The sequence below is a fragment of the Phocoena phocoena genome, chromosome 19, assembly GCF_963924675.1.
Source record: "Phocoena phocoena chromosome 19, mPhoPho1.1, whole genome shotgun sequence".
Lineage (NCBI taxonomy): Eukaryota > Metazoa > Chordata > Mammalia > Artiodactyla > Phocoenidae > Phocoena > Phocoena phocoena.
The window spans coordinates 30,691,929-30,761,970 of record NC_089237.1 but is presented as its reverse complement, the minus strand read 5'-3'; the positions used below and the strand labels follow the sequence as shown (position 1 = coordinate 30,761,970).

Here is a 70,042-nt window from a genome sequence, read left to right as displayed (position 1 = left end):
CCAACTCAAACCAAATTTGAGGCCCTACTAATACCAAATGTTTGATTTATGTGTCTTAAAATAAAATAATTACTTTTCCAGGGCTTCCCTGGTGGTGCAGTGGTTGAGAATCTGCCTGCTAATGCAGGGGACACGGGTTCGAGCCCTGGTCTGGGAGGATCCCACATGCCGCGGAGCAGCTAGGCCCGTGAGCCACAACTACTGAGCCTGCGCGTCTGGAGCCTACGCTCCGCAACGGGAGAGGCCGCGACAGTGAGAGGCCCGTGTACCGCGATGAAGAGTGGCCCCCGCTTGCCACAACTAGAGAAAGCCCTCGCACAGAAACGAAGACCCGACACAGCCAAAATAAATAAATTAGTTAATAAACTCCTACCCCCAACATCTAAAAAAAATTACTTTTCCAACAAAAGCCTCTTGAATTGTGCTCGCTGAGGTCTGTGGTCCACAGAGCGCTGGTTTAGGGTTCTCAAAGGAAGGGGGGGGGATCTAGAGGTGGGAGGGGAGATGGTAAGAGTCACCTGCAGCACCAGGCCCACCGGCCCTGCCCCCGAGCAGCCGTGCAACCTTGGCCGGTAATGCCAGCTCTTGGCTGGTTTCCTCATCTGGAAAATGAGAAGAAGAAGAAGAATGCCTGTCTCACAATGTTGTCATATGGATTAAATGAGATCAAATAACACATGCAAAGCCTTTAGCACCATGTTAAGTGTCCGATAAAGATGATTACTATTATTATCCCTGAGGTGCTAATGTTCTCAGAGACATGCGCACACATACTCGCCAGACTGCCCTCTTCCCCGCACGTGCACACAGACTGAGTCGAGAACCACTGCCTTAGTTAATGATGATTTGAATAAATCACTCAATTCCAACGATCTGCTTGCTAAGAACGTCATTCTGAAGGCCTTAAAGGCAGGCCTCCTGGATTTTATCTCCCCTTAACTCATTCTGTGGCCTACGAATTGAAAGGACCACAGTAACTCAGACGTGGAAAGGGCCTGGAGATTCCCCCCAATAAAAGGTACCCCTGCAGCCACGTGGTGAGTTGTGCTGTTGTGATAAAGCGAAGGGCTGTTTGAAAATAATCAGAAATTCTCTCAGGAAGCCCAATTATATTTTTACGTCAAGAATCAAAATGCTGGTGCTGTAGACTTCAACCTATCATTCACAAACCTTTTATCCTGTAATTAAGCCAGATCTGCTGCTGGGCTAATTCTTCCCTGAATGACACCACCCTTTGAGCCAGGCCGTACGTCGGCAGAAGACTTCACTCTGATGATCTATTACACCAATACATCAGCGCAGTGAGCTGCCTCCTTAATGATTTATCTATAACACAGTAGAGTGAGGCACGCTCGTAATGTATTGCTCAATAAGTCTGCGGTGGCCAAGGGGGGAAGCCACAAACAGCGGCCGAGTCCGTGCCCTTACATGGCTGGTGTCAGTGCACGGGGCCCACGCTGGGCACTCCCTTCCTGAACAAATGTTTATGTAGGTGGGAGGGCTTCCACACCAATAGGCTTTTAGAACATGAAGAACCATGACCTTAAGAAAGTCCTATAAATCCAAAACAGAAAAGCCCCTCAGTGGGCAGTGAGATCGACCCTCCAAGGCCTGTCAGATAGGTAGAAAGCATCTTCCTTAAGCTCTTACTTAGTAGAAGGCCAGGGCCACTGCACTGCACAACTCCAGGGGGCGCCGTTCACAAGGCGATCTGTGCAAATGGTGTCCCCTGGGGTTGTGCAACGTGCAGCCTGAGCCACCCCACGCAGCAGCCCTGGTGGAGGCCTTGGTTAAGAGCAGAGACTCTGGCATCACTGCCTCCTTTGAATCAAGGTTCTGGGAATAATGGTTGTATTTCATGGGGTTGCTATGTGATTAAACAAGATAATGTAACCAGGGCACCTATTATGTCCTGAGCGCTGAACATATATTAGCCACGACTGATAGCAACCTTACCAAATCCCAAGAGCCAGGACACCTGCAGGACCAGGGCTGGGGTAGCGGGCAGCCCCTGTGTGCTGTGATCTCCATTCTGTGGGGCCCTGTCTAATTCTTATGTATTTAGATCCTGCTTCATTCCAAAGAAAAAAGGAGGGCGGGGGCTTCCCTGGTGGCGCAGTGGTCGAGAGTCCGCCTGCCGATGCAAGGGACACGGGTTCGTGCCCCGGTCCGGGAGGATCCCACATGCCGCGGAGCGGCTGGGCCCGTGAGCCATGGCCGCTGAGCCTGTGCGTCAGGAGCCTGTGCTCCGCAACGGGAGAGGCCATAACAGTGAGAGGCATGCGTACCGCAGAAAGAAGAAGCTGCTCTGCGAGGACCCATCTTCACAGCCGGCATCTGGAACCTTTCCAGAGGAACAGGCCTGTGATAAGCAAGAGGGAAGCAGACAGACTCTGGGGGCTGGTGCCTGGAGGCACAAGAGATAACATCAACCCTGGGCAGGGCCCTCCCTCACGCTCCTGCTGCCAGCTGGGACCCTCTACAGCCTTCGCGCTGGAGCAGCTATGGCCCTGGATCAGAAGCATCCGCCCTTTGCCTGGCTCAGCTCATGGTCCCTCTGACTTCTCGGACCCTGGGTCCATTCAGCTGTCTGTTGAAACCTTTGGTTCTTATCCCCATTTCACAAAGTAGAGAATCGAGGTAGTTGACGGAACAAGAAATACAGCCATAAGCGTTTTATGTAATTGTGATTGTGATTTGTAACAAGAAATACGTATTGGTCTCTGCCCCCGGCTCCTGACACAGGGCTCTTGAAACCCCTGTAATTTCCAGGGTGATAGGAGTGTTTTTTGTTCCAATGAGGTGACTCTAGGTGGGCTCTTAGATAGCTGCTGGATGAGGGCTGGTCACCAGAAAGCCCAAGCCACGATTAGAAGCTTGGAATTTTTAGCCCCGCCCCCCATTCTCTTGAGGAGGGAGAAGAGCTGAAAATGGAGGTAATGATTGATAATGCCTATATGATGAAGCTTCCGTAAAATCCCAAAAGTATGGTGTTCGGAATGCTTCCAGGTTGGTGAACATGTTGGGGTGCTGGGAGTGTGGCACCTTGGAAACTCCACGTCCCTTCCCCATACCTTGTCCTAGGCATCTCCTACATCTGGCCGTTCATCTGATCCTTTGTCACGTATAAACTGGTAAACATTAAGTAAGTGTTTCCCTGAGTTCTGTGAGTCTCCCTAGCAAATGAATGAAACCCCAGGAGGGGGTCATTGGAAGCTCTGATCTACATCTGTTTGGTCCGAAGCACAGATGATGACCTGGGCTTGTGACCTGCCGGCATCTGAAGTATGTGTGTGTGCATGCGGGGTGAGGGTGGGCAGTCTTATAAGACTGGGAGGCTGGGCTCTTAACCTGTGGGATCTGATGCTGTCTCTGGGTTGATAGTGTCAGAACCGAATTAAATCGTAGGATACTCAGCCGGTGTCTCAGAGAATTGCTTGTTGTAGGGGGAAACCTCCACCTATCTGGTGACCAGAAGTGAAGTGTTTGACGTGAGTAGTGAAGGTAACTGACAAGAAGAGACACCCAGGAGGGAAGAACTGGGTTTTCCCCTACATAGGAATGTGGAAGACTGAGCTTTTCCCCTACAGTAATGCTCCAAAGATAGAGGAACCATATTAGTTTCCTAGGGCTGCCGTAACTGCCACAAACCGAGTGGCCTAGAACACCAGGAATTTATTCTTTCACAGTTCTGGAGGCCAGAGTCTGAGATCAAGTTGCCTGCAGGCCATGCTCCCTCTGGGGGCTGGAAGGGAGAATCCCTCCTTGCCTCTTCCACCGCCTGGTGGTTGCCAGCAAAACTCAGCACTCTTTGGCTTGTGGTTGCATCTCTCCAATCTCTGCCTCCGTCCTCACATGGCCGTCTTCCCTCTTTGTGTGTGTCTGTTTCCAAATATCCCTCTCCTTACAAGGGTGCCAGCCATTGGATTTAGGGCTCACGCTAACGCAGTATAACCGCATGTGAATTCGATTACATCTGCAAAGACCTTATTGCCAAATAAGGTCACGTTCACAGGCACCGGAAACTAGGACTTCAACATACCTTTTGGGGGGAGACACAATTCAACCCAAAGTAGAACCTTAGTAGGTGTTACTATACAGAAGAACTAGGTGGAAATACACCCCAATGGAAGGAAGAGAGAATCTAAGTTAGCTCAACCCTCATCTATCATGGCAGGAAGCCCAGACACCGTGACTGCAGTGGGTAAACAAGAAGTGGTGGTACAAACTATGATTTCTGGGAAAGTAATCACCAGAGGTGCTAAAACCGGAAGTATTTAACAGTGGTTGACCCCAGAGACAGACCTGGGGTAGGAGGAGTCTAAGAGCCTGTTCGGGGAACTCTGGGGACATCTGAATATGCACTGGGTGTTAGGTGATATTAAATTAATTTTTTTGGCTGTACTGCGTGGCATGTGGGATCTTAGTTCCCCGACCAGGGATCGAACCCGCACCACCTCCAGTGGAAGCGCAGAGTCTTAACCACTGGACCACCAGGGAAGTCCCTAACTTACTTTTAATTACCATCTTATTAGGCTTAATGATGGTATTGTGTTGGTGTAAGAAAAGGTCTTTTTTTTCAGAGAAGCAGGCTGAAGTCTTGGGTGAGGGAGGTCATGTCTGGACTTGCTTTAAAATACTTCAGAAAAAATACAGGCGAGCAAATATGGCAAAATACTAATAAGTCTACACGATGAACATATGGAGGATCATTACACTATGTTCTCTACCTTTACGAGGGCTTCCACGACCAAAATTGAAAAAGTGAAAAGATTTTATTTAGTAAATCTTGGAATGTGCTCACTCTCCCCATCTTTGTGGCTCTTCTGGGACCCACAGACCCAAAGAATAGGCCTTCTGAGGTCTTGTAGTTCAACCCCTTATTTTACAAATGGCTGAAAAGGTTTAATGACTTTCCAAAGTCACAGCCAATTCGTGGGTGAGCTGGGGCCGGGCCGGGGTCTCCAGGAGCCTCAGCCTGTGCTCCATCTACTGGCTCAAGTCTTCTCCTGTGTCGGTTTTGGGCTTAAGGGAGCTATTTTTAAATGTCAGTAAGAAGTGGCAGCACAGTCAGTTTTTTTTGTTTGTTTCTTCTTGTGTTGTGTTGTTAAGGCAGACATCGCCTATGAGTTCTCATACATACGAAATTTTGACTATACCCTGAAAGTTTTATTCTCTTCAACGTGACGGTAAAGTACATTCAAGTCCTTTAGATCTTAAAGTAACCCCTTTGGGGTTTGGCAACGCATGCCAGTTGAGCAGTAAGCATCTGTCATCTATCCTTCATTAATATTAATTATAAGTGGCCAACAGCTCAGGGGAACAAAGTCCTGTGGATGAGAGTTTCCTAAATTCGACCTTCCTGACTTTACAGGCATTCAAGGTGGTTCTTTTCAGAAGCCAGTCTGAATTTGCTTTTGATTACTTCAGCAATCAAAAGGGAAGGAATAAACAGGTCCAACCTTAAGAACATGCTGGATTGGAGGTTAGATTGCCCAGGCCAGGAGAGACCCGGCTGGAATGCTGTAGGACTATGGAATGTTCTGGTGCCCTTTATCTGCCTGGAGCTCAGGTTACCAGACTGTTCCTACTCACCTGGCCTGTCTCCCAGGGCCCCTTCCTCTTCTCACACATCCAAAATTGGGAAAGTGAGGGATGGGGCAATGTTGCCAAAGACAAGTTTGCCTTCTTAGGATTTAATGTGGAATTTTTCTGACATTAAGCCCCTTGCTCTAACCTCAGGGGCCCCATGAGTGTGGCTGGACAGCGAAACCGGGAGCCAGGGCTCAGGCACAGTCACTGAGGTAAGCCAGGCCCTGGGCTTGGACCCTTCCTCTGCCCGGTCTGAACTGCACACCCTGCCTCACTGTGAGAGGCGACAGCCCAAGGCTGGCAGCGGTGACAGCACAAGCCCATTGTTCCTTGAATTATACCCTCGGGGGGCTGGAAGGGAGCCAAAGTGACACATATGCCATGACAGGGGGATGGATCCCAGCAGGAAGCCAGGCCTTGGGAAGAGGATGCGCTCCAGGAGGGCGAGGAGGCCATGACCCTGCCATGAACTGGAGCAGGGCCATTTCACCTCACTTGGCAGGAGCCAGGGGAAGCTGGTGATAAAGCTCAGGCTCCTCTTCTCTCCCCGTGTTTAATATTCTAGAGATAATTCTGAGCATGTCTAGAGTTTCAACTGAGCACGCCGGGAGGGGGTTTGAGGAACAGTGGGCATTTCCTGCAGAATTCTTTAGCAGGAGAGACGGGACCATCATCCTCTCCTGTTCTGAGGCCACAGTCTCCGGCTCTGCCCTCCTGGGAGAAGCCCAGCCCTGCAGCTCCACACCCATTTCCATCTTCCCACACCTTTATTTCACGTAACTGTAGAAGGCTTGAGAGTTTACAAAGTTCTGCCACACCAGCATCGTGGTGGCATTCTGCCCCCCAAAGCATCCTTGGTGCCAATACGATTATCCCCACGATATAGATGGGGGAGCATTCCTTTGTTCATTCACTGTGTATCGACAAATACACTTTCAAGGACCTATTAGGCTCCAGACCCTGTGCTGAGACTGAGTGTGGCTTAGAAGGGTTAAGTGACCTGCCCAAAGCCACAGTCACACAGGGAGCGTCAGGATTCGAACACAACTCTTTTGACTGAGGCCTCGAGAGGAAAGAAGGCAGGGAGCTCTTCCTCCCAACACACCCGGGTGGCACCCTAAGCCTTGTGCTCCTCTGACCTAGCATCCCGGGTGACCAGAGGCAGAGGGGTCCCACGACCCACCTGCAGACCAGCCAGGGACAAATGGAGGGAGAGGGGCACTGGACAGGGGGAAGGACAATGAACGGATCTTTCTGGCTCTCCGGACCGCACTCCCATCCGACCCACCATTTCAGCCCTGGTACCCACGACCTCCTGCCCTTCACTGGGAGGAGGACCAGAGGGAGTTAAAGAAACTCCTGCCCCAACTGCTGAGCAGCCCCGGGTCCCAGAAACAATGTCTCTGAGGTCTTCTTCTGCTGGGCCTCTAGGTTGTGACCCTCTGGCTTCCCTCCACAATCTGGGGTGCAGGGGGGAGAAAGAAAGGAGAAAAGTTTAACACAAGGAGGGCAGGGGAGCAACAATGAGGAAGGAAAGAAGGGACAGAAGGAATGCCATTAAGACACTGGTTTCTACACACACACACAAACACACACACACGTACACACACACTACCTGCCTGAGCAATGACTAAAGAAAAGCAGCTTTTCAGTGAAACTTACCAGCGATGGGTAAGTTCCAATAGTGGACAAGTTTGCAGGCTGGTGTTTGGTTTCCTCCTTTGTCTTTTTTGATTGATTGATTGATTGACTGGTGGATTGGGTGCTAGAAGGCTGGAAGAAGATAAAGGAGATGGTAACTATTAGGGGGGAAGGGTTGAGAAAAGATAAATGGTTAAACAAGCGGCTGGTGAAAAGGTACTCGACACCACTGTTTGGTTTCTTCTGCGTTTTGATCTAAAGCACATTCGTCTCCACCCAGTGGGAATCAACAGTTGCTGAGGCCTTCAAGCAGGGAGAGCAAAGACACATCTGATTTGTTCTCGCTCATTTGCTCACAACTCCAAGAGGTAGATGTGAGTATTCCTGTTTTACAGGTAAGGAAATTGAGGCACAAGCTCTTCATTCACTCACTCCCCTAATGTCACAAGACAAAGCCATGTATCTGGGTTTCAAACCCAGGTCTGTCTCTGCAAAGGCCCGGGTTTTTTCCACTACTCCGCGCTCTCCCCCTGCCTGCAGCGTTTTCTCCCTCCATCCTCCGGAGCAAATTCGCAGATGTGTCACTGACTGGAGAAGGTTAGAGAACACTGCTCTGGGCAGGGTCCCCAGGGGCTCAGCGCCAGTTAGGGTCCTTCCCCTTCTGCTCCTATTATGTTGAGACAGCGCTGGGTCCCCCGCCCCCTACCCGGTAAGTCTTTGTCATCTGCCCTGAGGCCCATCCGCTCCCATCTCTACCCTATCCCAGGCACCCCAGGACCTCAGCTTCCTAAATCTCAGGCAGAACACCATTTTACAAGGACACTCTCCAACCTTGAAAGGCAAGGTACCCCGAGGCAAGGGAATGAAAATGATCGTGGCCGATCAGCATGAGAGTGCAGCGCCACCTAGCGGTGCTGGGGCCAAGGTCCCAGGCGGTGACATTTTCAAACAATCAATATCTCATTATTAACCATAATCACAACCTGATGTTTACTTTTGGAGAAACGTTCAGCAGCAAGGGATGCAAGTGCACTTTTCTGCATGTTTCAAGAGGTCTGCGATCCTAAATGCCACAGTGACTATTAAACAGTGTCCTGCCCGTGAGCAAACAGGAGGGAGCAGAGATGGATTGTATGTCTTTTCATCTAAGCTGCTCACCAAAAACAAAGCATCCATTGAAGCGACTGACCTTTCACGAACTGCTGGAAAGAAAATGCTTGATAAATAATAAATAGACCACTACTGGATGTTACTTAGAATCATCTTTTAATTAAAAGAACTGAGCAACTAGGTCAGGTGACTGACATTTAAGTTCCAGTCCAGGAAACGCATCAATCGAGGGTAAAACTATACCCCCAATGTAATTTCATTGTCAGCTAACATTTAACGAAAATCCCTTCTCTGTAATCTGCCCCGATGGCGGGGGGTAGGGGGTGAGCCATGGAGGCGGCATTTGTAGGGAACATAGCACTTAACTTCCGGCCTCCTTTGCCTTCCCCTAGCAACCTTTTCATTTTCATGCCGCAGCAATAAACACTTGTCTGGTTCAGCGTCTCCACAGAAACTGCTCCAGTGCTGGGCTCATCCAATCGGAGACCCACTTGCCACACTGAGCGCTACCCTAGGAGTGACAGGAAAACCATTTCCTGCCTTTTCCACAGGAGGGCAGGTGCCCTTCCTCCATCTGCTAAGGTGACCTCAACCAAGCTGCTCACTGAACATGCTCAGGCATCCATCGAGCACCATCAAAGGCTCAAAACGCATGATTAACCCAGCCAGCCGGTCCTCCACCTTTTGGCTGTTCTGGAATAGAACGCAGGAACACAGGGACCAGAAACAAAGTGATAACCTTGCCCCCTCCCACCCCCACCCCCTAAACACACACGACTCACCTTTCCTTGTTCCTAGCTTCACGGTGCCAGCCTGCTTCCATTATCGGAGCCACACCATGTCACATGCCCCAGGTCCCAGGTAGTCAGGGAAACAGACCGCCTGGTTCTGAGCAAGGCTTGGTCAGAGCTGAGAGCCTAGAAGGATGGATAAGGCCACACAATGCCTCATCTGGATGCCCAAGAACAGAGGCAGGCACCAGTGCTAGCCTCAGAGAAAATCTCATCATCCCACCTGAATGACTTTGTTTGAAAAACGAATCTGTTGGATGTTTTCAAGTGGCAAGCCATCATTTATTTAGGGGGAAGGGTATCATTCTAACAAAATCAGGAATCCTTTGGAGGCACAGGTTTTCTGTAATACCACTTTCACTATCAGGAAAACAGGACATTAAATATTATATAGACAGTCCCCAACTTACGATGGTTTGACTGACGATTTTTACACTTTACAATGGTGCAAAATTACGCATTCAGTAGACACCGCACTTTGATTTTTGAATTTTGATCTTCTCCCAACCTAGCAATATGCACTGTGATACTCTTTTCTTTTCTTTTTTTTTGCGGTACGCGGGCCTCTCACTGCTGTGGCCTCTCCCGCTGCGGAGCACAGGCTCCGGACATGCAGGCTCAGCGGCCATGGCTCACGGGCCCAGCCCCTCCGCGGCATGTGGGATTCTCCCGGACCGGGGCAGGAACCCGTGTCCCCTGCATCGGCAGGCGGACTCCCAACCACTGCGCCACCAGGGAAGCCCTGCCCTGTGATACTCTTTTGTGACGCAGGTCAGGGCAGCTCCCAGTCAACTATGAAATCACGAGGGTAAACAAATGATACACTGACAACCATCCCGCCTTTCACTTTCAGTACAGTACTTAACAAATTACGTGAGATATTTGACACTTTATATAAAAATAGGCTTTGTGTTGGATGATTTTGCCCAAGTGTAGGCTAATGGAAGTGTTCTGAGCATGTTTAAGGTAGGTTGGGCTAAACTCTTACGTTCAGTAGTTTAGGTGTATTAAATGCATTTTTAACTTATGATATTTTCAACTTACGATGTGTTTATTGGGACTTAACCCCATCATAAGTTTAGGAAGACTACACAAAATTACAAAAAGACTTGTGCTTGCCTTTTAAGGACACACAATCAAGGATCGGTTCTACCCAACAAAAGCAAAAGGAGAACTCTGTAAAACCTGGTGAATCTGGGACCACTTAAACAAGCCTCTCTATTTAAATGATGGATGATGCAGGACCTGTTTCATCTGCTGACTTTCTTGTTCCCCCGTCCTGGCTCAGTCCCCACACCCTGTGTCTCTCCACCCTCCCCCTGGAGAGCTCATTCATTCTCCTGGCTCCAACCCTTACCTGTGCTAAGGTTTCCTCTGCATCTCCCAGACACCCAACCGATCTCTGTCTGCCACTTCAACATTGAGCCATGACCTCTAACACAGCATGTTGAGAACCGAAGTTCTCTTCCCCACCTTGCTGTCTGTTAGTGATATCGCTATTCTTCTGGTCACTCAGGTTTGCAACCTGGAAATCCCTGCCTTCAAGTGGGATGGCTACAGAGACCAAAGTCTTTCCGACATGTCGCTTCTTCCCTCCCTCCCTGCCAACTCCCCCAACCCTATTCTTTATGTCACATCTGGGTGAACCTTCCTCTGACCTGACAGTTTTCGTTATGCGTTACTTCCTTGCTCAAACCTCCTTCTACCCACTCAAGTCCTCTGTGTAGTTACCGAGGCCACCGTGATCTGATCCCATCCTATCTGCTCAAACCCGTTTTCCACTGCTCCTCAGGAAAGTAATAAAGGCACCTGTCACACATGCTACGAGTGAGTTTTGCATTCATTATCTCAAGTAATTCTCACAGTACTGACTGGAAGCCAAAGAGGCAAACGTCATCCCTATTTTGTAGTCAGAGAGATGGTGACAGGCACAAGGTCACACCAGTAAAAACCGGAACAACCAGAACTAGAACCCAGACCTTCAGACTGGTCTGGTGCAAACTTCACTGTAACCTGGACACATGCCTTCCTTGGCTTCAGCTCAGCAAACCCACATGGAGGGTGTACTCCTGATTTGATGATTTAGTGCATACAAATAAGAATTTCTGCTGTTCACACTCTCAACAGGGAGAGGATAGTTACCTCTGCCATGGAAGACCAGGGTCAACCAGGCAGGAGTACAAAGAGTGGACCCAGGGTGCAGATGCAGTGAGCGCAGCCTGGAAGTGTCTCGACAGGGACTTGAGACTCAGTTTGGATGTTGGTAAACCTTGCGAGCAGAGATAGCTTTTGAAAGGGCTGTGAAGGTATGGTTTCTGAAGACTGCGGTGGCAGGGAGGTGCTCCTGACAAAAGAAACAGCACGCACGCCTCACGTCCCACCTGCCCTTCAAGGCTCTCCAGGCAGTGGTCCTAGACTAGTCCAGGGCTCATCCCTCTCCCCAACTCTCTACACTTCCGTAATTTAAAAGGATTCCTGTTCATCTTGTTTTGAAAGTCACTCTTATCTTCCCAACTAGATTTTAAGCTCCTTAAAGAAGGCTGAGAATGAGGTCATACTTCCATTCTCTCCAAACACTATAGGGACCTGGTGATGGCTTTTGCCCACACTGACCATGGGAAGAGTTCTGAATTCCCCAAGGAAGCTTCACACCTTTGACAATGTCTTATTGTTTTCTTTTTAAAGATTTCCCATCCTGGCTTTCTCAGAAGCCTAGACTTTGGTCACCCACCCCCCAGCAGCCGCCAGTGGGGAGGGGGGTGGCTGTTCAGGGATCCTTCTGTTTGGGGCACTGGAGCTCCTGGGTTCTCTCTCTGGCTCGGGGTGAGGGACAGGGAAGGCGGGAGCACGCTCCCAACCCAGCCCCGCAGCACGCAGACCTCTCCTCATATCGTGCAACCCAGCGCGGATCTGTGGGAACTGGCAGCCGCCACCCAGCCGCTCACAATGACATTCCCTTTGACTGTGTTTTGATCACTGAGGTTCAACCTAAAGGTTTGCTACGCGTCCATACGAAGGATCTCTGAGACATTAAGTGGAAAACAAGGTACAGAACAGTATACATTGTGTCCCCCCGTACACACTCAAAATTATTTCTGGAAAGAATGGTGATAGTGGTGTCCGCAGGGAAGGGAAAATGGGAGGGCCAGGGGACAGGAGTAGAAAGGAGGTTGACTTTTCACCTTCAAATTTTGAACCATGAGCATGTATAACTTTTTCTTTAATTATGCAACAAATAATTTTTTTAAACGTCTTCATTTCTACGACAAAGAAACCACCTTGGGCTTCCCTGGTGGCGCAGTGGTTGGGAGTCCACCTGCCGATGCAGGGGACACGGGTTCGTGCCCCGGGCCGGGAGGATCCCACATGCCGCGGACCGGCTGGGCCCGTGAGCCATGGCCGCTGAGCCTGCGCGTCCGGAGCCTGTGCTCTGCAATGGGAGAGGCCACAACAGTGAGAGGCCTGCATACCGCAAAAAAATAAACAAAATTTAAAGAAAAAAGAAACCATCTTTTAAATCCCAGAAAGATAAGGTTTCTGAGAATGAGGGAGCCACGATGGCTCTTCTGAGAACAGAACCAACTGCTCCACCTGCCGCAGTCTTCCTCTCAAGGCCAGGCCCGGTATCTGGCACCCAATGGTTGCCTAATGTCGAATGGATGTAATTTACTTCCCCATCTAAATGTAAAGCATTCCCTAAACAAGAGGAATTGTACAACAGTGATAAAGGTTGGGGGGAGAAGCAGCATGGCTGAGAATGGCTTTTTTTTTTTTTTTTTTTTTCTGAGAATGGCTTTTGCCTCATGTACTCACTGACCTTCCATTACCTGAGCACCCTGTGCAAGGTGTACAGTCTGTGGGGTGTGGGCCCCACCCTTGACATGCCAGGAGACAGAAGAGACTGCACACAGGAACAGGGGGGAAAAGCTACACAAGTTTTAAAGTAAGAAGTTTCTGGAGCAGCAAATTACTGATAGCTGAAGGGTGTTTTATTTATTCAGTAAAAGATAAGGAAATGAAGAGAGCAGGAGAGTTAGTAAAAACTCGTAAGCACACCCTGACACCAGGAAGGAAAGTGGATGCCGGTGAAGAGCGTCATCCCTCTTGGCAACCCAGTTACCTACAGAGAAGTCATCTGAATTCAGTCTTCAGTGGGATGTAATCATTCATTCACTCAACAAATCTTTCCTGAGCAGCCTACTACCTGCAGGTCTATGCTAACCATCTCCAGCACTCAATCCATGAGATTAAAGTTATAGTCTTGGCCTTGGTCCATCATCAATGATAGGTCCTCATTCTCACTGCAAAGCACAAGTCAGCCTGGCCTCTCAAGCAAAAAGTACAAAGATTAGCTGCAGACACAGCTGGCCAGGGAACCACACCTGATGTGCAAGTAAAAGTCTGATGGATCACGAGAAGAGAAACGGGCTTCCCTGGTGGCACAGTGGTTGAGAGTCCGCCTGCTGATGCAGGGGACACGGGTTCGTGCCCCGGTCCGGGAAGATCCCACATACCGCGGAGCGGCTGGGCCCGTGAGCCGTGGCCGCTGAGCCTGCACGTCTGGAGCCTGTGCTCCGCAACGGGAGAGGCCACAGCAGTGAGAGACCCGCGCACCGCAAAAAAAAAAAAAAGAGAGAAGAGAAACATACCAGAGAATCAAATGTGAACACAAAACCCCAAGCAAACCTACTAAGAATGAGTCCCATTCAAACAATACTTACAAAGGTTTCCTCATGCTATTTACAGTTTTAAAGTAAACTTACTTTATAAGCACCGAGGAATTCTTTGTTTAATACCGCCCTAACATAAAAGTTCACATAACTGCTTCTTCAAACCATGATACAGAGCTTTATGACAACCTAGAAGTGGAAACCAAGAGAAGGCAAACGTGATGCCTTAGCGATGAAGAAACATTTACACAGTTCAACTGTTAAAAACAGTACAACATTCACGTAGTGAATCCAGTTTGGATGTCAGTATACACAACATACAAGTTCTTCAGGGAGGTGAGAGGCCTGTTGACTGTTCTCCAGGTGCCCCCAAATGCTGGGCCTGTGGATCTTCCTTCAGAGACTGGTTCTCCTCCAACGCAGTCTGGGGCTTGACACCCATGGGTTCAGATTTCCAGGAAATGTGACTACCATCCTGTTGCTTAAAAGACCAGATATAAGTACGTCACACAGATGTTATGACTTTCAGTCAATCGGCTGAAGCTATATGACTAGCACATTCTATCACTGACTCAAAAATCTAACATTAATATCTCAGGTCAAATTTGATTACAACAAATAATAAAAGTCTCTACAGAACCACAATTTTAAAAGCCCTCGTGACAACTCGTTCCAAGCCGCAGTCCTTACCACAAAAATCTAGTCTATTCAATCTAACGGTATTTGACCTGGAGCCACGGTTGGGGAAAGAAAACCAAGCCTTCCTTTAACCTCTGACAAACAGACAACCAATCCTAGTAATAGTTTTAGCTAACAAAATACTCACAGTCCTTGCCTCTCCTACTCGTCTTAAAATGACACCTTCTGCCAATAAAGCCTTCCCTGCTTCCACAAATAACTTCTCTTCATCTGTTTCTCCAAGTTTCTGTAGCTCAATGTACTTCTCCACAAACCTAGAATTCCAAGCAGTCACATCTTCAGTCTGTATATTGAGAGCTGTCAAGACATGCTATTACACAGTCCTGAGTATTCCCTTAAGAGAACTTCCTAGGGAGTTTGGGATTGCCACGTACACACTGCTCTATTTAAAACAGATAACCAACAAGGACCTATGGTTTAAAAAAAGAGTTAATTAAAAAAAAAAAAAGAGATCTTCCTATAGGAACATCTTTTTCCTCAAGTGGAATGCGACAAAACCCCTCAAATTGACAACTAAATCCTAAAAAAAAGAAAGGTAACCAAAGACTTATGGAATGGCTTACCGTTGACAGGTAGACTTGAAGTTTGGATTGAACAGATCAAAAGCTTTTTGACCAGATCCATAGGTTGAATAAAATTTCCTAGAAAGTACAAAACAACACAATATAAATCTCCAGTTATAGATCGTGGCCAAGAATGGAGGAAAGAATAACTGCTGGGCCCTGAGGAACCGAGTATAACATGACCTACAGACCTTTTTTGTTCGTTTTAAATAAGCAATGCAGGCACATGGTAAATACATCAAATGTTACAGAAAGGTATCCAGTGAAAAGTAACACTCCTCCTCGCCTCTGCACCCTAAACTCCCAGTTCCCCTCCCCTTAAGCAACGCTAACCCGTTTCTTGTGTATCCACCCAGGAATGTTCTACCACTATACAACCATACATGCATCTATCATTCCCTGTCCCCAGCCACGCTGTTTAACCCCAAGGATACTAAACACATCTTTCCTTTTTACTTAATATTTCTCAGAGATCATTTCAAATCAGGGCACGTAGATTGTTTCTAGTCCTTTGCTACTTTAGACAGTGTTGCAATGATTACCTTTATCTATATTTCTTAGTGTACCGTGCAAATAAGCCTGTGGAATAATTTCATAAAAATGGTATTGCTGGGTCAAGGTATGTGCCTTTGTAATTTGGCCTTGCAAACTGCCAGAATGCTTGCCAAAGGGGCTGTGCCAACTTATACCCACACCGGGAAGGCAGGAGACCGCCTATTTCTATACACCCGCACCTAATTGTGTCTCCTGACGTTTTGACCTTTGTCTATCTGACAGGTGAAATATTATAATTCATTGTAGTTTTGCTTTTCTTATGAAACAGGTTGAACATCGTTTCATGTTTAAAAGCAAATGAATTTCCTTTTCTGTGACCTGTCCACGTTCTTTGCCTATTTTTCCTTTGGGTCTTTCTCTCGACTCATAAGCAAACTTTATAGCAATATAAACAGGAATTAGCCCTCCGTCATACATGTCGCAAAATTTTTTCCCAGTATGTCACCTGACTTTTGATTTTGCTTATTTATGATAGTTTTTGTGTGCAGAAATTTTAATATTTTCATCTATGGCTTCTGGGTTTTTATATCATGCTTAGGTAGGCTTTTATCACAGAGATTATTTTTTAAATTACCCCATAGTTTCTTCTAGAACTTTTACGACTTCACTTATTACATTTAGGTTTTGATAAAACGGAAATTTATTTTGTTGTTTTAAGTTCTTAAAGATATCAAAAACACCAAAAAAAAAAAAAAAAAGGCCAAAAAGATAAAGGTTCAAAAAACGATTTAAGTATAAGGTGTTATTATTTTGGCCTTAACAGCAATAAAAGAGGAAGCAGTAAAATATTCCACATTCTCCAGTGACCATCACCCAGTTCCACTGCCACGCACACAGTAGAAGCACAAATGATTTTAATGTGTAAGTGACCTTGAAAGCATCCTGACCGAGAGCATGCAATGGACCTGAGCAGAAAACTACTGAAGAAGTATTTAATGCCCCAGAGATCTCTGAAAATTTACAAGCAGAGCCAGAACGTACTTGTTCTCCTACCTCAAAGGAGTGTCGTGGGAGAAAAAAAAAAAAAAAAAGATTTGTCAGGTGAAAGGTGCCTGGACCTCAATAGAGAAAATGACTTTATAAATTGTTTTCTTACATCCAGGAATAGGGGTAAGAATAAGGTATATGTATTAATTTCAATTAGGCACAATCTCTGATCTTAACATTTAAAGAGAAAAGAAACTGTACACACTCTGGATACTAAAAACTGACATCCGTATTTGAAGGAAAGGGCTTTGTCAGTGATTTCCCAGTAAGTTGACCCTGAGCCTCACTGTTCTCCTGACTAAAATGGAGACGAGGATACCGACCGACCTTGCAGGGTTGAAGTAAGACCTAAATGAGATAACGTTGGTTAAGGGCTTAGCACAGTGCCAGTCACCAAACAGATGTGCAGAAACACCTAGCTATCATTGCAATGATCAGTCAGTTGTTGGGCTCCAGATTCTACTTCTCCGAACTTCTGCTTCTCTCACGTACGGGAGGGGCTCTGATTCCCTAATCTGGCTAGATAGACAAGACCGGCTCCACAGAGCAAGCCCAGACTCAATTCCTATTTGAGTTGTCAGACTGCTGGCTAAACCTTTCCTTCTAAAGTTCTGCAGCCTCCTGTCCACCATACGGGCCCGGCACTCACGCTCTAATCCGATCCTCGTAGTATAAGATGTCCTGGATGTGAGCTTTCGCTTTGCCGTATCGCAAGCGGGGCCTTCGGAAGACCGGCTCCCTCAGTGGCGGGAAGGCATTATATATGTCAAACCAGAGGGGCTTCTCCTTCAACACACTAGCCCGCATCAGGTCCCGCGTCCTGAAGGAAGGGTAAAGAACGAAGGTTAGAGGGCTTCCCTGGTGGCACAGTGGTTAAGAATACGCCTACCAATGCAGGAGACACGGGTTCGAGCCCTGGTCTGGGAAGATCCCACATGCACGGGGCAACTAAGCCCGTGTGCCTACAACTACTGAGCCTGCGAGCCACAACTAATGAGCCCACGTGCCACACTACTGAAGCCCGGGCGCCTAGAGCCCGTGCTCCGCAACAAGAGAAGCCGCCGCAATGAGAAGCCCGCGCACCACAACGAAGAGGAGCCCCTGCTCGCCGCAACTAGAAAAAAACCAGCGCACAGCAAGAAGACCCACTGCAGCCAAAAATTAATTAATTAACTTAAAACCAAGGTCAGTCAGTGAATCAGTGTAGCCGCAGCCTGGGACACCGGCGGGGTCACAGAGTCCGGAAGACACCCGGAAGGAGGGGAGAGCAGGAAGTCCCCTACCTACAGGTAAGATGTTTCCATATTCCAAACCAACCTAACAGTGCTCGGGAGTTAATCTTCCACCTTCTTATGTGCGTCCCACCCCCCTCGCCCCATCCCCGTCCCGTCAAGGAAAATGCAAAGACGGTCCCGCCAGGCCCATCAGCCCCTTCCTCCCTTCCTCTTCCTGGAGACCTCCACTCGGGGAGCGGACAGGTGCGATCTTGAACGTGAGAGCTAAGAAATTCAAGGGGTGACGTAGTCAAGCACAATTCTTCAGAAACAGGAGAGAGCACAAGAGAGGCCTGACCGGGCTCAGACCCACCCAAGAAAGGGCGTAAAAAGGGGAGGCGCCCTCGGCCCACCCCGGCTCCGAGCACGCACCGCGAGAAAATGCTCCCCACGGTTTCCAGGCGGCTCCCCGCCATGCCCGGCACCTCGGATCCCGTGCGGTTCCTCGTACCGGAACCGGAAGCGCCCGCAGCAGGCAAAGTGACTGTAAGTCGCGGGCCGAGCCGCGGATCTCTGGGCTACCGCCCCGGCCCCGACGGGAGGGCGGAGCCAGGCAGAAGCAAAGGATGGCCGCATCGACACGCCATCGGCTACACGCCAGGTTCAGACAGGAGCACTCGATAGCCGAGCCGCCAGGGAGGGAGCGAGCCAAAGCCCGGCAGAAGCAATAAATGACCGATCCAGGGGAGGGGTTAATTGTGGTGGCTGCTTTACCCTCTCTGGCCTTATTGAGCCAACTCCGCCCAAGAAGACCGGGCCGTGCTTAGGGAAGATGACGGGGAGGGAGGAGGGAGGCGCAGCCTAGGTCCTGGGAGAGCCAACTAGTCAAGGAATTCGTAAGGCAGAGCTAAGAGGTCACCAGCTGTAGGTACGGGCTGCACCTAATTTTGGTTGGAGTCAAAGACTGCGCGGAAGGAAACCGAGGCCCGGGGAGGAACGTCACCCGCCCAGGGTCACCCTAGAGCCCAAGCCTCCGTCCTCCGTCTCCTGTTGTTTAGCGCTCCCCACTAAACCCTTTGGCCCTGGAGCGCCACCTGCATGCGCTCTAATAGGGATGCTGCGGGCAGCTAGTGTTTTCTCCCCGGGAGGCGTCGCTAGCTAGCCGTTCCTTAGAGCTTGAAAAGTGAAAGTGTCCGGAACAAACAAATTCCGAGAAGGAAACTCAAAAATCTGGGGAAGTATCCTCTCAGGATAACCTTTTGTCCCAACAGTCATACTTTGGGTAAAGTACCCCATAGAAATTAAAACACAATTTCACGAGGGTATTTGTGCAGAGATCGTCATTGCAGCATTGTTTGTAATGCACCCTCCCAAGCATCGAATGGGAGATGGCTGGAAAATTATGCTTCATATAATCTATGGAGTCCTATGCAGCTATTGAAATGAACGAGCTAGATCCATACGTATTGACCTAGATGAACGCCCACGACTTATTGTTAAATGAAAAGGGAAATTGCAGAGAAGGTCTTTAATCAAAAGAAAAAAGAAATCTTTTAGACGTGTTTGTATGAGGATAGAAACTATGTGGAAAGGCACCTATGGCTGTGAACATTGATTATCTCCAGTGAGATTGCAGGAGGGGAAGGGAGAATTCTTTTTCTTTATGTATTCTTCAGAGTTTGACCTGTGAAGAGTTTGTATTCATTTTTGAACTTTTTAATCCAGTGAAATGTTCTGAATCACATACACACACAATATCTCCGGGGAGCCCATTATCTTTGTCATCAAGAAAGTGTCAAGTCATCCCAGAGTCCTCCCTGCTCTCTGGGAGGCTGGTGAGGTGGAGGGGGATGTCTGATGAGCAGTTAATGCTTGCTTGTGTTCTCTCACCGAATCCACACACCTACCCACAACTGGCTGTTGTTATCCCCATCATAGATGAGAATGTGAGGCCACAGGGAGTAAAGTAACTTGTCTGATAGGTAACTGACAGAGCCAGGCTTCCAGCCCGACCTAGGCACTTTCTAGGACCCCACAATGCCTCCTTAGCCATGCCTCCGGCTGGAGACTGATGGGCTGAGAAGTCAGGCCAAACTGGCGCCAGGGGCAGGGGACAGGGTGATCTGAGGCCGAGGGCTGAGAGGTGGGTTTCACTGCTGCCTCAGGACCCTCTGGAGCAGGGAAGAGAGAGCACAGCTCTGGCCGCTGGGCCAAGCATGGAGTCCTAGGCAGGTCTACAAGACTTTGCTCTAGGGAGAGCAAACATACTTGCAGCTAAATATAGTCTTCCCAGGCTTCAAAACAAGTTTCTAATTCCATCCAATTAAGAACTAGCTGCCAGCCCAGACCACAGACACCCTTCCCTTCTCATACTCGGGACTGCCCTGTAGGCCACTGCTGTTACCCAGTTACCGCTGCTAAAGAATTAGAAGGGCTTATTGCAAGTTCAGGGAGGGGAGCCAAAGACCCAAACGCTCGATGGGGGAGGAATTGCAAGGTGGCAGTTTTCTCTCTAGATCTTCTTGGGGAAGTCCCTTCCTCTTCTGAGCCTTTCAAGTTTCCCCTCCAGCATCGTATTTCATGCTTCTGTGACTGAGAACGGAATGTTGGTGGGTAGTGTAAGGAACCATGGAGATGTGGGAGCAAAGATGCATTGGGAACCCTCTGAACCTGCAACAGGAAGTTGCATCCCAGGGAGCATTCATTCATCACGTAGGAGGGAGCTGGGGGCCGGCAGAATGGACAGTAGAGGTTTTCTGTCTTCTCAACCAGGCCTCTCAAAGCTGCAAGAAGCTGATGCACTCATGCCATGCACCACACCAGGGACCTGGATTATCTCCTTCAATAGTTCAACTATCTGAGGCCATAGATCATGTCCTGATAATCTTACAGATAAAGGAATAGAGCTTGTAAACTCTCCAGAAGGTCATATTCCTTCCACAATACCGCTTGGCCCCATTTTGTCCCACTGCATCACACTTAGATGTGCCCATTAATCCTGTCATCTTGGGCACTTACAGAACTTTTCAAGCCTCTCTTTCCCCATGTAACATTTGGCGGTGTCTGCTCATTGCCAGAGTAACAGCGATCATTCATGTAAAGCACGCATCACAGTGCCTATACATAGTAAGTGCTTGTAACAGGCATGTCTAGTGGCTGTTACAGCATCACTTCTGCTGTTGTGTCCTGTAATCCACTGATTGCCACCTGAGACTGCAACATTTTGATGATATTTCACAGATCGCCTTAATGTTTTATTTTCTTGTTAAATGATCCATTCATCCCACAAACATTTTGGTGCCCACCTGACCCTGTGCTGAGTCCTGGAGAAGCTGGCTGTCCAGAGGGGGAGACAGAGAGGCAAATGCATAATTGATAAGTTATGTGCTGAACAGCTTATTGACTATTGGGTAGCTAGGGCTGCCATAACAAAATACCACAGACTGAATGGCTTAAACAACAGAAATCTATTGTCTCACAGTTCTGGAGACTGGAAGTCAGACAGAGATCAAGGTGTTGGCAGGGCTAGTTTCTTCAGAGGCCTCTCTCCCCGGTTTGTAGATGGCTGTCTTCTCCCTGTGTCTTCACACGGTCTTCCCTCTGTGTGTGTCCATGTCCTCTTCTTATGACTCCAGTCATATTGGATTCAGGCCCAAACTAATGACCTCATTTTTACTTAAATACCTCTTTAAAGATGCTATCTCCAAACACAGCCACATCCTGAGGTACTGGGGGTTAGGACCTCAGTGTATGAATTTTGGAGGGACACCATTCAGCCCACAACATTGATCAACAAGGACTGGCACTGAATAGCTTCCATTTGCCTGCCCAGTGCCACACCCACTGTGTGCCCTTCTTCACCCAGCTCTGCTTCCGCCCCCGGAGGCTGACTTCGAGGACTGCATCCTCCAGACCTTGCCCTCTGTTTCACCAATGGGAGGCATTGGTCAGGGACTGGGAAGAAGGAGGAGACAGAAGTCATTCCCACCCCTCCTCCCTATACAATCCAGGACCGTAAAGTCTTAGATCCACAGGGGGGCCTCTTCACACCCAGCTCTCTCCCCAGGTTCCAGTCTCCTCCCTTCTCTTCAGGCCTAGAGACGGCCAACTGATCCCCTCTGTACCACCCGTAGGGTCTAGGCCATCCCTTGAGGCTTCCCTACAGTCTGCCCACATCTTTGTAATTAGCGCCCAGGAGTTTGTCTGACAAAAAGAACAAGCACATCTCCAATAGCAGAAGAGCTTTGGCAAGTGAACCCCCCAGCATCCTGATGAAATCATGAATACTGCAGAGAGCCAGGGCCAGAGAGCAGTTAGATGTTGCTTTAAGAGGGGAGGAAAGCAGTAATATATATTCAATCCACAGGACAGGGCCCAGGAAGAGGAAGGGCACGGAGGGGGGGGGCGGTCTTCAAAGAAGAGGCAGGAGTGCCCCCTCTCACCTCCATGCCGTTTGTCTCCTGGCCCAGACCCTCCCTCCTTGGAGGCCCACACCTCCACTTCCTTTCAACAGTCAGGTGGGAAGGCGCTTCAGCCCCAGCACACACAGCCAGGCTGCATGGATGTGCCCCCGGGACCTGCTCGCTCCCTCACCTTCTCTCTCTCACTTTGCGGGGCCTGGCATTGTAACTGTCTGCTTGTCTGAGTCTGTCTAGCTGGGCCTCTTTGAGGCAGCAACCAGGACTCTTATCTCTGCCTCCCCACACCCAGCCTGGTGCTTGGCCCAGAGCTGGCTCATAGAAAGAATTTTCTAGTTGAACAGCACGGAGAAATAAAACCAAGTTAGAGCAAATGAGGATGCAGTGACCTCAGCCCTCCTTTGCTGCCCTCCTTCCTGGAGGCCTTCCCTGGATACACCCATAGGGAGAAAGCTGTGGTTGAATGGAAGCAATCCTCCACCCTATCAGGCCCCTGGTCACTTCCCGTTCTGGCTGTCCTCTGTGCCTCACTGATAGGATAGATCCCTTTTATAAACCTCTGAGCCTCAGCTTGTCTTCTGTGAAATGGGCATCATCATAGCACCCACCACATAGCCTTGTTAATACCTATAGTTAACCAGTGGGTTAACCAGTGTAGTTATTACCAGTGGGTTAATACTTGTAGAGTGCTCAAAACTGTGCCTGGTGTATAGTAATTGCTCGATAAATAGGAGTAATGATGATAACAATTTCTGACCATTCCATGCCCAAGGGCAACAGATCACAATGTACTCAATCACACCTACAATTAAATCTCATCTAACAATTTTCAAGGCATTTTCTTTCTTTCTTTCTTCCTTCCTTCCTTCCTTCCCTTTCTTTCTTTCTTTCTTTTTTCAGGGATTGAACCGCAGGCCCTCAGCAGCGAAAATGTGGAGACCTATCCACTGGATGGCCAGGGAATTCCCTCAAGGCATTTTCACATGGCTGCCCATTCATTTCTTCAGCAAATAGCAGCCTTGCCCCCAAGGAGAATCCAGTTCAGGCAGAGGAGAGAGAAGCACTTTGTGCCTACCTGCCCTGGGTGGTCTGTATCACTGTGGCTCTTGTTGTAGCCAAGGAAACAGGAGCCAGCTAGGTCTGGCCTTTTGTTATCAGAATTAAAGTCCAGTGGGAACCACGCTGTGGAGTTTTCCCAGCAGAAGATGAGACCCTTGCAGGCACACATTTCGGGGCTGGGGTAGGCCCTTCTTCTCTTGGGGGAGGCAGAGCCCTCCATCTTTAATGTGTACCTGAAGGTCATGGGGTTCTTGGAAAATGCAGATTCTGACCCAGTAGTTCTGGGGTGAGGCCTGAAACTGCATTTCTAAAAAAACTTCCAGGCTGACGCCAATACTGCTGGTCTGCAGATAGAGTAATCGACTCACCCAAGTTTGCCACGGACTTTCCTGGTTTTAGCATTGAAAGTTCCACATCCGCACATCCGAGGAAACCACTCAGTCCTGGAAAACCAGAACAGTTGGTTACTGTCTCCACAGACCACGCTTTGAATGGCAAGGTCAGAGCAAGACAGGCTCGTGCTGAGTTTGTACTGAGCTTCACAACTCCTCCCTGCAGAGTCCCTGGAATAATCCTCCTGGCCTGATAAAGGACTGTGACTATAGAAATGACAGTCCAGGTAGATGCTGGTTTTGTGGGGCCTGAGGCTTATGTAATCTCAATGGCCCTTTTAAGAAAATGGTACAAAAATATCCTTGCTTTGCAAATTTTACCAAACAGAAGACCATGTGAACAGAGTAAACTTCCTCGTCTGGCTTCAGGCCACACAGGTGCTCGGGTCTTCCTTCTGGGAACATGGTGTTTGGGCCCCTTGGTGGCCAGCAACTGCCGCTTCTGAGAGATCACCACCAGGTGGCAGTAGATCTACACAGCCCCCTTCAACACCCCAACCCACCCCCTCACCCCACCATCAACTCCAGAAACTTCCAAATCTTTCTCCAGCTGGTCTAGCCAATTAATCCAATGAATATTAATCTATGCTGTGATAATGGGCAGAAGGGGTTCATGTGCGGCTCTCAGCAGCATATTTGCCATTTAATGGAAATGCTAAGATTGTTTTTAAAATCAGATAAAGAATTGTTTTAAAATCAGATAAAGTCATCTGATGTTTTTAAAATCAGATAAAGAATTGTTTTAAAATCAGATAAAGTCATCAGAAAGATGACTTCCGGGCATGCTGTTGAAGAGGTTTTTAAGCAGGTGGACCTTTCTGTGCTCTACAAATTGCAGTTATGCAGGGGTTCTAAGTCTTATCACCTGTTCCCGCCACCCCAATATATAGCTTAGTGTTTAGGCACCAGCTCTGGAGTTCAGCTGCCTGGGTTCAAATTCAGGCACTACCACTTACTGACGGTGATACTGAGTAAGGACCTTAACATCTCTGGGCCTCAGTTTCCTGATCTGGGAAATGGCAGTATAAATACTGATTTCATATAATAGTTGTGGGATAAAATAATGTTTGTAAAGCACCCCAGAAAAGTGACTGACATACAGTAAGCACTGATAAGCAGCTCTCAGCATCATCGTCCCACACCTTCCCTGCCTGCTTCAAACCAAGTTCTCCTGTGTTTCCTCCAACCTCAACCCCTTACCAGTTGCTTCAGGAGAACAGAGGGAGCGTTGAGACCCCAGCATGGTAATAACCAGGACAGTTCTTCTGGGCACAGCATTCCCCAGCCCCAAGAGCTCCTCGCAAGCTGGGACTGAGCCCTGAGGACACCAAAGCATACAAAGGGGGAGGGGCATTGGCTGGACCAGACTCCAGATAGCCCAGCTCAGCATTTTTGCAGAAGACAAATCTACAAGTATCACGTTGTGGATACCAAGAGCCCAGGACTTGCAGATGGGCATGGTGTGAGGGTGGGTGGCTGAGGCAGTCACCTGACCCAGCCCGACTCCTTCCTGGGCCCTCTACACACTGTTCAACTGGGAGGGACTCATCATGGAGCTGGACCTGGTAAGCTTTCTTTGCCTTCTTTCCCCGCACCCCCGTCTCTGGTTCCAATCACCTTCAGCCTCATCTACACTAATAGGCATAATAGTGAGTGGTGCTCAAACTTTGCCGCATATTAGAATCACCCGAGGAGCTTTTACGATCTGATTCCCAGGCTAAATCCCAAATCAATTCAACCAGAATCTCTGGGAATGGGACCAAGCAACAGAGATGATTCCAGTGTGCAGCAAGTTTGAGAACCAGTGTTTCTCAAGCCTTACTGTGCACAGAAGACAACTGAGGGGTTTTTTCAAATGCACATTCTGGTTCAGTAGGTCTGGAGCAGAGCCGGGAATTCTGCTTCTAACAAGCTCCCGGATGATACAGATGCCGCTGGTCTGCAGACCGAACTTTGAGTAGCAAGGTAGTAGAACTGTGGTTCTCAAACGTATCAGAATCATCTGGAAGCCTTGTTCAAATACACCCCAAGTTCGGATTCAGGAGGTCTGATAACATTCATTTCTTTTTTTTTTTTTTTTTTTTTTTTTTTTGCGGTACGCGGGCCTCTCACTGTCGTGGCCTCTCCCGTTGCGGAGCACCGGCTCCGGACGCGCAGGCCCAGTGGCCATGGCTCACGGGCCCAGCCGCTCCGCGGCACGTGGGATCTTCCCGGACCGGGGCACGAACCCGGGTCCCCTGCATCGGCAGGCGGACTCTCAACCACTGCGCCACCAGGGAAGCCCAACATTCATTTCTAATAAGCTCACAAGTGATGCCAATGCTGCTGGTCCGTAGAGCACACTTTGAACAGCAGGGGTGTAGAGAGGGGAGCACAGGTTTTGAAGTCAGGCAGCCCTGGCCCCTTTTCTGACTTCACACCTTGCTAGCTCTTAGGTAACTTACTTAACCTTTCTGAGTTGTCATTGCATCGTCTGTAAAGTGGCCATTATTGGGCAAGATGAATCGGGCTAATATGAAACACCTAACAGACGGCTTAGCGTGCTGGTCCTCAAACTTGATTGCAAACTTGAGTGTGAGCTTGAATTACCTGAGGCGCTTTCAAAGAAACCAACCTATAACTGCTGATTTAATTGGTGTACGGTAATGAGCATCAAGATTTTTTAAACTACTCTGGTAATCCTGCTCTGCAGCCAGTACTAGGCACTGACCGAACACCGTGGCTCCCAAACTTCAGTGCATATCAGCAGCACAGACTGCTGGGCTGCAGCCCCAGAGTTTCTGACTCAGTTTGGGGTGGGGTTGAGAATTGGCATTTCTAACAACGTCCCAGGTGCTGGTGCTATGCTGGCGGCGGGGGGATTTACACTGATCAACAGCTATCATCAGTAAAGCATGCACAGAGCAGGGATGAGAGGACAATCTTGGGTTGCTGAGGTCCAAACTCCAGGTCTGGAGCATCACCAGCTGTCCAGGTACGTCAATTTACAAGCCCACCTGGGTCTACCTGGGCTAGGGGCAGGGCAGGGGTGGGGGCAGAACATTTTTGTAGAGGAGGCAGGAAGAACCTGCATTGTTTATCCAGGAGAAAGGCCACTGAACTCAAACATGGCATGGGGACGGGGCGGGGGTGGCACTTCCCTGGCGATCCAGTGGCTAAGACTCCATGCTCCCAATGCAAGGGGCCCAGCTTCGATCCTGGTCAGGGAACTAGATCCCACATGCTGCAACTAAGAGTCCACATGCCGCAGCTGAAGATCCCTCCTGCCACCACGAAGATCCCGATCCCTCGCGTGCCGTGACTAAGACCCGGTGCAGCCAAGTAAATGATAAAATAAACAAATAAATATTAAAAACAAACAAAAAATCATGGCATCAGAGGAAAAGCAGTGACTTGGCCTGGGTGACTCGGAGCCCAGAAATAAGTTGTGTGGGTTGAAGCCACAAGGAGGCCCACAGCTCGACACCAGGAAGAACTTTTTAACCTTGAAAACCGCCCTGTCTGAAAAGGGCACCAGCCGCCTCCTTTCGCAGCGAGCTCCCTGGCGCGGGAGGTAGTTCACCGAAGCCTGGGAGTAGGGAAAGCGAGAGGGGTTTGAACTGGAAGATGTCTGCGGGCCCTCTGAAGCCTGACACTGCACATCCCCGCAGCTCCAGGCGAGACGTTATTCCGGCAGCTTTCCGTTTATTTAGGAAGGTGACCGGCTGGAGCGCTCGCAACAGACTGGTGTTTCCCTGGCCTGTTAGCCAGCGGTTTACTTACTTTCCCAGGCAAACCGGAAGGCGGACAGCGCCAGCAGGTGGGCGAGGCTGCGGTGCGGCACAGGGGCCACCTGAGGGGCGCTGCGGGGATGCCGAGCCCCGGGGCCGGGCAGGCGGCCCACGGGCGCGGGGTGCCGGGGGGAGGGGGAGGCGAAGAGGAGGGTCAGCCCACGCGCCGCCACGTCAGAGCACCAAGAGAACACCAAGTCTTTATTACACGAATTCCTATGAAACTGCTCCAAGATAAAACCCACACGCAGGAGAAAAAACAAAAACAAAAAAACTGACAAAGCCACACACACGGACGGGGGGTGGGGGGTGGGGGGCGACTGGCGCTCCCCCTCTTCTGTGCCCGGTCATCAGGAGCCCTTGGGGGCCGGTGGGGATTGGAGGGCGGCAGCACTTCCGCACTCGCTCGGGAGGCTGAGCCGGGCCAGGGTCCCCCTCCGGCACCGCGGGGAGCCCGCCACGCCCTCACTATCTCGAGGTGGCTTACGGCCACCAAGCCCCGCCAGGCTTGGCGCCCGCTCCCAACGCCCCACCGCCGTGCCGCTGGGCTGGCTCCCCGCTCGGGCCCTAGCCCCGTGCCTGCCCGGCTCCCCGGTTCTCCCGAGGTCGGCGCCTTCCCGCCTCCAGCTGGGCCACGCAAGCCCGGCTGCCCCTCCCTCACTCCCTCCCTCCCTCCCTCCCTCCCGTTGGCAGTGGTTGGTGCCGGGTCAGGTTCGTAGGACCCTTGTTTTCCTCCTGGCCATTTGCCTTCTCACTCTTGGCAAGGGGCACCCAGCAAGCCCTTCTGCCCCAGAGGCTCTGGCCTGGCTGGCAGCCTCTCCTTCTTGCCCCTCAGTCCTGCACCTTCTCAGGGTTACTAAAGAACTGGCCGCTGCCCACCCTTAATGACAGCAGAACTTCTAGTCCAACTGGGTCGTCAGAGCCCCTGGAGCCCCCACTGTCGTGGGACTACAGGATCCCATCCAGGACTGACTTTTGTCTTCTGTCAGAGTAAACACTACCCCTGCCTAGCTAGAATCCACCAGCTCCGGGGTGGCCAGCCTCCCCATCCCTGCTGGGGGCCCTTGCCAGCCCCTAACAGAGGCAGCCCGAGGTGCCCAGGCAGGGTACTCAGCAGATACCTCCCTGCGGTGGCCCATCACTCCTCAGAGCGGGCCCGAGTGACTGCCCAGGGCTTTCTCACCCAGAGCTCCGTGCAGGGGAGTGCCAAGGACCAGCACCCCTGGGGAAAGACTGAGATGCAGAAGGCCATGGGAATAAAGGACCCTAGGTGCCCAGAAGGGAGCTGCGGATGGGGGTATGGGATCAGGCAGTGTCTGTGGCCCGACAGGAGAGACCAGGACAAGAGGGGGGCAGGGGCTCCACCTTCAGGCCAACGAGCCTCTGGTAGGATCATCCTCCCCTTTTGGGTACTCCAACCTTTGCCAGTTTTCTGGGTGTTTTTTTTTTTTTTTAAGAAGAGGGGTTAGATCCTACATTTCCACTCGTTCCCCACAGAACAGCCTGGCTACGAAAGGGACTGTGGTTGGCTGTTGCCTCCACCCTCAGGCCCTTCCTCCAATCACAGCATGCAACTCCGAAGTTCTAAGTCCCTTGGGAAATGGCAGTGGCAGTGGCTGGGCTGGACTGTGGCTGGAGAACCACTGGGCCTCAGAACTCAAGCACCATCCGTCCGGCTGCAGCTGGGCTCTTCAGCGGAGGGCCGGTTTGCTCTGTGGCTGCCTCTACCGGGTCAGATGGTCTCCGGCGAGGAGAAACTGCTGCATCTGGCAGGAAAAAGGGATGGGAGAAGTCTTTTTCAGTGGAGCCCAGGGGTCTTTCCTCACCACTGGTTCCTGGAGAGATGGTTCTGGGCAGAAGCTTCTAAAGACAGGAGGCTTCTCCTTCCCCCAGGGACTCTATGTCAGCCTTGGAACTCTGCCTGCGGTCACACCCACCAATCCAAGCTCCTAGAAACATTCCAACTTGCAAAACAGCAGGGACTCTGGCAGCTAGAGATGGAGTGGGGCGGGTGGGGTGAAGCAGCTGTCTGTGAAGGGCTGAGAGGTGTGCCTGGGTGCCTGGCCTGTTCTGTGATACAGCAGTAGCCCAGCTGAGCTACAGCAAGGGCACCTGTAGGGGCAGAAAAGTAAAGTGGGATCAGAATTTGGTGGGACCCCCCACACCAAGCTGAGGAGCCTTCGCTTGGAAGACCCTTTCAGAGAGCAAGGGAGAAATGGAACTATAGTGGTGTCCTGGTGATGGGTGAACAGAGCAGGGGCAGTGAAGAGACCAGCAGCTGTTAACCAGGTGATGAGAGTCTGCCAGGGCAGTGATGCGAGGAGTAAAGAAGAGAAATGAACTGAGGAAATCAGAAGTGGGACTGTCTAGCTTTCAGTGAGTTGACAGCCAGGGCTAGAAAGACCATCGTGGGCACAGCTGGGGCCGTGGAGTGGATTTGGAGAACTAAGATGGAGATTCAGATTTGGGAACCAACTGCACAAAAGTATTGCTGATGCTGTAAGAGCGGCTGGTGGCACCGCTAGGGAGAGGGAGTAAGGAGACTTTGAAGAGGGTCAAGCCCAGAGCTACGGGGAGAGCTGGGATTGAGGGAGTGGAAGGAGCCACGGGAGCCCAAAGCACACAGAGAATCAACGGCAGAGAGAAAGGGGATCCAGGATTCCTGGGGCCACAGGAGCCAAGGGAGGGCAGTTTCAGGGGAGACGATGGGCATGGCGTGCAGAGACAGCACCAGAGGATGCAGAATAGGAAAAGGCCCAGGACCTGGCAGGTGATCCTGAGACAGTCTGGGGGTGGGGGTGGGGGCGCCAGCTGGCAATGGGTGAAGGAGGATGCGCTTTTCTGCAAACTGGGTGATGATGGAAAATATTGAGGACTCTTGGTTTTTAAGATGGGACGAGGATGATGTAGACCTGAGGAAGGAAAGGGAAAAGCTAGAAGATTCAGGAAAGAAAGAAATGATGAGGAAGGTCCTGATAAGGGGTGGCTTTGGGCCAGCATGTTTCCCGGGGGACCAGTGGGAAGGAAGTGGTAGCGACACTGCACGGGAGGCGGGGGTCCTCCCCTCGGCTGGCTTTATTTCAGCATTCTGGATACCTGGGAAGCCTGGGTGCAGCAACATGGGTGAGGAGAGCCTGAGAGAACAGAAGAGGTCTGGAAGGGCCTGGTGGAGGGTGGCGAGTCAACTAGAGGTGACGTGAAGGCCAGCCGCCCAGGCTGAGGGGAGAGGGCGCCTGTACTCTTCCTGGCTGTGTCCTCCCCACTCTGGTTTCTCCCCTCCACTACAGTTACCCTGAGGGTAGCAAGTGTTTCTCCATAGCCTGAAACAGGGCCATACCTGCCACACCGTGAGCTCAAGAAAGCCCTGTAGGGCTTCCCTGATGGCGCAGTGGTTGAGAGTCCGCCTGCCGATGCAGGGGACACGGGTTCGTGCCCCGGTCCGGGAAGATCCCACATGCCGTGGAGCGGCTGGGCCCATGAGCCATGGCCGCTGAGCCTGCGCGTCCGGAGCCTGTGCTCCGCAACGGGAGAGGCCACAACAGTGAGAGGCCCGCGTACCGCAAAAAAAAAAAAAAAGCCCTGTAGATAGCTGACCCCTGGGACCAGGACAGCGGCTGGGGGCAGGGTGAGCAGGCAGCTTCCTGGTGGGGGAGGGGCTGGAAGAGGGACAGGTTCCCCTGAGCCCTGGAGGAGGTGTTGACATTCCCTGTTTCTTCCCCAGGGATGCACTGGGATAGAGGAGGAAAAGCAGCCTGGAGGCCCATGGCTCCAGCCAGAAACAGAGCTATCTTGAGAGGGGCCGTTCCCTCATCTTCCCCACCACCAAAACCCGAGGCAATGGCAGAGTTCTGTGTGGACGTGGCCGGGTGAGGCCATCTCAGTTTTTCTTAAATTAGTGTGCTGTGTGTATCCTGGACTCTCTTCTCAGCTGTGTTGTAAACTATTCAAGGTCAAAGCTGGTTTTTCTCTTCCTGTCCCTAGCATCTGGCATAGGCAGGTGTGATTATCTTCTGTCAAATGAATAAATAACGCAAAACACTAGTTCCCCCATGCACACTCCCCCCGCCGTAACAAGGGAAAAAACCCCGGACCTGCGCCATCTAGCTGCCTGAGCCTGGTGCCTCTGGACCACGGGGAAGACCACCCTCTGGAGTGTGGGGCAGGGCAGTCCTGCACCTTACCTCTTACTGTCCTTCCCTTAGTGCTTCCTCCACCTTGGGCACCTCCTGTCGCCTTCCCCGGAAGTCTTCGTCTGAAAAGCAGAGGAAAGCACCTCACCCTCCACCCTGCAGGGCCTCACTCAAGACACGTCTCCCAGGCTGGGCAAGACAGATGAGCCAACTCTCTCCACCCTTGTTTGCCGGGGCACACGCTGATCCCCGGGAGCGATGTGCGGGTCTGGTGAGGGGCAACTGGGCACGGTGCGGGGTTAGGACCCCTGGCTGCTGCTCTGTCTCTATCGATGAGCTCTGAGGCCTTGGACAAGTTCTTCCCTCAGTTTCCTCATCTATAAAATGAGATGGGGAAGTTGGACTGTCCAGATGACCTCCAAGGCCCTTCTAGCCCTTGTTTCTGGATGTCTCCTGACCACCAAAGGGCTCCTCTGCTCTGAGGCCTGAGGATCAGGGTTCAGCTGTGGGCCTCGGAAGGTCTGAGGCAGTGTCTGCTGGCCCACACGCCTTTGGGAGGGACTGCATGAACGCTGGAAGGCCTCTGGGCCCCAGACACTGAAACTGCCCAGCGCGTGGTTCTCAAGGGGAGGCCCTTCCATGTGGGTGGGCCTCTCTGTCCCCAGAGAATATTCCCCAGCAACAGCACTCGGTGCTTTGTGCTCCAGGTAAAGATTTAGGTGGAGATGTGGCTGGGCCCCTTTTCAGGAGTGGAAGGGAGAGGCAATATGGACCAAGTCACGAGGGGGACCCATTTCCTTGGGTCGCCTTCCCCCCAACCCTGATACGTCCCCCAGGTTCGGTGTCCCCTCCTTTACAGTCTGGGTTCACCTGTGAAACACCCAGGCCCTCCTCTTGGAGGACCACCCATCACAGGCAACTCAGAGCCCCAACTTCCCTGCCCTCCCCGCCTCACCACAAGTGTGGCCCTCCACGTCGTCCAGGAGATTGGCTGTTGATGCCGCAGCCCCCAGTCTGCCGGGCCATTCAGGAAAACTGTCCCAGGGATGGGTGGGCACTCCCTGTCCCTGGACTTCCACCCCCGTCCCAAGCTCAGGAGGCCTTCACCGCACCAGCCTTATCCCCCCAAACTCCCCAATACCTCCCGCAGGCTCCTTTTCCTGGGGTCAACTGAGCAGCCAGGCGCTGACTCTCTCCCCCGGTTCCCATCTCTGGGGACAGAGAAGGAACTTTCTCCCTGTTCTCCTTTGGCTGCTCAGCTTCTATAATAATATCCTGGGCCCTGGTTGACAAGCATGGATGGAAGTCTGGGTAAAATTGTGGAAAACCATATTTTTACTGGAGGAACTAAGAGTGGGAAGGCAGGGCCAACACGTGAATTGAGGAGGTGGAAAGGTCTGTGGATCAATTCAACTTAAGAAATTAGGGGAGTTTCCCTGGTGGCACAGTGGTTAAGAATCCGCCTGCCAAAGCAGGGGACACGGGTTCGGGCCCTGGTCCAGGAAGATCCCACATGCCGTGGGGCAGCTAAGCCCGTGCGCCGTAACTGCTGAGCCTGCGCTCTGGAGCCCGCGAGCCACAACTACTGAAGCCCGTGTGCCTAGAGCCTGTGCTCCGCAACGAGAGAAGCCACCGCAGTGAGAAGCCCACGCACCGCAACGAAGAGTGGCCCCCGCTCTCCACAACTAGAGAAAAACCTGCATGCAGCAACGAAGACCCAAAGCAGCCAAAAATGAATAAAATAAAATAAATAAATTTATATATAAAAAAAAAGAAATTAGGAAAAGGTTTGCTTATTTCCATGGAAGGACGAAGTTTTCTCTCAAGACGCAGATTACCCCAGACAAAAAGTTTAAAAGTGGTAGGACAACTTCTGAGCCTACAGGGGGCCTACACTGGCCTGTTCCCCATGCCTGGTGATGGGAGTCAACACTGGTGTCAAGAGATAAGTCAGGGCTTCCCTGGTGGCGCAGTGGTTGAGAGTCCGCCTGCCGATGCAGGGGACATGGGTTCGTGCCCTGGTCCGGGAAGATCCCACATGCCGCGGAGCGGCTGGGCCCGTGAGCCATGGCCGCCGAGCCTGCGCGTCCGGAGCCTGTGCTCCGCAACGGGAGAGGCCACAACAGTGAGAGGCCCGCGTACCAGAAAAAAAAAAAGAGAGATAGGGCAGCGCCAGGCTGGCAGCAGGGCCCAGGGTGGGAGAGGGGAGAGTCACATGGCCCGGTCCCACTCCGGGGGAGGGTGCAGCCTCAGGGAGTCCAGCCCAAGGTTTTCAGCACCCTTCGCATCCACCACTGCCACCCAGTGCCAGGCTGGAAAGGATACGACTGATGCTTCAACAAGTGTTTCCTCTTTGACTTCCTCATCTTGGTCTTCTCCGAGAAGGCCCTGGCCAGTTCAAACAGCTTCCTCCGGGTGGCTAGGGGCAGAGAGACCTGTGAGCCGGCAGCGAGAGCAGCAGGTAGCTGCCCCCCAGGACTGGGGCAGGTGGGCAGGCTGGTGGGGGAGGGGAAGAGGTGACAGCCATCGCAGACCGGGGTCAGGCTGGTGCCCTGGCAGAGTGGTCGGCCGGCAGAGGCAGCACAGGCCACCGAGAGCCTGGCCAGGGACCGCAGCCAGCAGCTGAGATCCGGGTATTCCTCCTTCCCCAGCTGTGACAGACGGCTTCGCATCTTGGCTTTCTTCCTGCCACCTCCCCTTCTCCCCTCTCCACCTCCAGGGTTGGTTCTGGGATTTCCATGACTAATCCGAGATTTTCTCTGAAATGGAGCCTGAAAGGATGGCAGCCTCATTCACGCATGGTTGTGTGTCTGGGGGGTGGGGTGGAGGGGAAGGCGGGACCCGGCTGGCAGGACTTTGTGAGAAGGGGCCACTGACCCGGTGGACCGCCCACCCACAGAACGTGGACTTAGCTTGGGCCTCCCCACTCAGGCCCGGCCTGGCCAAGCCCCCACAAGCCACAGAGAATGTGAACTCTAAAACGGCGGGGGGCAGGGGGGCGCGGTGTCCAGCACATTATTATTTTTCTGCAGACAGATGGCTCAAGAGGATTTAAAACTTAATTTGTATCCAGACTCAGTTGCACAGGGAAGTGAGGCAGGAAAGCTGAGGGAGCCAGCCCGTGATTAAAATGTCACTTTGGTTCACCAAGAGTCAGCTGCATTAAAATTCCGGGTGGCTCCCTCCCTCCCAGGAGGCCACAGGCCTGTCTTAGAAGAGCTGGGGAGGGGGCGTGCGCTGGACTCACATTTTCCCATGTGTTTCAACTTGTCCCTGAATAAGGCATCTTCAGACGCAGCGGGGTTGTTGTCGCTGGTTCCTGGAAGGGGGAAGACACCTCTGAGGGCCAGTGGCTGCCCAAGGCCCGGGGAGGGGGGTCAGGGCTGTCCCCACGGGACAGGGGCTCAGCCCCCACCCTTCCACTTGAGGAAGGGAGCAAAGAGCAGGCTTCTGCCCTAACCAGGAGGGAGCTTATAGCAAGGAGGACACCGGGGTTCAAGGAGCATTCCTTTCTCCACCCAAGCCTCACTCTCCCCTTTTCTGTAAAATGGGTCAGTGGTCTGGTCTGTATGTGTGGAGGGCCGGCTCCCGCAGGCTCCCAACTGTCCGTTCCTCTGACCACTCTGCATTCCGTGAAGGCCCTTTGGTAGCTTGAAATCAGCCACGATGGGAGTGTTTACACCATGGAAGCTACCAGATGCTAAGCACTGGGGCTTCCCCTGCACCCCGACAGGCTGTTACACATTCACCAGCACGTGGCCAGCCTGCCTGCGTCCTGACATGGTGCGCCGAGTCTCCCCGTTCACTCAGCACCCACTTGGGTCCCTCACCGCCCTTCTAAAGCTCCCACGCTAATCCCGAGTCACCTTGCCTGCTAAGTCCCTGTGAGTCATTCTGATCCACCTCAGCGGTCCCGGTGTCTATGGTTAATTTGGGATCAAGGACAAGAGTCTGCTGTTAAACCCCCAGATGCGTATCTGGTGGGACCTAAGCTCCCAGCCTGTCGCTTATGAATCAATTCGACAGGATTTTCTGTCTTCAAGCTGGGATCAGCTGAGCTCCCCATCCTTCTGCCCCCCTCCCCCATTCTACCACGCGATGTAAGATCTGTTTCGGGCAAGAGCTGCGGATTCTTCCTCTGAGGCGGGCAGCCTGTGTGTGTGTGGTGGGCACTGGCTGACCAGGGGCCACTGTGCACACACACAGGCAGAGTCCAGATGTCGAGTATGGAACCGGGAACTTCAGGGTGTCCCCAGCTCCAGCCTGACCCTCGTCCATGCAGCCCAGCAGCCTGCTGTCCACCCCTGGCCCTACTTCAGCCACTGAGGCAATTCTTGCTTCTCGCCACCTTGGACATGAAGCTTCCAATTCTATTCCTCCAACACTAAGGCAGAGCCTGGCCTGTGGCAGATATTCCCCAGGTACTGAATGAATGGATGAGCTCTTCCCAGATTGATCCTGCCCTTCCCCGCCAACATGTTTTTGCCATAATTAACAAGTGTGTCTTCAGCCTTGCTGCTGCTTCATTCTGCCTGTTTCTTGGATGCATCTCCAGTGTTTGTTCCCAGTAAAACCATAAGCTCCCCCCGGGCAGTGACCCAGTCTCTGAGTCCCTTGCCACCCCAACCCCGACACCCCGTGGGACATTACGTGGTGTGGTGTGTCCCCTTCTTGCCCGTGCTCCAGGCACCTCCAAGGAGTTCAGCCAGTCCGTTGGCCAATCCCGGGTGTGGGTCGCAGCAGCCGCTGGGTTGGTAAGAACCCGGGGCTGCTGAGTGGAGGGGCCATCTCCCTCTCGGCGAGTATGGAGAAGAGGGAGAAACCTCCCCACCAGCCTGTTTCCTCAGCCTACCCCCAAACTCCAAATATGCAAACCACAGCTGGGGTGTGAGCCCCCTACACCCTCCAGGCCTCTCTCTTAGGAAGGCGAGGTTACCTGGGACAGGAGCGGGAAAGTCGAAGTCATTTCCCACAGCTACGCTGCTGGATGTAGATTTCTGGGACTCGTATTTCAATCGATCTGGAAAAGGACCACATTCTGGTTGGGGAAGTTAGCTCCCACCCAGGGGCAGCCTGCGCTGAGAGGCAGGAGGTCGTTAGAGGCCAAACCCCCAGAATCACACACACACACACACATGCACACACGACGCCTACGGGCTCTCAAAGAACCAGAAACTCTCAAAGATACGGAAACGACTGCCCTGACAACCTGCAGTGTCAGAATGTCAAAATGAGAAGGACCCTGGCAAGTCAGACAGTCCAGCCCTTCATTTAAAAGGAAAGACCCCGGGCTTCCCTGGTGGCGCAGTGGTTAAGAGTCCGCCTGCCGATGCAGGGGACGCGGGTTCGTGCCCCGGTCTGGGAGGATCCCGCATGCCGCAGAGCGGCTGGGCCCGTGGGCCATGGCCGCTGAGCCTGCGTGTCCGGAGCCTGTGCTCCGCAACGGGAGAGGCCACAACAGTGAGAGGCCCGCGTACCGCAAAAAAAAAAAGGAAAGAGCCCGAGACCCCCAGCACCTTTAATGCAGAGCTGGGAGCAGCCTTGGGCCTCCTCTGTCTCAGGCCAGACTTCTCCCTGCACACTGTGCTCCCTCCCCCAAAACAGTCAGACACACACACGCGCACACACACACACACCCCTCTCCCACAGGCCCCTCGCTGTACCCCCATCAAACACTCCCGCCCTGAGGGGGGAAGGCAGCCAGGCTGGGGGCAGTAGAGTGCTGGGCCCAAGGACAACTCAAACACCCAAAAAACTCAAGAGCCCCTGCTCTAATGTCCTCTTCTCAGGGAGGCACCCACGGACCCAATCACTCTATTCCTGGAGCTCCAGACATATGGTACCGAAGCCAGTGCCTGGCACAGAGCAGACAGGCAGGGGAGCAAGGGAAGGGCACCCCTCTCTCTCTCTGAGTTCCAGAGGAGGGAAGCGGTGGCTGGAGACTCAGGTCCCTGTTGGCAGAATTCTGGGGCTCCCACCAGAATAACTCAACAGCACAGAGGCCACCCCGAGCTCCAAGGCTAAAGCCAACATCAGCCCCTCCTTCGCCATGGAGCAGCGGCCGCAGCGCCCCACCCGGGGCACCACCTCTCTCCAGGGCAAGGAGGAAGTCGCGGTTGCGCTGCAGCTCCTTCATGAACTCCTCATTCTGCAGGAAGAGCGCGATCCTCTCGTCCTCCAGGTATTGTTTCCAGCGGTTCTCCTGGTCCCGGGGTCCGGGCCCGGCCGTGAGGGGCCGGCCTCCCTCTGTGATCGCAGGCTTGGAGGCCCCGGAGGTAGCCTGAGGAGGGGAGCGAACATGTGGACCGCCTACTCACAAGGACACGTGCTGCACAGGCATCCACGCGCACCTGGGGGTACACGTGTCCTTCCCAGGATGCTGTGGCCGCACCCTGCGGCCAGCACCTCCTATCTAACTTAACAGGCCAGAGCCCTGTCTGCTGAGGAAGCAGCAAGGGCTTAAAAAGTACTCCCCACCTCCTCCACCTTGGACGCCCCCCCCACCTTCCTTCATCAAAACCTGAATAGTCCTGAAGAGTGATCTGTGAACTGTTCAGGGTCCCCAAACGCAAAGCTCTCCCTATCTAAGCTGTCTCAGGGGAGACCCCTTGCAGAGGGCCAGCCTCTGGGGAGGAGCACCCTGGACCTTTCCCAGGGAAGGGAAGGAAGGTGCTCTGGTCCCCTGCTGTTGACAGCTCCCCACCCCCCGCCCCTGCCCACCTCCCTCCAGCCTGGGGTGATGGCTGCAGCCAGGGAGCATCCTCAGGGCTGTCACCTTCCTGGGCGGAAGAGGAAACCTCCAGGCCCAGACAGGAAATGAGGCTTTTGGTTCAGTGTTCTTTCCCTACAAACCCAGGGCAACAGAAATAGCTCAGCCTGGGCTTAAACAGCAGGGAGTGACACTGGCTGCCATGAACGGTGTGGGCAAGCAGAGCTGCTGCACAGGCCAGGGGCGGGGGAATCCTCCGTTACCTGTATGCTGTCCAGCTGCTGGGGCAGGATGCGGAGAAAGTCTTCGGGGAGGTTGCCAAGCAGTGGGGGGTTCCAGTTCCGATAGCGCCTCTGGCCGGAAGGGGGCACGGAGCCCAGCACGTCGATGCTGCAGGGTGAGAGGTGACGAGGAGGAGGGAAGAGTCAGGCCCAAACACAGGTGTCCTGGCCCATCACACCAAGATCCTGCTCAGACCGGCACTGCTGCTCCAGAGTCTCCCGTGGCCTCCGCTGCCTCTGGCACAAAGGCCCAGCACGCTAGCTCCCCTTCTCAACCAGGCTTCGGCTGACCCCCAGCCTCTGGGCCTGGGCTCCGCCGCGCTGGACGTTCAACTACTCAGCGCCTTCGAGGCCTCTGGGCCTAGAGAGCTCTGTGTTGCCGGCGCACATGTTGCGTGTTGTGGATTTTGACGTGGGTGTGGCAGTCACGGCCCTTCACGCTTCTATCCCTAGCACCTAGCACGACGCGAGCTCCTCCTGGCCGCTGAGTGCCAGGCGTGCTCCGAGTGAACAGACACAGAGCTGCCAGCAGCCCAGCCCGTCCCAGTGCTGGTTTGCTAGGGTCGGGGGACATGAGGACACCAGGATCCCTAGAGGGTAAGCGGATCTAGGCTCCAGTTCTGGCGCAGCCACAAGCCAGCCACGTGGTCCTGGGTGAGACCCTGTCCCCTCTGGGGCTCAGTCTCCTACAAGCTGCTGTCTCCCTGCCCAGGTGCGTGGGAGCCCCTCGGGTGGCTGTCTTGAACAACGTGCTGAAAAGGCACATGGAGGTGTGGGATTGGAAGGGTCCTTGTTCCAAGTGGCGCTGGGGAACCGCTCCCCTGGGCCAAGGCGGAGGCCAACAGCGAGGCGGAGAGGAGAGGAAGGAGACCCTGGCACGTGGCCTCCCTGACCCCCAGCCTCCCGCCCTGCCGTCCTGGCCTGAGGGCGGCCTGGGGCCTGGCCAGGAGCTCCCCACAGCTCCTCGGCAGCCTGCAGCGTGGCAACCGCAGGACACGTGTTCTGCTGAATCAGGGAAATGACACACAGAGAAGGCAGCCGAGGGCCGGGAGCCACTCTCTCTCGGGCCTGGCTCTGATTTGGTCTCAAGCTCCAGGAATCCCGCCCGCCCCCTCACTGGAGGGGAGCTTTTCCGGGCTGCCCCTGACTATGGAAATAACTTCCTTTCTTTTTCTATTTTGGGCGGGTGGCCTGGCGGCCGAGGGGGAAGGGCGGGGGCGGCAGCAGACAGGATAACAAGCCGCTAAACGCCTGGTGGGAGCTCAGCACTCAGACAGAAGCCAAGGAACCCTGGGTACCCTCTCACTGTACAGATGCGGGAATGGTCCAGAGAAGGGCCTGCCTTACGGCCCGGGACTCCCATTCCTGGGCGCCTTTCCTTCTCCATCACTCATCCACCTCCTATCACTGTCGGCGGCTTCATTTTTCTCCAAGGGCCAGAGAGTCAAGGGGGTGGATACCCCATCCCTCTGGGACTCGAGGACCTTCTTTGGTCGACCCCGGCACCCTTCCTCCCGCTTCAGGGTCTTCATCTGGGACATGGGTGCCCACCCCAACTCAATCACACCCACAGCTACCCAGGAAAGCCCTGGAGAGGGAGCCCCGGAGTTGCAGCTGGACCCCTCTAGCCATTTGTTACTGAAACCCAAGTCGGGAGGGGGGACGAGGAGTAGAAGGCTGAGTGTCCCTCGCTGCTGGGCCCGCGGTCCCGGAGGAGGGGCAGGCCCAGCCCTCTGCCCTGGCACCGGCTGAGATGAGGTCAGCCCACAGCTGTGAGAACCAGGGGGACACTGAGCACGGGCGGCCCAGGCAACTCCACTGCGGTCAGAAAGGAACGTCAGAAATGAGCTGAGAGGCAAATAAGAAACTTCCAAGGCTGTAATTTCAATGGAAGAACAGCAGGTGGCCTGTGAGGAGGGGTGCCTCTGGGCTTCAGAGCCTGTCATTCATTCAGGAAAGGACAGGCTGGGCGAGGGGAAGGAGAGAGAAGGCTTGCGGAGGGGGGGGCTCTCTGGACCCCAGAACTAGAACTGCATGCCCCATAAGACCCCCAGGCTTACCCAAAGGATATCAGAGCCCAGAAGGATTTCAGCAACAAGCCTTCCAGGCAAGATTTTTGGTAAAGACTAGACACTGAGGCCCTGATGGGGTCAGGCCTGTCCTGGAACACACAGGTCATCCTGCTAAAACCTGGGCCCAGGAATCCTGGCATTCCAGGCACGCTCCCCTGGGATCAGCCTGCCTCTCTGCGCCCCAGCAGGGCCAGCTCCCAAACCCTCTTCATCTTCACTCTCAAAGGCACCCCAGAGACTGGAGGTGGCAGAAGGGAGCCAGGCCATTCCTGCCCCCAACCCCCCCACTCAAATCTGATTGGCCCCAGCAGCCAGAGAGAGATTCCTAAAACACTAACCTCACCCCGTCACTCTCCAGCTTAAACCCCTGGCTGGAGGATAAGGTCAAAGCTCCTTGGAGGACCCTCAAGGGCTTCCACGATCGTCTCACCCCTCCAGCCTCACCCAGACATTCCATACTCCCTGGAGTTCCCTCAGATGGTGCCCTCTATCCTGCCTCCAGGCCCTTGCACATGGTTTCCTTTGCCTGGAACGCCCTACTGTCCTCCGCTTTACCAGCTCACTGCTTGGACATCAGTTCCTCTAGGCTGCCTTCCCTGTACCCTGCCGCGCGTCTCTGCCTCCCCCAGACCCTGATCTCCTTGAGAGGTCAAGGCGGGGCTGTATTCATCTCTGTACCACACATGCTTCAGGTGACTCCATAAATGCTGGAAATGCATGTCCTGGATGGAGAGACTGAATGAGGCCCTGGAAATGAGCTGGGGGTGGATCTGGGCCTAGCAGGGCCAACCCTGGGGCAGAGGGGTACGTGCTCAGAGGTTGGCCCTGCCTCTTCTGAGCGCTGGCCTCTGAGGGCAGCCTTACCCCTGGTCTCAATGTTCACTGTCAGAGCTGACCTCAGAGGCCCACTGTGCAGCCAGGGGCAGGAGGGAGCAGTAAAGCACTGGTGACAGGTCTGGTTCATACCCGGCACTGTGCTAACGGCCCCACACACGATACCTCGTTCAACCCTCACAAGAGTGCTGAGGTGAGGATTAGTATTCCCATTTCACAGACGAGGCAAATGAAGCTCAGAGACGTTAAGCAGTGAGCCAAAGGCACCTCAAGAATCACAAGTTAGGCAGCTAAACGAGGCAGGGTGGGGGGAACACTCTGCCTCCGTCCGACTTCACAACTAAGTTCTCTTCCCTGTGTCCACCCCCAGGCCAGCAAAGCCTTCATTTCCGGGTCAGGCCCCTGAACCTGAGGCAAGGGCAGTAACTTGTCCAAAGGTATGAGTAAGACCTCCTGAGCCTTGGTCTAGTGCTGAGGCCATTTTGCCCCCAACTGGGGCTCCCATCACTGGGCTACACTACCCCTGCCCTACTTCACCCCACCATACACAGAGGAGGGGAGGGAGGATGCGGCCAGGATATCCATGCCAGGTTTACAATGGGATTCTGTCTCTTACGGGCTCAGTTTTCCCTTCTGAAAAATAGGTAGAACTATTCCGCCTAATAGAAACTGAACTTTTTGCAAAAGCATCTTGGGATATTAAAAAAATATCAAAGGAAAATCATTTAGCCCTGGGCGTCATGACCCATCCTGGGCTGCAAGTCCTGCCAGGATCTCACCCAGACCTATCCACTTACCCCCTGCTTTGCCCCATTACAGCCTCTGGTGTCACTTGTGATGGAGGACCTCAGCTCTGCTCCTGTCCCTGAAACAACGGGAAACAACGCTTCCTTCCTCCTCCCCCCATAATTTTCTAGGCCTCTATCGGCTCCCTGAGCTGCAATCACAGAGGTTTTTCTCATTAGGGGGATGACAGGACACAGCAGGGAAGAGCATTTGTTGGCTTTGGAGTCAGAAATGACCTGGGTTCAAATCCCAGCTCTGTAGTCTCAGGGAAGTTATGAAACCTCTCTGAGGCTCAGTTTCCTCATCTGTAAAATGAGGATGACAACAATACCTACCTCACAAACTGTTAGATGGTTTGAATGCGTAGGTAAAGAACCTTGTCAGTTTCAGGCATTTGAAGGGCACTTAGTAAATGGTAGGTGTTATTATTATCTATACCTGTATGATCACAGAGTTCTCCACCACTACCGTCTAGGGCTCCCAAGATCCCCAGAAGGGAAGATCCACTGGAACAAGTTCCCTGTCCTATCATGTCCCCACACCCCTCCCCACCCCAGGCCTGAGTTATTCTCAGGACCAGCAGCTCCAGGACAAAGAGGCACCTGGGCTCCAACGGCCCTCCTCAAACACAGAGCCCAGAAAAACAAGCACTTCAGAGACCCAGGGACCCAGCTGGCAACTAGCTTCATTTTAAACTTCCAAATTACAGAGTCCCTGATCTGGACGAAGTCTCCAGGGACCTAACTCTTCTGCTTCCAATTATCGAATTACCCCAGAAAAAGAGACTTACTTGCTCCCATTGCTTAAAAATCCCCACAACATCCCTAGAACAGGGATAGCAAATAGATATCCATTCCATCAGTTACTGATGACTGTCTGGGAGCGCTGTTTTGAGGAGGATTCTGAGGTTCTGTCTCAACTTAGCAGGAAGGAACACAGTGATCAATTAGTAATGTTTGCCATGGGCTCAGGCGGGGAAGTGTGAGTACACATTCCACGCGTTTGTCATCCCCAATCTGCATCTCCCTTGACTATAAACTTCCAGAAAGCAAAGGCTGAGCGTCGTTTATCTCTGTGTCCTGTCCAGCGTTCATCATAGCATCTAGTCTGGAGCAGGAATTTAGTGGATGTCTGCTCTTGCAATCCTTACAGTTTGAAAGTTCTCTTTGGTGTCTAGCTAAAATGCCTCTTGCTGCAGTAGAAGCCTGTTCTTGGTGCAATAGTATACCGAAGGGTCCAGTCAAGTTTCCCACTGTGTTTGTACTCAGTCCCAACCCCTGATCCCCTTCCCCATTGCCTTGCGTTCTGAGAGGAGATGGATTCTTACCGGGGAGGTGGAGTGGGGGGAGCCAGAGGGTAAGGCCTGTCGAACATGTGCATGTGGTAGGCTGGAGGGGAGTACACAGGCGGGGGTTCCTCATCAGAGCTATCAGGTTCCAAGGTCCTTTCCAAAATCTGTATCAGAGACGACAAAGAAAGAAATATTAACAATCCTTCCTTGAATTTAAATAACATTTAGACAAAATCAAGTGTGGGCGAGGATGTGTAGTAAGGGAACTCCGCTGTTGCTAGTGGGAGTGTAAAGTGATATAACCAGCACTCTGCAAAACCGTTTGGCTTCCTCTACTAACGCTCAGCACATGGGCTACTTCTGAGCCCACGATGCCAACACACACAGCAGACGTGAAAGCACTTCTCCTCAGAGGGATGCTCCACGCAGCGTTAGCCATCCAAGTAAGGTTCAAAACCAGGCAAAACATGGGACTTCCCTGGTGGCACAGTGGTCAGGACTCCACGCTCCCAATGCAGGGGGCCTGGGTTCGATCTAGATCCCACATGCATGCCACAACTATGAGCTCGCAGGCAACAACTAAGGAGCCGGCGAGCTGCAACTAAGGAGCCGGCGAGCCGCAACTAAGGAGCCCGCCTGTCGTGACTAAGACCCGGCGCAACCAAATAAATAAATAAACACGTGGGGGTAAAAAACAGGCAAAACAAATTTACAGGGATTGCAGTTGGAGCAGTGTGACCTCTGGGGGTGGGGAAGGCTGAGAAGGGGCACAGGGGGGATTCCAGGCTCTGTTGATGTTTCTTGATCCAGGTGCTGATAAAACTTCACCGAGCTGCATATTTGTGGCTCATGGACTCTTCTGTCCCTGTGTTACTTTTGATAAATAACTTTAACATCATTCCTACCCTCTCTCAAAGTACTTCCACATCGATTATCTCACCTGAAGCTCAAACAACTGGGCAAAGTAGGCTATGGATCATTACCCCCATTTTACAGATGAGGAAACCGAGGCCCAGGTTGACCGATTAACATGGCAAGAGCCACACACTGTTTCTACACCTGAGTCTTTAACTTAGATGTGGTCTCTACAGCAAGAGTGCCTCATTCAGACACAATGCCTGCACACCCAGGTTGGATTCTCAGGGTAGACAGCAGCAAAGGGAGAGCCCAGGCTCTTTCTTGGCCTCCTCTCCTCATCCAGGAGCCAGAGAAAGGGGCAGGAGAAGCCAAGGCTGGGCAAGGGCCGGGCTTCCTGCCATATGGACTGACCTGAACCCTTCTGCAAAGGAGTCTGGAGCAGGAGAAAGCCCAGGTCACACAACCCCACCCCCGCGCCCTCCTCTCCCGCTCTGTGCCCATCTCCTCCAAGACCAAAGAATGTGGGAAGGGCTCAGAGGCTGTCAATTGGCCCAGAATTTGAACCCCAAGTGAATTTGCAGAAATCACTGCTAAGATGCCTCGGCACATCTCTGCCCGAGCCCAGCCATGCCCAGGCACCCAGTCTCAAAGGGACACCACGGCAGGTGGGCAGGTGGGTGAGTGAGCGCGCGCGCGCGCGCACACACACACACACACACACACACACACACACACACGCACTGCCACGCTCTGTACACGTACAGCCAGCCTGACCCAAAGAGGCCTCCAGCTCTGGAATGCACTAATGTTCTTTCCTTTGAGGCAAAAAGTACTTAAACATGCTTTTGCAGAGAAAGAAGAATGCAGCTGCTTTTCAGGCCACTGCTCTCCTTACCCCAAATTTCCACAAGAAAAAGAGAGAGAGAACACTGTCAACTCCAGCCCTGCTCACTGACACACACTTGCACAACCTCCAGTGCCCGGCACACAAGTGCTCTAAGGGACAGGGTTCCACGCCGGGGCCTGTAGGCCGAGCCCCTCCCACTCAGTGGCTGGCTTGGACCGTCCCCCCCCGAAGCCGGTCTGTGCGAGACGGGCGAGGAGGGGAAGGCTCAGTAGGAATTGCTCCCAGAAGGAAGCCGCTTGGGGTTCCTCTGACTGGGGCCCATAGCAGCCGCCCCTCGGGCTCAGAGAAATCGGGCCTCCACAGCCGCGCAGGGGGGCTTCCTCCCCTCTCAGCCGCTCCTGCCTCAGCGCGGCCTCCTGGGGCTACAAGAGCCAGACGCTCATCAGAGACTCCTGGAGCAGAATGAGGAAACACCAAGGAGGCAGACAGCAGGCCAGGCACGCTCCGGAAAGGCTGATCCCCAGTCTCCAGGGAGAAGTAACCCCAGCCATGTCTCTGGACTCCGCCCCCCGCCCCCCGCCCCGCCCCGCCCCCTCCCCCACCAGCCACAGTGAGGCTGTTCTTCTGGCTCTAAAGGTGCTGAAGTTTTTGGTTCTGTGGCTTCCTGGCTTAACTCCATGTGGGTGATGGATGCCTGCCAGGTGCTCTGGGGGCCAAGGTCTGGGCCATTTATCTGACAGGAGATATTTCTCTGTGGCAAGGATACCCCTCGGGCCAGCCCACCATCCATCAGCCCCCAGAGAGGGGGCTTTTTCAGTCAGCAGTTATCGTCATCCCAGCTGCTGCTCATAAATTTTCCGCAGCACTTTCCGCTGGCTCAGGAACCGCCTGCCGATGGGCCCACGCAGAGCTCCAAAGATGGGGGGTTGGGGAAACAGCCAAGGAGGGGTGCTGAGAAGGGGCTCAATCTGGAAAGCAAGATTCTTGGGAAAACAGCCGCGCACACAGTGCAGGCCCATCTAGGGCATCAGGCAAGCTTTGCGGAGGGTCACAGGGCTGTGGGTGCCATGAACAGAGAAGGAAATATGATCCTACCTGCCAGACTGTCAGAACAAATGAGACTGTGGAAGGGGGTCAGCGTTTGCAGAGAACTTTCCTTCCAGCTCACACTTAAAGGATGTATCTGCGCACACATACACACACCTCCCTTTCACAAAGAAGATCTGGTTTTTCCAAAACTCCCTCCACTGGCTAATCCAGGCAGAGCCAAGGAGTGCTCTCCCAGGGAAAGAGACTAAAGAAAGCTGCGCAAAGACAGCAGCAACATTCATTCATTCAACAAATACTCCCCGAGTGCCTGCTATGTGCAGTGACTGTCCCGGGTGCTGCGCGTGACACAGGGATGAGCCAGGTGCCGTTGCCCACAGGGCTTCTCCTCCATCCGGAGAGAGAACTCCCAGGCAGCAGCCCTACAGGATGACTCTGAAGAACGGAGAATAGCCACCTGCAGGGCTGTGTTGAGAAGGACTCTGAGGCCACATCTGGGTCTAGGTTCCCCACTGTAAACGGGGGTAATAATAACGCCACTTCACAAAGTTTATGAGATTCGAAGAGATGATACACCTAAAGCGTGTAGGATGGTGCCTGGCCCAGGCTGGGACTCAGTGAAGAGCAGAGCTGAATCCGATCTGCTGGGTCCTTCCGTCCTATCCATGGCTGCATGTCCCAGATGCCCCTGTGGGCAGTGACCCTCTCGTTGAAAGACTCTGAGTGCCCCTTCTTCACCCAGCACTGCACGTCCTGCTAAGACTGGGGTCTCAGACATCTACTGAGCTCTTGGAGGGGCCTAGGAGGCCTGGCCACACCCAGCAAGTGGGCCTTGATGCAGTGGGGTGGTGCCACCTTCCTGGAGAGAGGAGGGAACTGCTTGGGTAACGCTCGCGCCTCGGTCAGAGGAACTGAACTTGCAAGCTCTCCTCCACGGGTCCCTACGCTCCAGAACACACCACACTCCTTCTCAACCGCAAGGCCTCCTGGTCTCTGCTCACTCTAGGATCCTCACAGAAGGTCCTGCTGCCAGTTCCCTAACATTCCTGCTCTATTTCACCTCTGAGCCTTTGCACAAGCTGTTCCCTCTGCCCACACACCTTTCCCTCACTCTTCACTCTTCCTCTGGGAAGCCATCCCTTCCTCTCTGTTGCTTCCATTTCTCCCATCCTAGCACTCACCCCTCCGGGCTGCCATTGCCTGACACCTGCCTCTAGTCCTCGCTGGACTGTGAACTCTGTGGGGACAGAAACTCTGACTTGGCCTTAGCGGGTACCTGGAGGTTCAGAAAATACAGACCAGACAGCTCCAGCCCGGAAGTGGGGTTCGGGACGTTGGGGTGGGGGCCAGGTGCCTACATTTTGGACAGGCTCCTTCATTCTGATGACCCCTGACCCAGGGTCTAGTACCGTGCCTGGCACAGCCCCGGAGTAGTGCTCAGTGTTTGTTTAGTGACCGCATGAATTTTGCCCATAAAATAAGACCACGGGCTGACTTGGGTACGTTTCCCTAGGAGAAATAAGGCTGCTTGCTAGGTAGAACCCAGACAGGAGTATAACCCAAGTCCTCTAACAGGTTCAAACAGTTGTTGGAGCTCCTGGGAATTATCGGGGCCGTGCCCCTACCTCCGGGGGGATGCTGTCCTCCGAGTCTGAGCTGTCCTCGTAGACGCTGCCGCCACCCGCCTCCAGGTTCATCTGCAGCAGCTGGTCGATGGTGGCGTCCACGGCGCCGCTGTTGGCACGCAGCACGCACTCGATGATGTCGTAATCCATGTTGGGGAACATGGTCTTGAAGTCGTCCATGGCCTGGTTGAACTCGAGGCGGCGCACCTGGCGGGCGGGCCGGCTGTTGTTGAGCTCCTGCGAGGCGGCCGCGCTGCCCCCAGCCCCGCGCGCCGCCGCCGAGCCGCCCCCGCCGCCGCCGCCGCCGCCGCCGCCGCCGCCGCTCCGGCGGAACAGGCTGGTCATCTTGCCGAGCCGCTGGGGGAAAATGTTTCCCGCCGGCGCCGAGCCCCTTCCCCCGGGTCCCTGCGCCGTCGCCGCTCGCTCGGCGTCTTCTGGAAGCTCAGTCCCGCGACGGGCGGGGTCCCCGGGTCAGGAGACAAGGGCGCGGCATCCGGGCCTGGGCCGTGCGGGGCTGGGCGGCTGGTCATCCACACCCCGGGAGCATCCTGGGTCCGGCTCCACGGACCATCCCACCTGAAACCGAGGGAGACAAGAGTCAGGGGCAGAATGCAACGAACTCGGCGACCCCCGCCAAGCCCACGGGAGAACCAGCTTCTTTCTGCTTTCTCTCCAGCTGCGGTAAACAGCCACAGCTCTTTACCAGTTAGCAAGGGCTTACATCCTGACACCACTATGAGGTAGGTGCTATTATCCCCCTTATGCAGAGGCACAGACCTGAGAAAGTGGAGGAGGCGGGGATTTGAACCCAGCACTATGGCCCCTGAGCCACTGGTCTCAACCACTACACACACTGCCAAGGACTCCTAGAGACTTGACTGGGGCAGGAGGGGCTCTGTATAGGCAATGTCCTCCCCCTCTGGTCTCCAGCCCATCCAGTCTCTGCTTTCCTTAGCTCCCTCACCTCAGGGCCCCACCATCATGGCATCACTTGTGCAGAGCTCCAGTAAACCTGCAACAGAACGCCATGCAGCCCACTCAGAACCAGGCCTGTAAATCACTTCCAAGTGCAGGTAACTGAGAGTTGAATGTGTCCAAAAACATCAAGTTCTGACTTTCTCATGCTTATCCCAGGATGTACGGTAATTTTGCTAATTGTAGAAAAGTGGCAGCTTTATTTTAAGGGACTGTTCCAGCAAAGGATATTCTTAAGTCCTTTTCTAGTACTGGGGGTCATCATCTTAACAGATGATAGAGAAGAGCTGGTGTGAGCAAATCAGCATGATCTTCCTTGCCATGACCTCCACAGTTAACTGATGATGAAAGGAAGACCAGACCAGACCAGACCAGACCGTGTGGAAGGTGCAGTGGAAGCGCCCTCCCTCACCCTGAGGCCGGAAGACACATCACTACCACTGATTCCTTCTGTCCCTAAAGGTTAGTCCCCTCACAGGTAAAAAACGGGGCTTCATACTGTCCCCCAGTGCCTTCCAGTGCCACCATGCTGAGATTCTTATCTCCTTCAAACCTCCACCTCCTTCGAGGGACGTGGAAATTGTCCGGGGCTCATGCTCTGGGGCTTGCTGGCTGGGTGTCTGCCTAGTCCCAGGGAGGCGGGCTGTGTTTAAGAGCAGGAAACTAGAAGCACATGGGCCCCATGCAGCCTCCGGACACTGATGTTACGGAACTATAATCCCCTCCCACCCCCTAGAGAAAACCTCTTAACACTGGAATATCTACATGCAGATACATTTTTCTATGCACATACTACCATATGTATGAATTCATTTTACTGAAATGTGATCAGACCATAAATTCTACTACGCAACTTCCTTTATTCCACTTAATGATTGATTGTAGCCATCTTCTCATGTCAGAACGTAGAGATCTCCTCCATGGTCTTTAATGCCTGAGTAGTATTCTGATGACTGGGTGAAGTATGATTTATTATCCAACCTCCTCCACCCCATCGCTTCCCAGACGAGCGAGTCACAGCTCAGAGAGGCCAAAGCCAGTGCACAAGGAAGCACAGAGGAGTGACCTCAAAGGATCTGTCCAAGAAATGTGTTATGAGGATGAACACAGGAGGGGAGTCAAGTGTGACGTGGCCTCCCACAGCTGGCTTTAGACACCCCAATTCCCCTCACCCACACCTTCCACCCACCCTGACACACTGTAAGGTCAGAGGATGCTGCCAAAACACCCTCCAAAGTGGGGTTCCACCCTGGTGTCTATCTTTGTCCTGAGTTCTGGAAACTTGCCCTGAGGCTTCTAACAAGGACCTCAGGGCCAGGAGGCCCCAGAAGCCGTGCCCTGGGCTGCAATCTGCTGTCCTGGTGTCGTCACACATGGGGGTCAGTGCCTTGTGCTAACGCGTCTGGAGTCGGCCACCTTCACCACCTTCGCCCTCCCCCTCGAGTAATTTCATAAGAGAGGTTGAGGGACCTGGCTCTCACTTTGCCAAGGGCAGCCCCTTGGAGAAAGAGGCCAGGACCTGATCCCCACCCCCCCGACAGAGGAAGAAGGAAGATGATGGGGTCCACGTTTTCCCCATTAACAGCCCTCTTTACAGGTCCCTTGGACTCCGGGCCTGAGTGTCGGGAAGCCCCCAAGAAACCTTCTTGCCCTCCTACCATTTAAGTAAGTGCCCTGATTCAGCCCCAGGCTGCAACTCCCGCTCTGCCGCTCCAGCTGTGGGACCTGGTACCCGTCCCCTGTCCTCTCTGTGCCCGATCCCTCACCTATATGAACGGGGCTCCCATGAGAATTAAACAGGATCATCCTCAGCACAGTGCCTGGCACGTGGTTAGCTGCGTGACTGTTGTTGCCACTGCCCCACAAGGCCGGCAGAGAGCCAGGGGCAGTGGTATGCCAGCCAAGCTGCTCCTGGAGTGGATGGGGCGGGGGATTCTAGGCGATCCTTCCCCAGCATCTGGATATCAACCCCCCGAAATTCTGTCAGCCCTCGGGAAGGAGATACCGATCCTCACAGCCCCAGGGGAGGCTGGGCCGCGGCAGCTGCTTCCATTTACCCCAGGTGCAAAGCCTTGAAAAAGAGCACGTTGTGTGTCTGCCGCGACATGAAAACGGCCGACAACGCTACAGCCTGCTGCACATTACAGATGAAGAGCCGAGACCCAGGACCAGAGGAGATGCCCAGGACACAGAGCAGGAGCGGTAAAGCCTTGACTTTTCCATCAGAGAGCGTTTCTGTGGATGAGGAGAAAGTGGCTCAGAAACAGTCATGGGAAACAGGATTCAGTGTAGAGAAATGCTCTTTTCATAGGACTCTGCAAGGACCCACGGACTCCCAAAGCCAGGCTGCCTACAATTAACACCAGGAGGGGTCGCTGTGAGGGCCCCCACTTCTCAGAGGACCATCTCCCCAGCCCTCGCTGAGCTCAGGTGCAGAGGCTGAGGCCAGGGCTGAGGTTTGGCCAGTGTGGCTGGGAGCAGGGAGAAGGACTGTCCTCAGGGTCAGAGTCATGGGTGCCAGGCTGCCTTCTACAACCGGCACAGCTCAAATGAAAAAAAATTTTAAACACATGAAAAAATGAAGTAGGCAGCTTAGGTGTACGAGCTTGTGCCAGGTGCTTTCACATTTAATCTTTTTTTTTACAACTCCAGAGATAGATGTTATTGTCCCCACTTTATAGCTGTGGAAACCAGTTCAGAGAAGTTAGGTAACTTGTACAAAGTCACACAGCTAGTGTGTAGAGAAGCCAGAATTAGGAACCCATTTCCTAAGAGGCAAAAATGCCAAGTCAGGCTTGCAGGGCTAGGAGCGGAGGAACCTCAGAAAGGCTCAGGAGACGGCACAGCCTGGCTGACATTCCAGCAGAGGAAAGGTGACCCAGACAGCACTGGCGGAGGGAGGGCAGGGAGGGGGTCTGTTGGCTCTGCCCCACAACTGGCTCTGTGACCTTGGGGAAATCACTCCTCCGCCTCTCTGAACCCTGGCTGCTGGGCACTGGCAGGGAAACAGAGGGAGATAACCCCTGACTTCTGAAAAAGGAAGTGAATCTAACCTGCTGAGCCCATTAGACCTCTTGGAGGCAGACTCAGAGGCTCTCCTGAATTCACAGGTTGTGAGCAACCTGGGGATTGGGAAGCAGAAACCCCACACCTGTCCTCCCCCAGGTCCCAGGGAGCCAGGCCTTCCGCCTCCCCAGAAAGGAATCCAGGCCTGGCAGGGGCGGCAGACAGCCAAGCTTCCCTCCAAGCTTGTGTAGACAGCCAAGGCCTGAGTCACTCCCGGCCTGGCCCAGGGAGGTGGGCCAGCTGCCCGAGAGTCGGAGAGTCATTCTCCCGACTTTGCCCAAGGTCATCCCAGCCAGTCTCCTGCAGGGCCAGGTAGGGCCCACGTGGGGGATGTGAGAGCCCAGGAGCCAGAATAGATTCCCATTCTGCCTGGGCCTGGTAAGGCTGTGTGACTTGGAGAAACTATTTTATTTCTCTGAACCTCAGCTTCCTCGTCTGTCAAAGTTGGGATCATACCTACGTGGAAGGGGTGTTGTGATAGAATTTATACGGGTGCCTCAGCATCATAGGAAGCACCCAACGAGACAGGTTGGTGCGACCTCCGGCCCGGGTCTTGGCCCTTTTCCTGAGCTGTACTCAAACCTTGAGTGATCTTATCCAGTCCCACAGCTTTGATGCTGTCTACACGCCGAATATTGTCTCCCACATGTCTCTCGCCCTGAGGTCTCCCGGGAACACGCCCTTGAACTCCACACTTGCACAGCCGACCCGCTGCCTCCACGTGGATGTCCAACAGCAGCTCCAACGTAACTTATCAGGCGGATGAGTAAAGAAGGGAAGGAAAGAAGTTGGAGTGCAGCAGCTGTGGGTTCCCTTCCCCTCTCTTCCTTCTCCGGCTCATATCAACGGTGGGGACGGGGTGCTTTCTTCATTTCCAAAGCCCTGTCTTCTCTGCATTCTCATTTAGTCCTCACAACAAACCTGTCATTTATACAGGGTGTGCATTATTACCCCACTTCAGAGACGAAGCGGCCAAGGCCAAGGCTGCTCAGTGACACGGTTAAGGTGCCTGAGCCCTCTGCCACCTGGCCTGAGGGCCTCCTCCCTGGCACACAAGGCTGGTCTGTTGGTCTTCTTTCCAAAGCCAGCGACAGCTCCAGCGGCAGGAGATCGACCCCCTCCAACACCTGAATTGATACTCTGCTGCCTCCTAGGAGGACCAGGACTCAACCCCAGAAGGTGGGGATTAGAAGAGGAGGCCTCAGGAGGAGGTATGGGGCTGGGAGGCCAGAGGTCCCAATTGCCAACACTTTTCTGCACGCCCCCCCCTCCCCATTCTTCTGAAGTGACTACCCGAGGCCAGCTGTGTCCCTGCACACCCCTGGCTCCCTCCTCTGAAAACTCCCAGGGACAGACCGGATCTTATGATCTGTAACTGCTGTGATCACAGCCTGCAGAGGGACTCGCTGTCCCTTCTTGCGTAAGATCTGGGCCCAGCCCAATGGCACTACCATCCCAGGCCACTAGGTGGTGTCCCAGGGCTCAGGCCACAGCTGCTCCCAGGAAAGGGCATACAGATCAGCTTCTCTCCAAGAACTCAAAAATCAGCCCCACCCCCGACTCTCGGGCTGACTAAAAGGAAGAGGAGCCACCCAGCCACTCCAGGGATCTTAGAATCCAAGATTGGAAGAGTTTCAAAATGATTTATTCCCAAGGTGCGAAATACAAGGCGCACACGCCATTTATTTATATCCTGTGTCCTTGGCAGACATCACTAATCCATCTAGGTATTGTCCTATGGAACCCACACAGCCTCAGAAGCCTTTTCAACTCAGCCCTCTGGGCAAGCCACTACCAAGTGATTAGAACTGGCAAGCAAGATACACCCTGCTTGCCAGCCCTTTCATTTCCCGTATGAGAAGACCAGGCCCAGGCTTATTTTGTCTCATTAGGAATCTGGGCTGCAAAAGCCAGCAGGGCCAGAATGAGGTCATATGACCCCTGGGATGCTTGTGTAACCACGGTTAAGTCCTGGGGAAACCTCAAATGGGTAATGGCAGTGTTAATGGAGAAGCTGCTGGGCCTGGGGCAGCTGCATCCTTGTCCAATTGTCACCTCAGACGTGATGGGGGCAGGGCACAGGGAAGTCTGCCTGAGCTTCTTGGCTTCTGAGCTGGAGAGGCCCCAAAAGGGGAGAAAGGAGGGCGGGACAAGAGACAGAGAGAGGCTGTCAGGGTCTGTGTGTGTGTGTGTCCGAGTGTGTAAGTGTGTGTGTATGTGCGTGAGCACCCGGCGGGGGAGGGGGGGCGGGGGCAGCCCTGACAGAGGCGCCTTGTCCTCCGGTCCCCGCACAGTCTTGTTTTCTTCCCAAGCTATTAATGTCACTGCAGCTTCAAACGCCCGGTGACCTTTAAATGCCGAGCCTCCTGCTCCAGACCAAGGCGCAGAAAGGGCTTAATGGAAACTCAAACGGCCACAGCTGCTGGGGCCGCAACAAAGCCAGCCTCATTCATTCCCGAGGCACCGGGAGCTGCTGGGCAGCCACACCTGTGCCCACCCCCCGGGGAAGGGGGTGTCAGGAAGGGCAGAGAGGACCCTCGGGCACGGCCATTGGGAAAAGGAGTCCTTATTGGACCTAAGAGAAGAGGAGGAGGAAGAGAGGGAGAGGCAGACTCAGTTCTGCCATGCCCGGCTGTGTGACCTTGGGTTAGCCACTTACCTCTCTGGGCCATCCCCCATCAATTAGTCCGATCTAAGGCTGGGGCAGGAAAGAAATCCACCTACCCCAGTAATATCTTTTAAAAATCTATAGGAGAAAAAAAACGAAAAAAGATGTTTTCTTTCCTAATTTTTCTCTCTCCTGCTTCAACTTCTGTGGGCAGGTCTATAGCTGATGGGGGCTGTTGGGTATGGACTAGGGCAAGAGGTTTCAAAGGAAGTTAATAAGGTCCCTACCCTATGAAAGGACTGGCCCCAGAGCTTCAGTTCTAAGGACACCATTGTTCATCTTTGTTCCTGAGGCCCAGACATTGGGCTTGGTTGCTGTAAAAGGGCTGAGAAGTCAGCTCTGCCTTCCAGTTGAAAAGATCCAAGATGAAGCTCCTCAGGCATGAGTAACATGTCATTTGTTCGGCTCACCTTGGTAGAATGACGGTAATAATAGCAATAATGATAACATAACACTTATCGCCTGCTTCTTTATGTACCAACCACTATCCCAAGTGCCTTATGCATGTTAATAACTCTTTTCATCCTCTCTACAGCCCTACGAGGTACATATTACCAATGCTATTTCCACTTTATAGATAGAAAAACGAGGCACAGAGGAGTCGAGGAATTTGTTCAAGGTCACACAGCTAAGTGGCCAAACTGATCTGACTCCAGACCTGGCACTCTTAATCCGTCAGGCCTGACCCCCTTTCTGCATTCCCGAAGCTGAGCACAGAGTCAGGCATACAGCAAGAACCCAGTAACTGTGAACTGAATTGACTCCTAATGGGGCGGAGTTGCCCCTGGAGAGGCTGGGGGTGCCTGGTGCTCATGTCCAGGGAAGAAGGGAGGAGGAAGGAGTCTAGGCAAAGCCTACCAGAAGGCAAGACAGAACCATGGCAGTTTCCTTACAAATACCTTTTCTCTACTCCACCAAGGTTGTCAGTTGCCTGGACAACCGTTTTCCATCTCTACCTGAACTGGTTGGGACTATTTCCACAACAATCCGTCTCTCCATCAACAAGCTTACCAGCTCAGCCAAGACACTCAACCCAGGCGCCTGGGAGGAGATCAGACTTCAGTTGACAGAGGGGGAGCTGCTCCCCGCTGCCCCACCCAGGGACTGCAGCCTTGGGGAGCCCCTCTGGGCTGGCAGGAATGTGTTTGTACCTGGGACCAAGTGCGATGGCCCAAACTGGGAGAAGGGGGCACTGGCGGCTCAGGTGCAAGGCAGTGAAGCTGGGCTGGCTCCAGGCATGAGCTGTTGCTGGCCCAGTTCCAGCTCCTTGGGAAAGAGGGGCCAGCTGCCCCTCCCCGGGCATGTCCTTCAGGCAGTTAAGCTGAAGGCCCCTCCACAGGCTGGGCCTGCGTGGTCTGGTGCTGAGCCCTGAAGTCTGGGCAGGAGATGTCTCTGGGCCCCTGGGACAGGTGGTCAGTCAGTGATGCCACATAATTCAGTATCTGAGCATGCCCAGGGAGTCCAGGCCAAGGAACCAAGATTAGGGAGGGGTGCTCAGAGCAGAGGAGGGTCCTGGGAACTGAAGTCCCAACTCCTGTCCCCTTACCCCACACTAGCACACACTTCGCACCCACCCACTGATCCATGAATTCCACTTCTATGGAATTCATATAACACATTTAATGGAACACTATACAATGGTAAACAAAAATAAGGCATCTCTGTATGTCTCTATGCCCAAGACCTATTGCTTAGGGGAACAATGCAAGGGACAGAAAAGTAAGTATAGTCTCTATACTACAGTGCATTATGGTATGTGTATGTCTACATATGGAGAGGGTGAGGGAAAGGGCTCTGAAAGGATTCATAAGAAACTGATACTATAGGCTTCCACTGGGGAGAATTAGGTCATAAGAGACAGATCAAGAAAACTCTTCTCAAAAAAAGAAAAGAAAACTTTTCTCTGTAAATCCTTTTGTACCTTTTAAATTTTGATTCATTTCATTAATTTTAAAATTATAAAATAAGCAGATAACCTATAAAGAATATCAAAGTGATAGCTCTGCCAGTGATTTTCTATGTTCTCTTTGCATATGCATATTATCTACAATTGACATGAATTACTTTTTAATAATAGTCATAGCAAATATCTATGAGCACATACTACGTGCCACACACTTTCTAAACACGTGGCATGCGTTATCTCATCAAAGCCGCCCCACAGTAAAGCAATTATCATACTCATTTTACAGATGAGGAAACTAAGACTCAGAGAGTTTAAGTGACTTACGTCGGGTCACACAGTCAGTGACAGAGCCAAAATGTGAATGCAAACAGTCTGTCCCCAGAGTCCATGCTCTTCTCAACCTCCATCTTATACTGTTCTCTGATTTTAAAAAACCAAGTCAAACCAAACCAAAAACAACTGAATGATGACAGAAAAAAATCTTAAAAGCACAGAACCTCCAGGGCTTTACAACTTTTGTAATCCTTCGAATCCCAACTCCATCCTTCCTACCCGGACTATCTGTGCAAGCCCTCCCCGGTCCTGCCTCGCACGTGCTTCCAGAGCCTCAGCCTCAGGGCCAGGGCCCCACCTATCTCCTGGTAGGGTTGCAGGGTACACAGAGATTCCCGGTGGGCAAGGTGATGGCTGATGCCACAGCTGTTTCAGGGGTCAGACCACAGTGTGGAGGGCCCACCGGAGCAGCACAGTGGGGCGGGGTCTAGCCAGGAAGCTCCCCGTGGAGGGGAAACCACAAGTTGGTTTTTACTGGCGCTGTGTCTGGGGTAGGAGCGCAGCGGTTAAGGATGGGCTTGAGGTCCGGGCTAATCCCGGCTTCCGTCCCGATTACTGCTGCTTGGGTGAGTGGAACATCTCTGAGTGCGTTTCCTCATGTGTAGAACAGGGACACCCGTATCTCCTCAGACAGGTTCCTGAGGGGGATCACGTTCTCTCAGTCGGGGCAGCCGTCAGTAAGACTGTCTGTGTCTAGAGCCTGGCCCAGGAGGCAGGCCTGGGGTTATGATCTTTTTTTTTTTTTGGCTGCGTTGGGTCTTTGTTGCTGCGCGTGGGCTTTCTCTAGTTGCGGCGAGTGGGGGCTACTCTTTGTTGTGGTGCACTGGCTTCTCATTGGATGGCTTCTCTTGTTGCACGGGCTCTAGAACACAGGCTCAGTAGTTGTGGCACACGGGCTTAGTTGCTCTGCGGCACGTGGGATCCTTCCGGACCAGGGCTCGAACCCGTGTCCCCTGCATTGGCAGGTGGATTCTTAACCACTGTGCTACCAGGGAAGCCCCTGGGGTTATGATCTTGAATCCAGCCCTGAGCGGGGAGAGTATGCAGCATTAAGGCTCTTCTCAGGTGCCTCCAGGACCTCAGGCTGGGGTGCTCTGGGACCCCTGCGTGGAGCTCCCGCTGCTGCTGGGGGCTGGGCTGGTTTGACAGGGGCCTGCCCCCAGGGAGGGGCTCCGGGCTGGGCAGCAGGAGCACAGGCACACAGAGTGCCCTTCTCAGAAGTGCTTCCTATAGCAGCTGGGGAATGCAGGTCCCGGGCTGGGGAGCAGGGGCTTGGGGAGGGGCCCAGCTTCACACAGCAGGAGGCAGCTGCAGCCTGAGGGCCACCACCCCTCTCAGGCAGGCAGCCGGGACACCATCAGAAATTCCGCCCCGCCTAGACAGCAGATGGGATTGTTTAGAGCCACTTACCAGGCCCGTGCTACTCTCCCCAACCGCAGGCTGCTCCCTCCCCCGCGCCCCTCCTCCGCCACCGCTGGGCTAGGTATCCCTCCCCACCTGTGGCCCTCCCTCAGCCACACTGCTCAACTCCAGTACCCACGTGCCCACACATGCCCTCAGGAAGAAACCCCAAGCTCTCCCTGCCAGATGGTGTGTGTTGCCTGAGGTCAGAGCTCAGTGGCCACAGAGCTGGGATCTGAACCCAGATTGTGGCCTCCTGGGCCGGCGCCCTGTCCCCGTGTGGGCGTGCACCCCAGCGCAGCGACGCACAGCTCAGGCGTCTGCTTGTGCCACATACACCAGCTCCCTCAAAGGCTTCACTGCAAGGGCGGGTGCCACAGATGCCTCAGGCCCTCACAGCCAGGGGCCACGCTCCCTTCCTTTAGATTTTCCTGAACCCTCCCGCCCAGCCCAGGCACTCAGTCCACTCCTCTCTTCACCCAACTTGGAAGCTGGGTTCTTCCGCCAGACTGTCCTACACACATGCTAACGTGCGCTAACCGCACCCTCAGCCTTCCCACGGCCCACCCTGCAAGCCCCTCCCTTCGCTAGGCTGACAGCAGGGCCAGACGAGGCCCCGGTCCCTCTCTCTCTTCCCCGAATGTGCCCAGAATGGTTTTTACAGCATCAGGTGCATGTGGTGAGGGGTGAGGTCAGGCTGACCTGGTTTGCAGCAAATCTGGCCAGAACCAGAACCTGGAAGTGGCACACCCTGGCCAAGGCATCAGCTTTCTGGTTCCCTGCAAAACCAACTCCCAGATGGGAGTGAAGGAGGGCTGCAGGCCCGCTGGGGCTGGTAGCCCTGGCCCTCAAATCTGACAGTCAGGGGAAGGGGCAGGAGATCCTGGCGGTCCCAGAACCAGCCTGCTTTGCCTCCAGGGGGCCTCAGTCTCCATCCCTAGAAAATGGAGAGAAAGAGTCCCCTATTCAGTCTGACCTTCCCCATCACTGAAACCTCCCAGAGATGCAAGGACATGAGTTGGGGTGGGGGACGGATCAGAGCCAGAGAAAGGCACCACCAAGCTAGGTACAAACCATGGTGACATCTCTGCAGGAGGGGGTGGCTGCATCCCAGTCCCCCAGGGCTGGAAGGACCTGTACCCTTTCTTTAGCTACAGAACCGGAACCCTTGTCCTCAAATGACATCCTCAGCAGACAACCATTCCATAAAGACATTAAGCAGAGGCCTGCCCTCCCCTCCCTCCCCCAGCAATTAGTAATCAGAGAACCTGCCATTTACTGAGTGCTGGGCTGTGCTTCCCGTGCACCGTGTTAGTCCTCACGATAATCTAGTACCGCAGATTATTACCTTCTACCATCATCAGAGCCATTTTACAGATAGGGACAAGGGGTCGTCATGTGTGACCTAAAGGTCATCCAGGGCTGCATCACATCCAAATTGCATGGCCTCACAGGAAAGAAACCAGTGTGCTGTCAAGTCTTCCGACACACCGGTTTCTTGCAACCCGCTTTAAAGCCTAGGTTTAACCAGAGCTGTTTGCATCTCTGCCTGTTCCCCGCACTGCTACCGGCCTGCTCACGAGGCTCTGGGAAGTGCAAATGTGCTTTTCTATCAGTCTAAAAGCAAACGCCCTTTGCGTTACAGCAATGTATCTGAGAGGATGGTGGAGACCGCCTTCACCAGACTCCTCTGAGGGGTTTGCTAAGGACACACATTCTTCACCCCACTATGAAATCAGAATTTCCGGGGCTACAGCCTGGGAATCTGTATGTTAACAAGTTCCCCAGATCATTCGAATGCAGTAAAGTGTGAGGACCACTACCTTATAGAGTGATGCGGTTTGGGGCCCCAGATTCTGACTTTAGCTCCATCACTGACCAGCCAAGGGAACTTCAGCAAGTCATTTCGCTGCCTGAGCCTTCAGGTACCCATCTGAAAAATGGGCCAGGAGGACTAAACGATCTTCAAGATCCCTTTCGTTCTTGGCATCCTCTGTGTCTGCCCTGAGTCCCCAGATGGCCCACAGCTGTCTGAGCTGAGCTTCGTGGACTGTTCAGTCACTGGAACAGGCGACGTACACTGTAGGCACACATTAAAAAGAACTCCTATCTGGCTGATTTACGGAGATCTGCAAAAATACCTTATCTCTGGCTCCAAGCCCTGAACAAATGGCTTTTGGATTATCCATGCCACCTCCCTACTCCCCTGAATATCCATTTTTTTCATTCCAGCCTGAGCCAATCAGGATTCTGTAAACATTAGCCCCACATACCTGGGCTTAATCAACAGTCATCAAACAAATGCTCTGCCAATTCACCCCACAAGCCCAAACTCGTAGCCGCCAGCCAGGGATGTGTGGACCCTGCACTCCCTTCCTTCCAGTGTGGGATGGGCACGAGGGCTGGGTCGGAGAGAGGGTGTAGCCGGAATGGCCCCAGCCTACAAGTGGGTTGCAAGTCACCCAGACTTAAGGGGTATGAGGCGACAATGGGGACAGTCCAGCAATTGCTGGGACCTTTCCAAAGCAGCTGGACACTCCTTAGTCCCGTGGCTCCTTGATGAGCACTGTTAAAACACGAGGTATTCAGCTAGCGCTCAAGCACTTCTTGCTGGTGGCAAACGGGACTGACTCATCCTTCAAGGTTTATGAATCTTTGACAGAGGAGCTGTAGTGGCTTTCAGGCCCACAGCCCACAGACACAGGGTGAATCCGGATTCATGCTCCCTTTGTGTGGCACAAAGGGGGGAACCCGTGTGCGTGTGCCAAATAACCAAAGAGGAAAGCCCAACAGGAAAGGCAGGAGTGAAAACCCAGCTTCCACAGTGGGAAACATCTGTGAATTGTAGCCAAGATCTGCTGATCCCAGCCGTTTAAAAATCCTGAAATAGGGCTTCCCTGGTGGCGCAGTTGTTGAGAGTCTGCCTGCCGATGCAGGGGACACGTGTTCGTGCCCCGGTTCGGGAAGATCCCACATGCCGCGGAGCGGCTGGGCCCGTGAGCCATGGCCACTGAGCCTGCGTGTCCGGAGCCTGTGCTCCGCAACGGGAGAGGCCACAACAGTGAGAGGCCCGCGTATCGAAAAAAAAAAAAAAAAATAAAAAATAAAAATATATACCTTTAAAAAAAAAAAAAAAATCCTGAAATAGATCATTCTCTCACTCTGAACGTGATGACTGCCCCCAAGTGATTGTGCTTTCCATGTGCACAGCACTTTACAGTTTCCAGTGCTGGGGGCGAGTTCCACAAGCCAGGCTCTAGGCTGGGCCTGTTCCCCGAGAGCAGGGGCTCAGCCGGCACCATGCTGGGCACTTCACCTCCATGGAATCCTAGCAACAACCCTACGAGGTACGAGGTGTTATCTTGCAGATGGGGAAGCTGAGGCACAGAGGAATTAAATAACAAGCGGCTAAGTCAGGATTCTACCCCAAAGCCCATGTTCTCAACCACTCACTGCACTGTCACCCCACTTATAGTGGGGAGCCTCTGATCGCTGCGTGGGGCACAGAGGGAAACTGAGGCTCCAGAAGGGTTGGGAACGTGGGGTCACCCTGGGGCAGGAGAGAAGCGGCTGCATGGATTGGCCAGGAGCCGGGAGATAGAAAAGAAGGGGGTGCAGTCCAGCTCAGAGCTGAGCAGGCCGGTCCTGCCATATGCCTCCTCTGCTACAGGGGTCCCAGGGCCAGCGGGACCCTGCCAGGCTCCGGCTCCCACCCCCAGCAGGGTCCCCCTGTCCGTCCCTGGGCTCTTCAAGTTGGGTTTCCATCCCAACCACAGCCGGCAGCAGCTGAGTGAGTCGGGCCCAGCAGGAGGAAGTGGCCACACTTGAAAATCATTAACATGCAGGGCTGAGCTCAAGCCTTTGTTCTTGAGCAAGGACTGTAGCATTTCACTTTCAGGAAGGAGCTGGGAGGGTGGGGCAAGATCAGAATTGCACAACCAAATGCACAAGCTCGGACACACAGAGGTCCCACGTGGAAAGTCTGCTTAGAGGGCCCCTGCGGAAAAGTACAAGCAGACCCACGGACCCTCACATACGGCAGGTCCACACAGAGAGCACAGGCCAACTCATCCCCTCTGCTTTTTAAATCAGAGAGGCCTTTCAACAGGAGTAAATCAGGGCTATGTGGTCAATCGGCTTCTAAGTCAGGGACGCCAAGCAAAGGGAGGATGCAGACAGGCATAGAGGGAGGGTGGGAACTCAGGCCTCCCACCCGGCCTGACCACAGTGGGAGCCCCAGGTCAGAGAGGGACAGTTCGCCCCACGTCTGGCTGGCAGGGGCAGCACCAGCTCTGGGTGACTGCCTTCCTACATGCCCCTCTTCCCAAAACACAGCATCCCTCTTCCAACCATGTGCCCCCCACATCCACCCTGCCCATGTCTCCCAGATGCAAGGAAAGCACAGCAAACAGCCCTCACAGGCACCCCAGCCATGAGTGTCCAGGTGAACGTTTCAGGGCTGTAGCTCTTCCCTGAAAGAGTCACATCTCGGCCACCGGCAGTGGTGGGAAAGGCTGTGAAGTGAATTAGTTAATTCTGGGACTGGGTGGATGAAGGTTGGGGAGGTGAGAGGAAGGGAAGGGAGAAAAGTCAGTCAACAAGGAGAAACCTGTTTTTAAAAATGTAATACAGGGGCTTCCCTGGTGGTGCAGTGGTTGACAATCCACCTGCCAAGGCAGGGGACACGGGTTCGAGCCCTGGTCCGGGAAGATGCCACATGCCGCGGAGCAACTAAGCCTGTGAGCCACAACTACTGAGCCCGCGCACCTAGAGCCCGTGCTCCGCAACAAGAGAAGCCACCGCAATGAGAAGCCCATGCACCGTAACGAAGACCCAGCACGGCCAAAAATTAAAAAATAAATAAATTTATTTTTTAAAAAATGTAATACAGGGAATTCCCTGGTGGTCCAGTGGTTAGGACTCCGAACTCTCGCTGCCAACGACGCGGGTTCAGTTCCTGGTTGGGGAACCAAGATCCCACAAGTCGCGCAGCATGGCCAAAAGAAAAAAAATGTAATACAGACAAGAATAAAACAGCTTTGAGCGAGTCCCACGGCCCTTGGAACAGGACCGTCCCTAGATCCCAGTGAACACACCCCCTGCTCCCCTCCCCACCTCGCAGGGGTCAGTCAGAGGCTAAGGTTTTACCCTGCTCCCCTCCTGCACCTCATTAGAGCTTAACCTCCAGGCCTTCAAGGAAATTGGTAGAAATGAGACCCTTGTCCTTTGTCAATTAGGCCCTCTCACACTCTTGGACAACCCCCTGTTCCCTTTGGGGGTGGCAGAGGGAAGTGGAAAGGAAAGTGGACTTGTTCAGGGAAGCTGCCAGCTCCCAGAGTTGTGGGACGTCTGGCAGGGGCAGGCCACCCACCAGGTCCAGCTCCCCCCCCTCAAAGCCCCTCTGTTTGTAAAGGGCTTTCGGGGACAGGAAGCAATAAACAGAGTCAAGCGTCCAAGATGCAGAGGCTGATTATGCAGTTTGTGGATTTTCCAGGCCTCTTTGTACTCTCCCACCAGCTGCCGGGGGCTCTGCAGAAAAAGGTGCTGGCAAAAGATAGGCTGGTCCTTGGCTTGAAAGGTGGCCTTTTGCCAGGCCTAAGCCGGGTCTGTCCAAGTCTGTGAGGGCACAGCACGCCTTGATGGTCCCACAGCCTCCTTCTCAGAGCCCCAAAGAGAAACCCCGCCCGCCCCATGCTGTGAGAGTCTGGACTCTCTCTCTCTCCAGCTGCAGCTCACCTCTCTGCCCAGCTCTAAGTTACCTCCTCACTTCAAAGGAGGCTGACTCCCAGAATTCCCAGAGGGGAGGGTGTACCGCGCCAGGCTGCAGCTGGATAAGGCCAGGTGGGTGGCCCTCCTTCACAAAACACAGCTCAGCTAGTTTAGCTACCCCAAGCGTAAAGCAACTTGGGAAAAGCTGAGACTGATGGGGAAGGTAGTTCTTGGCCACATGGCCTCCCCAGTGCCAAGGTCAGCTCTGGCAGCCGACGTGCGCAAAGCTGTGAGTGCATAGGGTTTGTGAGAATTGTCTCTCACTACCCGGGAACCGATACATGACACAAGGCGCATCCACAGAACGGAGAGGCACACAGCCGAGAACTTCAGGTGCAACCTGGGATGACGTGGAAAAAAACCAAGTGGCATGGCCAGGTGTCCCGTGCACTACTTTTGTTGAAATGTCTGAGTGTACGCTTGTATATTTGGAGATGTACAGGGAGGGGTCCAAGTGGATACACACCAAACACTAAGTAGCAGCTGTCTAAAAGGGAGGGTTGCATCATTACTTCATGTACCTCTGCATCCTTTGAAGTTTTGTTTTCTTTGTTTTTTTTTTTTTTTTGCCATACGTGGGCCTCTCACTGCTGTGGCCTCTCCCGTTGCGGAGCACAGCCTCTGGATGCGCAGGCTCAGCGGCCATGGCTCACGGGCCCAGCCGCTCCGCGGCATGTGGGATCTTCCCGGACCGGGGCACGAACCCGTGTCCCCTGCGTCAGCAGGCAGACTCTCAACCACTGCGCCACCAGGGAAGCCCTCCTTTGAAGTTTTTATAACAAACATGCATTGTTTTTCAGTTAAAAATTAAGAATTATTTTAAAAGGTACACTGCGACATAAAATGTACCACTGCTATGGAAAACAGTTTGGTGGCTCCCTGAAAGGTTAAACAGAATTACCACACGATCCAGCAGTTCCACTCCCAGAGATGCAGATGTTTGAACACCAGTGTTCATAGCAACATTATCACTATAGCCCAAAGGTAGAAACCACCCAAGTGTCTGTCACCGGATGAATGGATGAACAAAATGTAGTCTATACATATGGAACCATGGAATATTATTCAGCCCCCAAAAGGAATGAAATTCTGATACATGCTATAACATGGATGAACCCTGAAAACACGCTAAGCCGGACACAAAAGGACAGACACGGTATGATTCCACTTTTATGAGGTACCCAGAATAGGCAAATTCTTAGAGACAGAAATTAGAGCAGAGTTTCCCAGGGACTGAGGGGACAGGGGAATGGAGAGAGATTGTTTAATGGGCACAGAGTTCCTGTTTGGGATGATGAACAAGTTCTGGAGATGGACAGTGGTAATGACTGCACAACACTGTATGTATACTTAATGTCACTGAATTGCCACTTAAAAATAGTTAAAATGGTATGTTCACTTTATCACAATGAAAATAAAAGACACAAATCAGGCAGGATGAGGCACTGGGTTGTAGAAGAGACTGCGACTCACCGGGCAGAAGGGGGCTCTCCTTGGGCTATGCAGAGAGAGGGCCAACAGCACACAGGAAATCCTGCCTGCACAGAGGGGCTCTTTCCCCATCTGCATGGAGTAGGCCAGGGGACAACGACAGCCCTGTTGACGAGGAATGTTCATATGGTCTGCAGAGTCACACATGCCACGGGGATGGCCGTGCAGGGATACTCTGTGGGACATTTGTAACGGCTGAGTTATGATACACTAGGAAACAGCTATTAGAAAAGGTTAGTGTGCCAGAACATGCAGCGTACATCTTGAGAGCCTCGGACAGGAGCCGGGAGAGGAGAGATGGCTGGCCTGCCCTGCAGGGCGAAAGGAAGAGGACGAGAGAGAGAGGAGCAGAGGGCTGTCCTGGAGGTGCTCTGGCAGGCAGAAACCACTTCTGCACTCGTTCATTGAACAAACATCACAGAGCACCCCCAGGTGCTAGCCAGTGGGAAAGTGAGGGCGAGAGGGGGATAAGAGGACCCACTCAGCTGGTGACGACCTTAAGGCACCTTCACCCCACCACCCGCCTTGCTCAAAAAATAGACCCATACATAAAACAAGAAATTAAAAGCTGTTCCTCGGACTTCCCTGGTGGCGCAGTGGTTGAGAGTCCGCCTGCCGATGCAGGGTACACGGGTTCGAGTCCTGGTCCTGGAAGATCCCACATGCCGCGGCGAAGCTACTAAGCCCGTGTGCCACAACTACTGAGCCCGTGAGCCACAACTACTGAAGCCCGTGCGCCTAGAGCCCGTGCTCCGCAACAACGGAAGCCACTGCGATAAGAAGCCCGCGCACCACAGCAAAGAGTAGCCCCCGCTCGCCGCAACTGGAGGAAGCCTGCACGCAGCAAAGAAGACCCGACGCAGCCAAAAATTAATTAATATTTTTTTTAAAAGGACATTGTATCCAGGGCCTTCCTGAAACTTGTAATGTGTGTATGTGTGCGCAGAGGCAAGAGGGGAGCAGGCAGTATAGCCTTCTCAGACACCCGCCCCTTCCAGAATTGTACTGCCCAAGAAGGTAGCCACTAGTCACGTGTGGCCAGATAAATTTAAATTTTAATTATTTAAAATTAAATAAAATTTAAAATCGGTTCCTCGGTCATGCAACCACATCTCAAGTGTTCGATGGCCGTCACATTGAACAGCACGTGTATTAGAACATTTCCAACGTCACAGGAAGGTCTATGAGGCAGTGCTGTTCCAGAACCTAAGGGGAGCCCTCCTCTTCAGCAGCACAATGTCCCGGTGTACCATAACTGGGGGGCTTCGTTACAATCATCTGGGGGGGACCAAGGACTGTGGACAACTGATCCCCAACAGAAAAGCCCTTCCACAACCTTCTGGGAAGGGCAGGTAAGTGCAAAGACCCCCTTCTCCTGGGCAGGCAGAGCTAGGGTGAGTAGTAGGCCCACTCCCCACTGGTGTACCATAACTGGGGGGCTTCGTTACAATCATCTGGGGGGGACCAAGGACTGTGGACAATTGATCCCCAACAGAAAAGCCCTTCCACAACCTTCTGGGAAGGGCAGGTAAGTGCAAAGACCCCCTTCTCCTGGGCAGGCAGAGCTAGGGTGAGTAGTAGGCCCACTCCCCACTGGTGTCCTTGGCCTCAACCAAGATCAAAGCTTTGGCCCGGTTCCCATGGTGAAACTTGACACCCAGGCAGGGAGAAGCAGGAATCCAGCTAGGAGCCCAAGTCTGGTTTCAGAAGCTGCAGGGCCCTGGGCTCAAGGACCTGATTCAGAAAAGTGTCTCCCGCTTGCCCTGCCAGGACGCAGGGGGTGCTTAGCATCGGCAGGGCTCATCCATTGTCCCCTCTCCTGGCTGTGCCCCATGGTGGCCCTTGCATTGCCTCCTTGGGCTTCTGGGAAGGAGTCAGAGGAAAAGGGTAGCTGAGGCAGGGTGTGTGCTGATAGGGTATGGGAGGGATAGTGCTTATTAAAGAAAAAAAAACACTTGTTTCCAGGAACCCAATGCGCCAGGCTAAGGAAATGAATGAAAAGGGAGTCTGAAAGCACACAGAAGCCTGGGTGCTTGAGCCTGTATCTCAAGAAATTGTCAAGGCAGCTCCTGCCCCTGCAACACACACACCGCACACAATGACAGAAATGGCTGAGACAGCTTCACTCCTGACTTAACTGATCTCCGCAAGAATTTCCCCGTTTGAGTCAAAGGGGAATCCCTGTTCTCCCCGCAGGCTGTCTCAGCTTGGCCCTGAAAGTCAACCAAAATGAGGTGTAAATCTGAAGTTTTTCCTGCAAGCTGCAGATTGGGGGCTAGGGGCTGGGAGGTGGGTGGGCAGACAACCCACAAAGGGTGGGAACAGCTGGAAATGAAGCCCAAGGGAGGACCGGTGAACAGGGGATCCGGTCCTGACTCTGCCACACAGATCCTTGAGCAAGCTCCTTTTTCCTGTCAACCTTTTTACAAAAATAAAACAGATAGAGAAAACTGCACAAAATACATGTAAGTTTAATGAATTATCATAAGGCAAACACCTTTCAACCACTCATGTCAAGAAATGAAACTCTGCCAGGTGCTCCAAAACCCTCTCCACGTGCCACAAACTGTTTGCATGGTAATCACTTCCTTGCATTTCTTAACCCTCAAATGTGCATGCCTGAACACTATACGTAAGTCTTGCACATTGTCTTTAAAGTCTATTTTAATCTACAGGTTCCCCCTTCATCCCTTTTGTTCCTTGTAATTTATGAGCTGAACAACCCAGGCTGTTTAACTCCAGACTTCCCTACTATCTGCAGTTCATGGAACAAGTTTCCTTTTCTCCCTGAGCCTTAGTTACTGCTTCCTTACCAGTGCCACCCTGCCCACCTTAGGGCGCTCCTGTCAACAACAAAAAGACAGCCTCAAAGCACATCAGGAAATGCTTATGAAATTACGTTAAGCAAAGGATGCAAGATGCAAACTGATACATATGGTATGCTTTCAACTACATAAAGGAGAGATGCATAGGAAAATGGAGCAGAAGAAATACTCCAATATATCAATAGTTGTCCTGGATGTTGGTGGAATTCTGTACCCCCCTTTTTCTTTCTTGTATTTTCCACAATAGACATATAACAATGTGATAGGGGACAAATCGTTTTTAAACATTTTCAAGAAAAGAGCGCTCTGAAAGCATGGCACGAGATCGAATGTGTCACCAGGCTTGTCTACTCTCCTGTCATAGGACCACTTGGCTTTGCTCTCTGCTCCCACGGCCACCACCAATCCAGCTGGGATCCTCAGCACCCCAAGCCTGCTTCCCTTGATGCCTCCTGGCTGGTCAGCCCGTCTCCTTCCTGTCTTTTCTCTGTGCCGCCAACAGAAGAACTCATCTAAAACATGCCAGGTCGCTTCCCAGCCCCTCAGTCTCTTGTGTAAAGATCAGACCCCTTCCTTTTTCTGCATCAGCCGTCACCACACTCAGTGAGCATCAGGGTCACCTGCAGGGCTTGTCAAACACACACTGCTGGGCTCCACCCCCAATGCCACTGGTTCAGGGACCACAGAGCACAGCCGTCTGCACCTCTCCTCTGTCCTCATAAACAAGGCCTGTCCAGCTTTCACGCCCCTCTCAGGTTCCCCTTTTCCATGAGGCAGTCTCTGGAAACTTCGGCCAATATCGATCCCCCTCTGCTCTTCCAGATCAGCCACAGCACTCAAAGCGGTCTGGTGGCCTCGAAGAGGGGAGAGAGCACTGAGTGGCCGTAATGACGGGCAAGGTGGCACGTCATCATTTGCTGCCTCCTTCTATCAGACCTCAGGGCAGACTCAGGGAGGGACACTTCTTCAACGCCCCCACGCCACCCAGGGGGTGTTCTGCATGTACCAGGGAAACTGGGTCTGTTTCATTCACAGACACCCCAGCGACATTCACACACGGGCTTCTAATGATTCACTCATTCATTCACTGGCAGGCAAAAAACACTTAGGGAGGGCCTACTGTATGCCAGGATATACAAGATAAAAATCTCTTTTCACAAAGAACAAGAATTACAATAGCGCGGGTTATAGCAGAAAGGGCTCTATGAGGAGCCCTTCCAACTGCAGCACGAGAGACCGCTGCGCACACACAACCGTGGCCTGAGAGGCAGGTATTGGTGCCGCCAGTAAGCACACACAGGTGTGGACGCGCCCTTGTGCAGCCACGGGAAAGCCTTGGCTGCCGGTCACAGGCTTCGTTGTCCCCCAGCTAAGCCACCCTGGAGTCGGGGACAGGATTTATGGGTAGATATTGTTAGGAGAACAGATGTCCAGGCAGGCGGGCAGAGCAACTGGGAACAGTGGTCGTGATTGTGCCAGCCTGGAACCCAGCGGAGGGAGGCAAGAAGACACTGCAGTGTCTGAGAAGCAGACCCCTACCCCGCTTCTTCGAACACCCGGGGCTCGGGACCCTTACGCTCTCTGCCCAGCAAGACATTCAGCAGGCTGAAGACACCATGGACTCTGTAAGGCAGGTTCTGGCTTCTCCATGACCTTGGACAACGTTT

At 53.0% G+C, this 70,042-nt stretch overlaps 2 protein-coding genes across 2 annotated transcripts; both read right to left on the bottom strand.

Moving 5' to 3' along the window:
- Nucleotides 1-13,902: 13,902 nt before the first annotated feature.
- On the bottom strand, nt 13,903-18,425 carry MRPS23 (mitochondrial ribosomal protein S23). The gene is made up of 5 exons (XM_065897608.1): nt 18,255-18,425; nt 17,258-17,428; nt 15,067-15,144; nt 14,631-14,757; nt 13,903-14,285 (listed from the first exon to the last, which is right to left on the bottom strand). Exons 1-5 carry the CDS (start codon nt 18,296-18,298, stop codon nt 14,133-14,135), a joined length of 573 nt encoding a protein of 190 aa, XP_065753680.1. The 5' UTR covers nt 18,299-18,425; the 3' UTR covers nt 13,903-14,132.
- Nucleotides 18,426-28,915: 10,490 nt separating this feature from the next.
- Nucleotides 28,916-48,286, bottom strand: CUEDC1 (CUE domain containing 1). The gene is made up of 10 exons (XM_065897719.1): nt 47,942-48,286; nt 43,601-43,728; nt 38,564-38,690; nt 37,679-37,871; nt 36,528-36,611; nt 34,839-34,910; nt 33,917-34,010; nt 32,547-32,605; nt 31,643-31,713; nt 28,916-29,227 (listed from the first exon to the last, which is right to left on the bottom strand). The coding sequence occupies exons 1-9, from the start codon at nt 48,284-48,286 to the stop codon at nt 31,646-31,648; spliced, it is 1,170 nt and encodes a 389-aa protein (XP_065753791.1). The 3' UTR covers nt 28,916-29,227; nt 31,643-31,645.
- Nucleotides 48,287-70,042: the final 21,756 nt, after the last annotated feature.

What these genes read in the sequence shown, in the direction of transcription:
- MRPS23 (XM_065897608.1), bottom strand. Translation starts at nt 18,298, where the DNA reads ATGGCGGGGAGCCGCCTGGAAACCGTGGGGAGCATTTTCTCGCG. An exon ending in TACGAGGATCGGATTAGAGC is followed by an intron (nt 15,145 to 17,257) that starts GTGAGTGCCGGG and finishes TGTACTTTCTAG; the next exon opens with GAAATTTTATTCAACCTATG. An exon ending in GAGTAGGAGAGGCAAGGACT is followed by an intron (nt 14,286 to 14,630) that starts GTGAGTATTTTG and finishes TGGTCTTTTAAG; the next exon opens with CAACAGGATGGTAGTCACAT.
- CUEDC1 (XM_065897719.1), bottom strand. Translation starts at nt 48,286, where the DNA reads ATGACCAGCCTGTTCCGCCGGAGCGGCGGCGGCGGCGGCGGCGGCGGC. An exon ending in CTTTCCCGCTCCTGTCCCAG is followed by an intron (nt 34,911 to 36,527) that starts GTAACCTCGCCT and finishes TCCCCCTTCCAG; the next exon opens with GAACCAGCGACAACAACCCC. An exon ending in CGTGGAGGGCCACACTTGTG is followed by an intron (nt 31,714 to 32,546) that starts GTGAGGCGGGGA and finishes TCTGCTTTTCAG; the next exon opens with ACGAAGACTTCCGGGGAAGG.